At 38.8% G+C, this 51,655-nt stretch overlaps 1 protein-coding gene and 1 pseudogene across 1 annotated transcript; both read left to right on the top strand.

Annotated features, from left to right (window-relative positions):
• Positions 1-2,868: 2,868 nt before the first annotated feature.
• On the top strand, positions 2,869-34,870 carry LOC149846595 ((1S)-1,7-diacetoxy-luvungin A aldo-keto reductase-like; annotated as a pseudogene).
• A 2,214-nt stretch (positions 34,871-37,084) lies between these two features.
• LOC149846594 (alpha/beta-Hydrolases superfamily protein) lies at positions 37,085-40,141 on the top strand. Its single transcript, XM_089996440.1, has 2 exons — positions 37,085-37,643; positions 39,227-40,141. The coding sequence occupies exons 1-2, from the start codon at positions 37,219-37,221 to the stop codon at positions 40,122-40,124; spliced, it is 1,323 nt and encodes a 440-aa protein (XP_089852566.1). The 5' UTR covers positions 37,085-37,218; the 3' UTR covers positions 40,125-40,141.
• Positions 40,142-51,655: the final 11,514 nt, after the last annotated feature.

Here is a 51,655-nt window from a genome sequence, read left to right as displayed (position 1 = left end):
TATTTCATTCTCACAACAAAAACCATCCTTCAGTCAACTAGGGCTGGTAAATAAGCTCACGACCTGGCTCACGAGCTCATTCCCAGTTGGCTCACACATCCGACGAGCCGAGTCATGAGCAGAACGTTTAGCTTAAACAAGTCAAACCCCAATACAGCGTGGTGGGCTCAACTCGGCTTATATATATAGGGGACCATCCAGCAAGAGGACAGTCCAAAATTTCCAAAACAATCAGGACCGTCCATTTGAAAACAATAGGATGAGGCAACATGGAACTTTATATATATATATATATATATATATATATATATATATATATATATATATATATATATATATATATATATATATATATATATATATATATATATATATATATACATCCATGTGCTTGACCCTTTTCATGCTTACCCATGCCTACTATGAGACCATAATTATGAAATAGCCTAAAACCGTTTGGAGGCGGTTACAACAAGGCACGTTTAGGAGGAAGCAGAACGTGCATGAGCAGTTGGTTCCATTCGGTGGAAGATGCTGCAAGCAATGGCGCCAAGTCACGTTTGAGTGTGACAAACATGTGGCCGAGCGGTTCATCGGCCACGCCTTCGGAGGAGTCGGAGGGCGGGAACAGTTAGATCCATGCAGGCGGAAGGAAGTCGATTGAGGCAACAGGCTAAAGCCTCTCCTCTGAAGTGCACGGCTTCGGGCGGGAAGAATTTGAAAGAGCCGTGTGGCAAATGCGCTGTGGGTGGAACTTACAGGCGTGCAGACGATTGCAAGTGACTTCATGTAGAACTGCAAGACGTGAGGCAGTTAGACTTCAAGCGAAAGAGCTCAGATGAGGTATGCGGAGACCTCGCCCCCGAAGTGGGCGGCTTCAGGTGAAACTGTTGTGGTGTGGGGGGTAAGTGGGTATCGAGTGTGGCACCCACGTAGTGCATTTGACCCTTTGGTAAATCAAAGGGCGGGCTTTTTAAAAGGAGGTACCCGTCTCTTTGAAAAAAGGAGAGAAAATGACTTGTAATTGGCTAAGTGTAAAAAGGGTTCCCGTTAATAGAAAAAGAGGAAAAATCGCTCTTTCGAAAAGGTTTCGGTATATCCTTCGGTGTTGGTTTTAAATGGCTGCTAAGTCTCTTCAAGGTTCCAGATAACTTCGATCGTGCAAGCTTAAGTTAAAATTTTTTGCTTGTAACATTTGGTATCAAGTTTTGGTTTTTGAGGGGAAACCATGGCTGTGGCAGCTGAAATCAATGAACGATTGGGGCGACTGGAGGAGTCAGTCAGCTCCCTAACTTCACAAGTTGGAGACGCTACTACTCTATCTAATAAATGACAGGGTCACGTGGCGGCCTTGGAGCGCCAAGTAAGAGAAATGGCGACTTGCGTTGATGGCCTTCTTGAAGGTATTCATCGAGAGGTGGCTGAAACCACAGATAGACTGGAACAGGAGGTAGTCGTTCTACGTCGGGCGTTGAGCAACACCACGGTTTTAGAAACACTGAAGATTAAAGTCCCTGAGCCTAAGGATTTTCTTGGTGCCCAGAGTTCGAAAGACCGTGAGAACTATCTCTGGGATATGGATCAATATTTTAAGGTTGTTCATACGAAAGAGGAAGATAAGGTCACTATCGCAAGCATGTATCTGCACAGCGACGCGAAGCTTTAGTGGAGGACCAAGTTCAAGAAAGATAACAATATTGGGAAGTTGCCTATCATTGCTTGGGATAACATGAAGCAGAAACTCAAGCATTGGTTCATGCTTTCCAACATTGCTTGGTTGGCTAGAGAAATCCTGTGTCGTTTGAAACATATAAGGTCTCTACGGAAGTATGTCAAAGCATTCAGTTCTCTGATGCTTGACATAAAGACGATGGCTGAAAAGGATAAGCTCTTTTATTTCATGAGTGGGCTTCAGTCGTGGGCCCAAACAGAGCTTAGACGACAAGAAGTGAAGGACCTACCTTCAGCCTTGGCAGTGGCCGATTGTCTCTTAGATTTTTGGGTGCACATTAGCATTGAATCTTCGAAGAGTTGGCTACAGAAATATGAGAAACAGTCTAAGGGCAAGGACGACGGTAAAAAGGAGGATTCGAGAGAAAATTCTTCGAAGTCCTCTAACTTCTCAGGATGCTTCATTTGCAAGGGGCCTCACTATGCTTGGGAGTGCCTGCAACGCAAGGAGATGAATGTGGTTGTGATTCAAGAGCCGATGGAGGAGCTCTTAACATCTACTTCAGATTCCTAGACGTGCATGAACCCCCTGTGGTTGGTGAATACTCTGTGGTAGGCGGTGAAGAAAGTACCTCTGAGCTCGAGATTGCTTTACACAGTGGTTCGTCTAAACGATGTGCCTGGCTATGCCCTGATTGACATAGGGGCAACGCACAACTTTGTGTCGACCCATATGGTGGAAAGGTTAGGGTTGTGGCTTACCTCAAACCCATGCCAAGTGAAAGCCATCAATGTCAGCCCATCGACTATGAGCGGTGAGGCATTGGTTGTGCCAACGAAAGTTGGTATGTGGAGAGGAGTGTGCAACTTCACTGCTTGCACGCTTGACGACTTCGATGTGATACTGGGAGTGGAATTCCTTAGCCAAGCTAGAGCAATTGTTTGGTTGCATTTGCAGTCTTTGATGATTGCAGATGAGGCATGACCATGCCTTGTTCCGCTTATTTTTGGTTCCCCGATGACAAAACTAATGTCATCGTTGCAGTTGAAGGAAGGATTAAGGCGTGGAAAGCCAACCTTCCTTGCCTCGTTGGTGAAAACTGCGCAAGCGTGGAGAGCCGAAAACTGCGCCACCCTGGTTCAGGAGGTAGCGATAGAGGCTGATTGCGCTGAAGCTCAGGAAGGTTGATGCGCAGAATGGCGGACACGTCTGCCAAGATAAGGTTCACTATTTTATTGAAAACCATCAGAATATGCCGGAAGATGGCATTGTTGCGAGTCATCCAAACGGCCCACCAGGACGAGAGAAGCCAAGTTGGCCAAATAATCCGCCATTTGTTGCATTGACGTACACTAGAGGTACAACATGAATGAATACCTTAATTACGTCCCTTATTTTAGATGAAAAAAAACAATTAAACCCCGTCCAGTCATTCATCTTTTCATACATGGAGTGATCTTATCAACTGTACTGGATTATAATGGTAAATGTTGTACCATAGCACTTTGTGCTAGTAAGTGAAATATCTCTAATTGTTGCTTCTTTAACATGATTTCAGGATTTTGCAGTTGCAATATCTGGATCTTTATTTGGTGCATTTCCCAGTGAGATTGAGAGGAGAAACACGATACGTATTTAGCGGTGAAGACACGATTCCGATGGATATAAGTGGCCTCACCAAATCTATCAGTGTTAGTAATTTCTCATGCAAGAAGCTCACAGATTTGCTTCTTACTGCCAAGATACCTCCTGCTGTGAATCAGGTACATAAACTTGTTGATACATAACAACAATTAGTTGTTCACTTCACCAAATAGAAACAGTGGCAGTCCCCGTGCACTAATTAAGTTTTTTAAATATCATAGGTTTGGCCTACGTTATTTCTCATCACCAAGGGTGTTAGTAACTTCAGCGAGAACAATAATACACTGTGTACTGAAAAACTTCATGGCTTATTAATTATGTTTTTTTTTTCTTTTTCTTTAAAACCTCCAAACAGGTGGAAATGCATCCAATGTGGCAACAAGAAAAGTTGAGAGAGTTCTGTGCAAGCAAGGGGATCCATGTGTGTGCTTGGTCTCCCTTGGGAGGAAGGGGAAACTTTTGGGGTTCAAACGCGGTTTTAGACAGCCAAGTTCTCAAAGATATAGCTCAAGCCAGAGGAAAGACTGTAGCTCAGGTAATATTGAAATGATTCCGTTGCTATTCTGCTAAGGGGTGCACAAGGAGCTGAGTAGCTCAGCATCCGCTTGAATCCCCACCTCCAGCTTGTTTATTTATTAAATAAGTTGAGTTTGAGCTTGCGCTTAGTTATAGGCTTAATAGAATATATGAGTTTGAACTAAAATTAAGCCTAACAAAGATCAATTACCCAAAATTATATATATATATATATATATATATATATATATATATATATATATATATATATATATATATATATATATATATATTGGCATATATGTGTTCAGCAAGATCCATTTGCTAGAAATCTACTGTTGGATCATACTCTTCTGATGAAAAAATATGATCTTATAAGTTTTAAATTTTATATAAATTCTAAGTCATTGATTTTTGAATCCTTGTGAAAACCAACATGCTCAAATATCATACTCAGATGATTTAAAAGTTAGATCATATCTGTAAAGTCATATTTCAAAAACAATATAAAAAAAGTGAAAATTTGTGACAATTCACACCCTCCTCCCATTGGAGGAACTGATCATGCATATATTTTAGGGTTATTTCATATCAAAAATATGCATGATTTCATAAAAAATTGATTTAAAACCTAATTTTATGCTGGTTTTTTTAGTGAATGAGCTAAAATGAATTAAAAAGAGAAAATGCTTGAAAATTTGTGTTATTTTGCAATTTAATGAATATTTTAATGTTTGTCATTGTGAGTTCCTAAAAAATAAAATAAAAATTAGAGTTGAGAATATAGTTAGTTAGTTTAAAAAAAAAAATTATAAAATAAGTTGAAATGAGGTTTAGTGTAAATATTTTTAAGAAAGAGTCTTTAGTTTAGTTGAGTTTTGAGGTTTTTAGCAAATAAAATTCTTTAAAACAGTTTTTAGATTTTTTTTAAAATAATAAAACAAACTGGTTTACACGGTTTGAGTGTTTTGAAGACATTGTTACAAACCGGTTTGTGATTTTGAAAATTAAAAAAAATTCTGTTGCAAACTGGTTGAACCGGTTTGGAGTTTTTTTAAAATTGAAAAACAAACAGCAACAAACCGGTTCAAACCGGTTTGCTTGCTGTTAAAAACCCAACGGAGGGGAAATTTTCCCCTGTCTTCTTCTGTACGCATTTCCCTCTTTCCTAACCCCTCCCCTCCACCTCATTCTTCTCTTCTTCTTCTCCTTCTCCTTCTCCCTAATTCTCTTTCTCGTTTCAGGTGGAGGTGCCTTCAAGCCGAAGATGGTGTACAGGAGGGGGCCAACTCTTTCCTAACCCTTCTAAGGTTCACGGTGAGTTTACAGATTTCTTCTTCTTCTTCTTCATCATCTTCTTCAGATCTTTTTCTTGTTGCTGTTATAACTTTAAAACCAAAATAAAAAGAGAAAAATTGAAAAAACAGAAAAAAATATATCTGAAAAGAAAATTCCGGTGATCAACAGAGATCTGCCGGGCAATCGGCTGAATCTCTGCCGGAATCCCCTGCGTTAGCACAGCATGCTGGAGTTTGATTTACCGAGTGCTTGAATTTGATTGACCGGATGCCTGAATCAATTCACGGATTAGCAAAAATGAGTTAATGTCTATTTTAATTGCAGATTAATGGAATTTCAATCGATTGAATGTGAGAATGACTAGATCAACTGCTAATTACGGTTTCCTGGTGATGATCTGGATTAATTGAAAATCCGGCGAGTATTGTGTCCAAAGCCATCGGATGGATTGATTTTCTGTATCAATCAAAGAAAGAGAGTAATTCCAGCTGATTGAATTGCCTTGATATCTATCAGTGTCTGGAATTTCTTGCTTAAGCCAGAGTCTTTCATCATGAACAGCATTTTCAAAATATTTTTTTTAGCCATCGTGAAGTTCACTAGTCATTGATTTTCAGGTAAGAGTGTTAATGTTGGAATGTTGACTTCAGGTGAATGGACTGAGTTAACTAAGTTTTTTTTATCTTTCTTGATCAAGGTTAACTTCAAGTAATCAATAAGTATTAAAGTTGATCGGTACCTCATAGTTGCCTTGAAATTGCCTTCTGAATTGCTCTACAACAGAAGTCGGGTATTGGTGGTTGATTCACTAATTGTAGATTGTTATATCTTTACTGATTGTTAACTACTGATTTTTACTGAATTTCAATGTTGATTTTCAATGAGCTTCATGGCATGTGTTCATTAAGTGTTAGCTGGAGTAAATTTGAGTTTTACTGAGAATTGATTGTTGATGCTTCATTTTAATGAATATTAATTCATTAGCTTGTAGTTGTGTAGTTAACATACCAATAGTTAATTGTTAGTTTAGTAATAGTTAGTAATTAGATTAATCAATTAGTTAGTAGTAGATTTGACTATCATCTTTGTAATAGTTAGCATTTTGTTTCATGTCACTTAGTAGTGAGTAATCAATTTTAATTAGAAGTGTCATTTAGATTTTATAATTTTTTCTAGTATAGTTTATTTCTTTTATGGTATACTGCTCGTGTTCTTTTGATTTGTGCAGAGGAGTGGAGCTCAAGCATATGTGATATGAAGCACAAGAAGATAAAAGATTTTTACTTTTCAGTTTAAAATTAGAATTTAATTCTGGGTTTGTAAATATTGCACTTTACGCTCTCTGCGAAGGGTATTCATTTGTTGTAATAGATAGTTGTTTTTACTTTTCTGAACATTTTACATTTCAAATAATTTGGCAATAAAGATTAGTTTAGATTTGCGTGTTTGAATACGAAATATTCCCGTTCCCTGAGTTCGACCCGGTCTCATCCACTAGTGAGAACCGGTTTTTATTATTTGATGTCTGGTTTTCACATGTTTTACATTTAAAACTCTTTTCAAAATTACAACGATTTAAAAGAAGACATCAGGAACCAATCTCTCTCTCTCTCTCTCTCTCTCTATATATATATATATATATATATATATATATATATATATGTGTGTGTGTGTGTGTGTGTGTGTGTGTGTGTGTGTGTGTGTGTGTGCTTCTATGGTGGTGCACACTTGATTTACATAGATCTAAGCTTAAAAGGCAAAATCTAACCTTTGGATCAAGTTTAGCATGTCTAACTTACTATTTCCATGTGTTAAAGTTGGCTGAAATATGATGTAATATCATTTCTAAATCATCCTTATTTTCTTGAATTGTGAGCATTTGATTTTTATTGTTTCCAAATGAGATTTTATGATGGATTAGACATGATAAAACCTTCTTACATAGTAAATTGTGCTAAACACGTCTGTGGTTAGATCTATACAAACAAGAGTGTGTACACTACAAGAAATCAGTGAATTAGCGACGACCCTATTTCGTCGCTAATCCATCGATAATCCGTCACTAACGTGTTTAGCAACGAATTAGCGGTGAAGTAACGATGAATAGGTTCCATCGCAAAATTATAGTCACTAATTAGCGACAGACACTATTTGTTGCCCGTTTCATCGCTAATTTGCGATGAATTAACAAACGACAAGTTCCGTCGTAAAGCCACCGTTACTATACGAAGATTTTGGTTTTACGACAGATTAATATATGTCACTAATGTCGTCGCTAATATAGCGATGAACCCAACGACAAATTAAGATCCATCGCAAAAACAATGACCAGCTGGTAAATATCGAAGGAATAAAATTCGTCCTTAATTCGTCGCTAAATTACACTCTGGTACCAAATAGCGACGGATATTTCCATCGCTAATCCGTCGCAAAAAAGGGAAAAAAATGTTTAAAACATAAATATCGAGGAAAAAATTCTCGTAATACAATTTGTATTTCTGTCAAAACACATATAAAAGGAAACTAAAACAATTAATCGATCCACTACAAAATTCGCAAGTTATAATTATTTACAATTGAACATTTAATTTTTTTAAACAAAAAGAAGGTACACCAAATGCAACACATGAATCTAATCATCGTCAAGATTCTGTGCATCCTCTTTTTCATTGTCTCGATCTGCGCCTTCAGCTCCACTACGCTGATTAGCACCAGCAACCTACACAAGAAAGGAAAGGTTAGTATTAATAAACAAAATATACTAAAATAAATTATATGCAATACACCTAAGTTAAGGCAATCAAAGTGACATGAAATTTAAGGACATATAATATATAACATGAAACTTTCATACCTGAGATTCACCTGCAGACGAAGTTCTTCTGTTCTGAAAAAAACTGCTCAACTCATTACAGACAATGTCGGAAATTGCTTCATGTAAGTAGTCACGCATTGTGTCCTTAACGAGCTGGTGTACACCATCCCAAGAATTTGGCGGGTCAGTCGGATGCTTGGAACTGATGCTAACGGGAGAACTTTGTGAGCCATGACTGGAGGAAGCAACGACTGGTGAGGTATTCATATTACTTCCAAACCCGAACACACGACCCTTTTTCAGTTCACCTGTTGCAGTCACCCATGTTGTAAGATCAAAAGGTGGATGCTGAGTAGAGTCATCGCCATATTGCTCTACCATCTGTTGCTCATATGACTCCTACAAAGTAATGATTACAGTATGACATAATAATTAAGAATTATAATGTTTATGATAACTTGTATATTACAATGATTATTAATACAAAAAATACATATCGTTGTCGTTCTCGCCTTCTCTGATACGAACTTTCTCGTGGTCTTACGTTTATGTGTTTCAACAAACACGTCCTTGTATGGCATAATGCCTCCTTTTTCTACTTCCTGCATAAAAAAAATATTTAACAGGTTTGCAACAATACTTATAAAATTGACAATATATATATTGATGAGTTACCATTTTCTTCAGGTGGCTCCCAAAACTCCTAGATCCATCTGTGTGTAGATAGGCATCAGGCATTTTCGCTCAGTTTTGTGCGGCCTTCACTGAGCGGTTTCAAAATTCATGCCCTGCCTACTTGTTGCACATTGCATCCCAAACATCTGACCTGATAGTAGGAGGTCTATGGCCCTTCCATTGCAGTGGATCATTTATCTAGCTAGATGTTTTTCTTGTTGGAGTCTTCATATTGTGCAGCATGTCTGCAAATCGATTGGCAGCCACCTTCTGCCATACCTTTCTTGCATCATGTTCCTCCATCGCAGTCGCGAAGCGATTCGAAGCCTACAAATATTTTCAGAAAGTTAGTAGACATGACTATAACAAAAAAGTAAATATGAAACACATTAACTATAAGAAACGATTGTATACCGTGAATGAGGACCACAATCTGTCCAACACCTCCTTCGGGTACTCTTTCCATTCAGCGACTAGTCTTGGTAGATGTTGAAGTAGTAAATTCCTAATATCTTGTATTACTTCTTGTGGCTCGAAGCGCGTGCTGCACATGAATTAGTACACATTAACTATCAATATATAATATTTATAAGATAAGTAATAAGTGAAAATGAAATACTTACGGTCGATTATCGATATACACTATTTGAATGAGACTTCTTGTGTCAGACTGAGAAGACCCTACATCCTGCGTAGGCTCATGACTTGTATAAACAACTGATGTAGGTGGGTCATGTATAGGCGAAACATCATCTGTAGAAAAATGTATTAGAAATTCTCAGAATACGCATTTAAACTAATCAAGTATATAATTAGTTAAAAGATATACCTACTAGAACTGCCCGTGAAGATGAAGGCTGAGACTGACTGCCACTGGATGAACGACCATTGTAACCTCCACGAACCATATTCTAATAAATAAAAAATGTCATGCAATGCATTCAAATAATTTGAAATCATTTACATCAAGTATTGCAATACATTCAAATCATTCAAACACGTTACAATACATTCAAATCATAACTATATACGTATCAATGATACATAATCAAAAAATAAAAAATGTAATGCAATATATTTAAACATTGGAATACCTTCTAATCATTCGCATCATTGCAATATATTTCAATACATTCAAATAATTTGAAATCATTCACATCAAGTATTGAAATACATTCAAATCATTCAAACACGTTACAATACATTCAATAGAGGTTTGTATTACAAGATTTTGCTCACTAGCTCGAGAATTCTTCCTCATCACTTGTTCAACTTTCATATTCTTCTTCTTCCTCCTCTTCTTCTTCTTCTTCTTCATTGTTTGCCCATCTACTTGGTATATCATTTGGATCACATTCTTCCATGAATATTCCATCGACCAATGGAGATATGACATGCATATCATGCGCGACATTATGACCATAAGAGAAGTTATAAATATCATCTGATTGATAGTACTCACTCTCCTCAGTTACCTTGCCTTTCTGTAACTGATCATACTCAGGGTATAGTTTGGACTTCACCTAGCAAACTGCCCATCATTCATTTCTATCTGACTTCTTTGTACTCGAATATGAAGTATAGTAAATTTGTTGAGCTTGCGAGGCAAATATGAATGGTTCATATGTTCCAAACCTTGATTTATGATTCACCTCCACAATGCCTGAGGCTTTGTCAACTCTTGTTACAGTTGGATCAAACCAATGACACTTGAATAAAGTTACCCTATTATTTATGCTTAAGTAAGTCAACTCCATTATTTCTTTTATAACACCGTAGTAATCATGTTCATTTTCATCGTAGCTACTACCTTTGACAAACACGCCACTATTCATCGTTGATTTGTTTATACCGTAGTCTTTTGTATGGAATCGGTAACCATTTATGATGTACCCGTTGTAACATTACACAACTTTGGTCGGGCCGTTTTGTAAATCACATATTCCTTGATCTTTAACATCACCACGACAAACCTATAAACATAAACAATGATTGTGATCACGACCAATTAAGTAACTTAGTGTTGTTTACACGTAGACAATTAATGTCATCATCCTTACCAACTCTTTCAACTACTACACAAACTTAGTTTCACGTTCTTTTTGCACTTCTGCATCAGTGAGATGTGAAACTTCTCTTCGCAACTCTAGATCAAATTGTCTGCACTTAACAAATACTTATATTATCGAACCATGTATGCATGTCAAGAACATAAAAAAATTTAGATTTGTGTTGTGTCTACATGTACTTACTCAATGTATGGGTCGATCACTGAGCAATTAAAAAGAATATAGATTTGTGCTGCATCTTGCTCTCGATCTACCAAGAGTCTTGATCGACAACTACCAAATGCATGCCCAAGTGGTTGAAATATCGATAGTTTGTCAGCTACAGTAAATTATTCTCCATCATCCTTACGATGTGGACATGTGTAACGTGTTGGAATGTGAGGTTCAAAGCACATAGATGAGAAATTTGAAATCTCTTCTAAAGTGTACGCCTCACAAGTAGAGCCTTCTACTCTTGCTTTATTCTGAACTTTTTTTTTTGAGGTCAAACATGCATCTGTAAAAAATATACATCTCAAATTTGAAATATCTGTCATTGAAGAGAATAGTATAAGAAAAAATATACCTTTCAAATGGGTTCATCCACCGATATTGCACAGGACCACCAACCCTTAATTCATATGGCAAATGTATGATCAAATGTTTCATAACATCGAAAAATACTGGCAAAAATATGTTCTCTAGCTGACAAATAGTAGTGACGACAAAATCCTCGAGATTCTTTACCTCAGATACTATGACTTCCGATGTGTACAATGTTCTAAAAAATCTACTCAACTCAGATAATACCTCCCATATAAGTTTGTCTGACATATCATGGAATATTAGGGGTATCAATCGTTACATAAAGATATGACAATCATGGCTCTTCAACCCATATAACTGTCCATCGTCGATCTTCACAGCCCGAGCAATGTTAGAGACATATCCATCTGGAAATCTCAACTGTCTCAACCATTGACATACCTGCTTTATTTGATCAGGTCGAAACACGTATCTTGCCTTTGGTTTCAGTACTTTGTCATTATACACTTTGAGTTCTAATTCTGGTCTTTTACATATTACTTTTAAATCCATACGGGCCTTCGGATTATCCTTCATTTTCCCTTTAACATTCATTACTGTATTGAACACATTATCAAACATATTTTTCTCCACATGCATCACATTCAAATTATGTCGTATCAATAAGGTCAGCCAATATGATAGTTCTCAAAATATAGATTTCTTTGTCCAATTGTGATCCTTTCCAAATCCAAGGAAGGGCGTCGGACTACGGGCATCTGTTAATACATCTGAAAAGTATCATAATCTTCTTAAAATCTCTATGCCAGACAATGTTGTCGGTGGACCTTCCATTTTAGTTGTGCCTGCTCAAAACACATTCTTTTGTCTTCAAAACGGATGATCGCTGGATAGAAATCGACGATGACACTCAAACCAGCACGACTTCCTTACATGCATCAATCAAAATGATTTTGTGTCCTTCATGCAGTACGGACATGCCAACCTTCATTGTGTGCTCCAACCAGATAGCATACCATATGTAGAAAAGTCACTGATTGTCCATAGAACAATGACCTTCATATTAAAATTTTATTTTTTGTGGGCATCGTATGTGATAACACTGTCATCCCACAGTACTTTTAGTTCATCAATTAATGACCTTAAATATACATCAAGATTTTGGTCAGGTGAGGTAAGACAAGGGATCAATAGAGACAAGAAAAGATTCTGACGCTTCATACACAAACTTGGTGAACGGTTGTATGAAATTACAAATACTGGCCAACATGAGTATGAAGTTGATCTACCCCCAAATGGATTAAATTCATCTGTACATAGACCGAGTCTAACATTTCTCACTTCCATTGCGAAGTTCTGATGAGTACGATCAAAGTGCTTCCAAGCTTCTGCGTCAACAGGATGCATGATCTTGTCTTCATCATGTCGAACTTTATTTGCATGTCATCACATGTGTTTAGCTATCCTTGAAGACATATACAATCGTTGCAATCTAGGAGTGATAGGAAAGTAGCGGAGCGATTTGTATGAAACTTCTTTTGATCACGTGCTACCATTGCCTCTTGTCTTTGGCTTGAACCGAGGATGCCCACATGAAGGGGCACAATATGTTGTTTTCCGGATCCTTGAAATACAACATGCAGTGATTTGGACAAGCATTTTTCTTTTGATACCCCATACCTAGAGCGTTGACTATAACCTTCGCACGATAGAAATTATGTGGCAATTTCTCATCTTTGGGCAACATACTCTTCAGTATCATACACAAACAGTCAAAACATAATTGACTCAAATTATACTCGGACTTCAAATTAAGTATTGAAGAACTGCAGACAAGATAGTGTGACTCTCGCAACTATTCTAAAGTAGCTCATCAACATCTCTAAGTAAATCATAAAATCTACTAGCTGCATCGTTTGGTACTTCTTCCTCTACCCCAATTGTGACATCACTAGAACCCATAGCAGAACCCAGTTCTATTTATGCGGCATCAAATATCAAATTCATATATGGATTACCGTGTACCACATCCACCCGTGCGTCAAAATTGTTCATAAATTCTTCACCATGAAAGGTCCACTTTCGATAATCACTCACAAAACCCTTCATGTATAGGTGATGTCTAATGCCATGAGGTTCTACAAATCTATTGTTCTTACAAATCTTGCAGGGACACCTAATCTGACTTGTGGGATCTACTGTACTGACACTTGCCGTTGCAAATTCAATAAAACTTTCAACACCATCCATATATTCATGCGATACCTTATTGTCAACTATCCTACGGTACATCCATTCACGGTTTGCAATCATTTTGTCGTACAATGTTACGAGTAGTATCCTAACCAATTAAAAGAGAATCATCAAAATGCTAACCAATTAAGCATGCTTTCATTATATAATTTTAAATGGAAGTCATAATCAAATTGAAAGTAACTACATGCAAGCATGGATACAATCACATCAAACATTGCAATACATCCAAATCATTCATATAAAAAAAGTCAAACATGTACCTGCAGCAAACACACTCCAATATCCCGCTAACTACTGCCATGCCTAGCATGGAATCCGTACTCCAAAAATAAGAACGCTTCTATTCACATACATTAAAATCATGCTCAGCGTGATCTCCAAACTCTATCAAAACAGTCCTAGATATCAACAACTGAGTGTGTGAATAAAAAAGTTTTGCATCCAAAAAATTAAATAACATGTGATGCGCTTGCATCACTTACTCACCACGGGTATTTACCCGATTTGAATTTCTTTTGCCTTTCATTTTTTTTTCTTTTTTCTTTTTGCATTAAAAATTTTACAGCATGCGATGTTTAGCAATAAGCATCGCGCAATTCGCTCAGCAACGTACCTGCAAAGAATATATATACAAAACAATACAGGGAAGAGGTGGCGAAAAAATTAATAGGGAGGCGAATATATATACAAATCATGCTTTTTTTTCTACTAGAACTCTTGATTTCTCTAATTAAACGAACCGAGTAGTCTGAACCTTTCAGAACTAGAATCAGAAGCTTACTCGTTTGATGAAGGTGGTGAAATTTTGCTCTAGGGGCCCATTTGATCTTCAGTTAACTTTGTGATATAGGCAAACCTAAGGGGTTTGGGGTAATGGGATGGAGTTCAAATCCCATGGTCATCACCCTCCTGCGCATAGGCGGAGCTGGGGGGGGGGGGGGGGGGCAGGACTGGGCTGTAGCCCAGTCTTGCCTCCCGAAACAGTTATTTTTTTTTTCATTTTTAAAAGACCAGTCCTAGCACAACCCTGATTCCATATGAAATAGATTTTTATCCATTTTTATAGCCCAGCCCAGTCCTATCCCAACCCTGACTGCAGCAAATAGTTAGATTTGTCCATATGAAATAGATTTTTATTAATAATTGTAGCCATTTTTTTTTATCTCAAAAAAAATTCGGGGACACTGCCCCCGAACCACCGACTATCAAACCAGTTTTTTTTTCTACAAGCCTTTTTGCCCCCCCCCCTCACATGAATCCTAGCTACGCCACTGCTCCTGCGTATGCCCAGAGGGTCTCTCCGAGCCAGTGCAGCTAGGTCTCTGCGCCTGGGGCGGATTCTCCGAGCAAAAATAAAAAAACACAAACAAAGACGGTTTTACCTCAGGGGTCGCGACGACGGTGGTGACGGTCGACGAAAATCGAAAGAGGGGCCCAAATCCAAGGTAATCGAAGAGAGGGATGGGGCGGTCGATGGAGAGCGAGAAGGGGGCGGTCGCCGATAGTCGGAGAGAGGGATGGGGGCGGTCGACGGAGAGCGGGAGGGGGGCGGTCACCGATAGCCGGAGAGAGGGAGGTGTCGGTTGCCGGAGAGTGAACGGAAACCGAGAGAGAGAGAGAGAGAGAGAGAGAGAGAGAGAGAGAGAGAGAGAGAGAGAGAGGTGGGTGAGAGTAAAAAAATGATTTCGTGCCCTAGGGCGTTTTACATCGACATTTAGCGACAGAAATATTTTGTTACTAAGTAGCATCGGCATTTAGCGACGAAATATTTTTGTCACCCACTCCATTGTTAAATAGCGATGGGAAAAACTTCGTCGCTACATCCGTCGCTAAGGGCGACTAGTTTGCAACAAAAATTTATGTCGTTAATCCGTCGCGACTTAGCAATGACATGGGCGACGAAAATATTTTTGTCACTAATTTCATAAAAATTTTGCAATTTAGCGACGGCTGGTCTCTCTAGCTAATCTGTCACAACTTTGCGATGAAAAAAATCTGTCGCAAAGTTCCGTCACTAACTAGCATTTTTCTTGTAGTGGTATCACCATACAGTATCATGGCATAAAACCATCATCTATATATATATATATATATATATATATATATATATATATATATATATATATATATATATATATATATATATATAATGTAAAAATTGAAGAATGAACTGAATAAAAATAAAGCAATTTAGGACAGAGAAAGAAAAATAACATAACATTTAAGTGGTTAAAGGCCTACATTTATGAGAAAAAGTTCATGCTTCCCTCAATTTTCACATATTTATTCAGGTTTAATTTAAGATTCAAATCAAGAAACTTTATTTACAACTTATATGAAAACTAATCAAAATAAGATAATGTTGGAATGATTTCATCTAATCCATCAAATCTTAGACAAACTACAACTGAAAATCTCTTTCAAAATTAGATAAAAGCTTCTATATCATCATAGATTCTAACACGCCCCTTCAAGATAGAGGGTGAACAAAGAAAACTCTTAACTCGAAACTTGAAAATAGATGATAAAATTGATTTAAATGATTGAAGGCGTGAATGCTCCATTGATGATCATGCAATAACAAAATGCCGAACAAACTACAATTTGAACCCAAAGTTGCTAGAAAATGCATAACTTGAAGATTGTGGTACAAACTTCTTGATTGAATAAGCTGCAACCCTCAAGTTAGTAAATTTGGATCATATATCACTCTAATACCATGTGAAAAATAAAGAAAAAACTGAATAAAAATAAAACAAATTATGATAGAGAAAGGAAACTGACAGGAGGCTATGCACTATAAGAAATCCGTCGATTAGAGACGGCCGCAATCCGTCAATAATCTGTCACCAATTCGTCGCCAATCCATCATTGTAGAGCTTAGCAACGACTGACTTTCATTACAAATTTCTAATCGCTAATTAGTGACAGAACATATTTATCGCTACTTCCATCACTAAATTGTGACGAATTAGCGAATGCTATGATTCGTCGCAAGGCCGTCATTAATCTACAGAGATTTGGGTTTGCGACAAATATGAATCCATCACTAATTTTGTCGCTATTATAGCGGCAAAATTGCGACGGATTAAAATTCGTCGCACAACATCAGTCGATTCAGTTTTGCGATGGTTAAATATTTGTCCTTGATCCATTGCTAAATTAGAGGCCGATACTAATTAGCGATGGATAAAATCCATCGCTAATCCATCGCAAAAAATAAAAAAATTTGTTTAAAATATAAAAATCGAAAAAAGATTTCTCGTGATACAATTTATATATCCTGTGTATAAAAAACAAGGTACACATAAAAAATATATATACAAAGTAACTAAAACAATTTATCGATCCACTATAATCCTCGCCAAGTTCTAATTATTTATAAGTGAACATTTACAAAGAGTTTCTTTTGAAACAACAAGAAGGTACAACAAATTCAACACATAAATCTAATCATCGTCAAGATTTTGTGTGTTATCTTTTTCATTGTCTTGATCTGCTCCTTCAACTCTTGTACGTTGATTATCTCCAGCATCCTACAAGAGAAAAGAAAGGTTAGTATTGATAAACAAAATATAATGAAATAAATTATATGCAATGCACCTAAGTTAAGACAATAAAAGTAACATAAGTGAATTACACATTATCTAACTAGCAATAAAGTGAAGGATATTAATAGAATTCAGATGTGTTCTAAGGCTGACAGAAAAAAATTCATAATGATTCAATCATGCAAATATGTGTTCTAAGGTTGTCAAAAATCTCTAATAGTGATTGAATCATGCATATATGTATTCTAAGGTAGTGAAAAAACTTTCATAGTGATGAAATCATGCTTATATGTGTTCTAATGTAGTAAAAAAAATTTAATAGTGATGAAATCATGCATATATGTGTTATAAGGCAGTCAAAAACTTTCATAGTGATGAAATCATGCTCATATGTGATGAAGTCAAGCATATACTAGCTTGAAATCTAACGACATGAAACAAATGACATGAGACTTTCATACCTGACAGGCACCTGCAGACGAAGTTCCCTTATCCCGAAAAAAGTTGCACAACTTATTACGGACAACGTCAAAAATTGCTTCATATAAATAGTCACGCATTGTGTCTTTAACAAGTTGGCGAACACTATCCCAAGAATTAGGTGGGTCAGTCAGATGCTTGAAACTGATGCTGATAGGAGAACTCTGAGAGCCGTGGCTGGAGGAGGCAACGATTGGTGATGTGTTCATATTACTCCCAAACCTGAACACAACCCTTTTTGGGTTCACCTGTTGCAGTCACCCATGCTGCAGGTTCAAAAGGCGGATGTTGAGTGGAGTCATCGTCATATCGCTCTATCATCTGTTGCTCGTATGACTCCTACAAAGTAATGATTACAGTGTGGATTAAAAATTAAGAATTATAATGTTTATGATAACTTGTATATTATAATGTTTATTAATACAATAAATACATACCATTGTCATTCTCGCCTTCTTTGATACGAACTCTCTCATGGTCTTACGTTTATGTGTTTCAATAAACACATCCTTGTATGACACAATGCCTCCTTTTTCTGCTTCTTGCGAAATTGAATGATAAAAAATTTATTTCACAGGTATGCAACAATACTTATAAATTTGACAATATATATATTGATGAGTTACCATTTTCTTTAGGTGGCTCCCAAAAGTCCTAGATCCACCTATTTATAGATGGGCATCGGGCATCGTCGCTCGGTTTTGTGCAGCCTTTGTTGAGCGGTTTCAAAATTCATGCCCCGCCCACTTGTCGCATATTGCATCTCAAAAATTTGACCTGATAGTAGGAGGGCCATGGTCCTTCCACTATAGTGGATCATCTATCCCGCTAAATGTTTTTCTTGTTGTAGTCTTCATATTGTGCAACATGTTTGCAAATCGACTGGCAACTACCTTCTATCATACCTTCCTCGTGTCCTGCTTCTCCATCGTAGTCACGAAGCGATTCGAAGCTTACAAATAATTTTAGAAAGTTAGTAGACATGACTATAACAAAAAATTAAATATGAAACACATTAACTATGAGAAACGATTGTATACCATGAATGAGGATCACAATCTGTCCAACACCTCCTTCGAGTACTCTTTTCATTGAGCGATCGGTTCTGGTAGATGTTGAACTAGTGACTGCCTAATCTTTCGTATTACTTCTTGTGGCTCGAACCTCGCGTTGCACATGAATTGGTACACATTAACTATCAATATATAATATTTATAAGATAAGTATAGGATAAGTGAAAATGAAATACTTACGGTCGATTATCGATATACACTATTTGAATGAGTCATCGTGTGTCAGATTGAAAAGACTCTGCATCCTGCGTTGTCTCGTGACTTGTATGAACAACTGGTGTAGGTGGGTCATGTGCAGGCGAAACATCATCTATAAAAAAATGAGTTAGAAATTTACATAATGCACATTTAAACTAATCAAGTATACAATTAGTTAAATGATATACCTATCAAAGCAGCCCATGAAGATGAAGGCTGAGAATGACTACCACTAGGTGTTTGACGACTGTGACCTCCATGAACCATATTCTAACAAATAAAAAATATAATGCAATACATTCAAACATTGCAATACCTTCAAATCATTGCAATACATTTCAATCTATTCAAATCATTCACATCAACTCCAGATCAAATCGTCTACACTTAACAAATACTTATATTACTGAACCATGTACAAAAGTATAGAACTTAGTGTTACATATTAAGTATATTTACTCGATGTATGGGTCGATCACTGAGCAATTAAAAAAGATATAGATTTGTGCTGCATCTTGCTCTTGATCTTCCAAGAGTCTTGACCGACAATTGCCAAAGGCATGTCCAAGTGGTTGAAATATCGACAGTTTGTCAGCTACAGTAAATTATTCTCCATCGTCATTATGAGGTGGGCATGTATAACGTGTTGGAATGTGAGGCTCAAAGTACATAGATGAGAAATTTAAAATCTCTTCTAAAGTGTACGCCTCATAAATAAAGCCCTTTACTCTTGTTTTATACTGAACCTTTTTTTTGAGGTCAAACATGCATCTGTCAACAATATACATCTCAGATTACAATAAATTTTTCAATAGCATTGAAGAGAAAAATATAAAAAAAACATATACCTTTCAAATGGGTACATCTACTGATATTGCACAGGACTACCAACCCTTAGTTCATATGGCAAATGTATGATCACATGTTCTATAACATCAAAAAATGCTAGCAGAAATATCTTCTCTAGCTGACAAATAGTAGTGACGACGAAATTCATGAGATTCTTTACCTCAGATACTACGACTTCCGATGTTCACAATATTCTAAAAAATCTACTCAACTCAGATAATACCTCCCATATAGGTTTGTCTAACATATCATGAAATACTAGGGGTATCAACCATTGCATAATGACATGACAATCATGGCTCTTCAACCCATATAATTGTCTTTCATCTATCTTCACAGCCTGAGCAATATTAGAGACGTATCCATCTAAAAATCTCAATTGTCTTAACCATTGACATACCTGCTTTATTTGATCTGGTTCAAGCATGTACCTTGCCTTCAGTTTCATTATTTTGCCATTATACTCTTTGAGTTTCAATTCTGGTCTTTTACATATTACTTTTAAATTCATACGAGCCTTCAGATTATCCTTCGTTTTTCCTTTAACATTCATTACCGTATTGAACACATTATCAAACACATTTTTCTCCATATACATCACATCCAAATTATGTCGTATCAATAAGGGCGACCAATATGATAGTTCCCAAAATATAAATTTCTTTATCCAATTCTGATCCTTCTTAAATTCAAGAAAGGGCGTCAGGCTACGGGCATCTATCAGTTCATATGAAAAGTATCATAATCTTCTTAAAATCTCTATGTCAGACAACCTTGTAGGTGGACTTTTCATTTCAGTTGTGTCTGCTCAAAACACATTCCTTTGTCATCAGAATGGATGGTCGCTGGGTAGAAATCGATGGTGACAATCAAACCAGCACAACTTCCTTCCATGCTTCAATCTTAAAGATTTTGTATCCTCCATGCAGTACGGATATGCCAACCCCCCATGTGTGCTCCAACCAGATAACATACCACATGCAGGGAAGTCACTGATTGTCTATAGAACAACAACCTTCATATTGAAGTTTTATTTTTTGTGGGCATTGTACGTGAGAACACTGTCATCCCACAATATTTTCAGTTCATCAATCAATAGCCTTAAATATACATCAAAATTTTGGCACAGAGAGATCGGACCAGGGATCAACAGAGACCAGAAAAGATTTTGATGCTTCATACACAAGCTTGGATGAAGGTTGTATGTGGTGACAAATACTGGCCAACACGAGTATAGAGTTGATCTACCCCCAAATGGATTAAATTCATCTGTACATAAACCGAGCCTAACATTTTTCACTTCCATTACGAAGATCTGATGAGTATGATCAAAGTGCTTCCAAGCTTCCGCGTCAATAGTATACGTGATCTTGTCTTCATCATGTCGAACTTTATTTGCATGTCATCTCATGTGTTTAACTGTCCTCGAAGATATATACAATCATTGCAATCTAGGGGTGAGTGAAAAGTAGCGGAGCGACTTGTATGACACTTCTTTTGACTTCGTGCTACCATTTCCTCTTGTCTTTGGCTTGAACCGAGGATGCTTACATGAAGGGGCACAATATGTTGTTTTCCGGATCCTTGAAATACAACATGCAGTGATTTGGACAAGCATTTATCTTTTGATACCCCATACCTAGAGCGTTGACTATAACCTTCGCACGATAGAAATTATGTGGCAATTTCTCATCTTTGGGCAACATACTCTTCACAATAAAGCACAGACAGTCAAAACATGATCGACTCAAATTAAACTCGGACTTCAGATTCAGTAGTTGAAGAACTGCAGACAAGATAGTGCGACTCTCGCAACCATTCCAAAGTGACTCATCAGCATCTCTAAGTAAATCATAAAATCTACTAGCTGCATCGTTTACTAATTTTTCCTCTACCCCAGTTGTTGCATCAATAGGATCCATAGCAGAACCCAATTCTAGTCCTGCGGTATCAAATATCAAATCCATATATGGATTATCGTGCACCATATCCACCCGTGCATCAAAATTATTCTAAAATTATTCACCATGAAGTGTCTAATTCTGATAACCACTTACAAAACCCTTCCTGTATTGGTGATGTCTAACGCCATGAGGTTCTATAAATTGATTATTCTTACACAACGTGCAGGGGCACCTGATCCGACCAATGGAATCCACTGTATTGACGCTGCTCGTTGCAAATTCAATAAAACTATCAACACCATCCATATATTCAAGTGATACCTCATTGTCAACTATCCTATAGTACATCCATTCATGGTTTGCAGTCATTTTGTCTTATGATGTTATGCATATTATTCTAACCAGTTAAAAGAGAATCATAATAATGCTATGATGAAGAAAATATCAAATTTATCATGCATTCGTGGTAGATGTAATGATTTGATATCACACACACACACAAACACACACACACACACACACACACACACACACACACACACACACACACACACATATATATATATATATAATGTCATTCAATCACAAGAACTATGATGCATGCATTGATAACTTAATATTTTCATTTGCAAAACTATTCATATGACGCATGTTTAAAGCATTCATAACTTATCATTCATTTTCATGTGCAAACTCATTCATAACACGATACATTCATTTGAAGCATGTTTTCATGATACAATTTCACATAGAAGGCATAATCAAATTAAAAGTAACTTCATGCAAGCATGGATACAATCACATCAAACATTGCAATACACTCAAATCATTCATATCAAAACAATGTCAAACATGTATTTGCAGCAAATACACTCTAATATCCCGCTAACTACTACCATGACTAGCATGAAAACCAAACTCCAAAAATAAGAACACTTCTATTTTCATAAATTAAAATCATACTCAGCATGATCTTCGAACTCCGTCAAAGCAGTCCTAGATATTCACAACTAAGTGAGTGTGTGAACAGAAAAGTGTTGCATCCAAGAAATTAAATAACTTGTGATGAGCATGCATCACTTACTCACCACGGGTATTTACTCGATTTGCATTGCTTTTGTTACTTACTCACCACGGGTCACGGGGCACAAGCGAGATCCATTACAGAATCTACATGAGACACTGCGTTAAAATGAAGTTTATTACCCGATGACAAGGGGGTGATGCCCCCTGTAAAAAATGAGCCCTAAAAGGGAGGCGCAACCCTCTGCTAAAAGCGAGACAGGTAGGGGTGCTGCCCTTGCCGACAGTAAGGTCAAGGCAGAGAGCGAAACTACAGGAGGTAGAGGGTGGGACCCCCCTGAAGGGAAGCATCAGGAGGCAGGGGCTGAGCCCCCCTGCGGGGAATCAATCATGAGGCAGGGGGGTCTCGCCCTCTGCCAAGGTAAAAAAATTCCTGACAGGGGGTTCCTCCCCCTACCGAGAAAACAGATAAGGGGCAGGGGGGTTCACCCCTTGTCAAAATTATCGAGGACAGGGAGGCGAAGCCACCCCCTGCCAGGAAAAACAAAAGAGCAGGGGGCTTCTCCTCCTGCCGATCATAATGAGGACAGAGGGGCGGAGCCCCACTGCCGGAGAAGTCAAGAGGACAGAGGGTGAAGCCCCCTGTCGGCATTCGAAAGGACAAGGGCGAAGCCCCCTGTCCTGCTGGAGATCGAGGCAAGGGGAGGGCCTGGCAGAGGCAATCGGGGCCTCTACCAGCCCCCACTGACTACAGAGGGGTGTGGAGGGCCCGATAGAGGTTGTCGGGCCTCTGCTGGATCTTCAGCAACCATAGGGGGAATGGGGAGGCTCCAACAGAGGTTGGCAACCTTATGTTGGACTGCTGACGACCCTTATTTCAAGGGAAAAAAGCAAGGGGGAAAGGGGGAGGGTTACCTGCAGGAGGCATCAATGAGACGTCGCTGGCAGAGTCATCGCGGGCTGGGGTCTTCGGCTCGCCAAAAAACGCAAAGGGAGAGCAATGAGAGAGAGAACGATAAAGGAATAAGCGAGGAGGTCGCCAGACGGAGCTCACCGAAAAACATAGAGGAGGAGCAACGAGAGAGGGAACGAGAGTGGAACTTGAGAGGAGGTCGTTGGGCGGCGGGTGGGTGACGGGAGGTCAACGAGCGATGGTCGGGCAGGCAATGTAAGGTCGATGGGCGGACGAGCGACGAGAGGTCGACGGACGACGGACGGGCGACCGGAGGTCGATGGGCGGCGAGCGGGCGACAGATGAAACAGAAAGGGAAAAGGGGCTCGCATTAGGGTTTTACAGAGGAAATTAGCGACAAAACAATTTCGTCTCTACTCCGTCGCTACTTGGCGACGGAGTAGCGACGAAATTTTTTTGTCAATGATACGTCGCTAAAGTGTGAAGCAACCTGAGACAAAATTTTTCCATTGCTAATCTGTCGTCAAGTAGCGACGAAGGTTTTTTGTCGCTAATTACACAAATGTTAGCGACAAATAGTTTTCTCTAGCTAATCCGTCGCAAATTGGCGACGAATTATATCCGTCGCAAACTTTCGTCGCTAATTAAAGTTTTTCTTGTAGTGACGTCTACAGGGAAAAACTCATGCTCCTTTCTTTCTTATTTTATTCAATCACTCGAGTCACATATTTCACTACAAGAAAAATGTTAATTAGTGACAAAAATTTGTGATGAATTTTTTTCGTCGCAAATTTGCGACAGATTAGCTAGAGAAAACTTTCATCATGAATCTGTCGCTACTGAGCGACGGATTAGCGACACCAATTTTTTGTCGCTAATTCTCAATACAAGAAAGCATTTTCAGCGATGGATTTAGCGAGGGAATTTTTTCGTCGCTAATCCATCGCTAATTAGCGATGGCTTAGTGACAGAAAAAATTCCCTTGCTAAATCCTTCGCTAATTTTTTATTTAAACTGACCCATCAAGAGCGCAAAATTTTCCCTCTGTCCCCGTTCGAAATTTAAACCGACCTCGCTCGATTTAAACCGGCTTCTTCGTGGAGGGCGAGGAAGTTCGAGGACGGCAGAAAGGATGATATCGGAGGACGACGACGAGGCAGAGCGGTCGTTAGAGGATGGTGATGTCGGAGAGCACGTCGGAGAGCGCACTGGTTCACGGAGGACGACGATGAGGCAGAGCGATCGCTGGAGGACGGCGACGTCGGAGAGCACACCGGTTCACGGAGGACGGCGACGAGGCAGAGCGATCGCTGGAGAATGGCGATGCCAGAGAGCACGCCGATTCACGGAAGACGGCGATGAGGCAGAGCGATCGCTGGAGGACGGCGATGCCGGAGAGCACTGTTGTCTTCTTTTAAATCGTTGTAATTTTGAAAAAGATTTTTAAATGTAAAACATGTGAAAACCAGACATCAAATAATAAAAACCGGTTCTCACTAGTGGATGAGACCGGGTCGAACTCAGGGAACGAGAATATATCGTATTCAAGCACACAAATCTAAACTAATCTTTATTGCCGAATTATTGAAATGTAAAATGTTTCAAAAGAGGTAAAAACAACTAACTATTACAACAAATGAATACACTTCGCAGAGGGCGTAAAGTGCAATATTTACAAACCCAATTTCAAATTTCTAATTCTAAACTAAAAAGTAAAACGAAGCTTTATTCTTCGTACTTCGTGTCACGTAATCGCTTCCGCTCCAGTCTGTGCTATCCTGCACAATTCAAATGAACACGAGCAGTACAACGGAGAGAAGTAAAAACTAAATTAAGCAAATTATACTAATTAATTGCTTAAAACATGAAAGAATTCTAATGACAATTAAAACTATATGTAATAATTGACACTTAACAAAATTTCAACTCACTAATACTTAACTACATGAAATCTAACTATTTCAATTAAAAAAAAGTGAAGACAATTAACTACTAACATTTCCTCAACAAAACATGAAAAATACACGATTAAGGAATTGAATCAAGGACTTGATATGAAACAAGAAGACTAGTAAACTGAAAATATCATAAAAAGGAATTGTAAAAACAGATATTTGGTAAAAAAAAACATAATTAAAAACAGGAATTACATGTAATGAAAGACAAGAAACCTAAAAAAATTGAATTCAGGAAATGAAAAACAAGGAATTACTAAAAAAATTCAAGAAAAACTAAATGTAAATGAAGACATGAGAATTTTCAGAAAACACAATAATCGATGAAATCAGAAAAACAATCAGAAATCGGCTAAAAATAACTAACATTACAATTGAAAAACAATGAAACTGAAATCTAATTCAGAAAGCAATCAGAAACACAAAACAAACTAACTATCATTACAATTGAAAAACAATGAAACTAAAACAGGAAATCCTATGATGAATGAAAAAATTATGATGAACCAGAATTGGAAATCAAACAAAACGAATCTAAAATTGAACAAGATTAAAAACAGGGATGAAGAGCTGATGCTAAGATCAAAGTTCTATTTACCAGTTTTTTATTTTTCTTTCTTATTTTTTTTTTTATTTTTCTGAAACAAAACATAAACACACAGATGATCGATTGAAAAAGAAAACAGAAAAAAAAAAAAACAAAGAAGAAGAAGAAGATGAAGAATTAGAATAAAATGAAGAGGAGGAAGAAATAGAAGAAGAAGAAGAAGATCGGATGAAGAAAAATCGGAGGAAGAAGAAGAAGATCTGAAGAAGTAGAAGAAGAAGAAGCTGCAGAAGATGAAGATTCGGATGAAGAAGAAATAAAGAAGAAGAAGAAGAAGATGCAGACCATGAAGAAGAAGAGGAACTGAAGAAATCGGAAGAAAAAGTGGCGACAGAAATCGGAAGAAGATGAAATCAAAAAGAAAAAATATATCGGCTGAAGAAAAAGAAGAACTGAAGGAGAAGAGGAAGAAGAAGAAGAAGATTTGAAGGAGAAGAAGAAGATTACTCAGCACTCACCGTGAACCTGAGGGATTAGAGAAGTTGCTGGCCTCCACCATCAACGCCGTCGCCGGATTGAGTAGCCACCTCCACCGGAAAGAAAAGAGAGAAGTAGGGAGAAGGAGAAGAAGGAGGTAAGAAGTGGTGGAGGGAAAAGAGGGGAAACGGGAGAAGCTTTGGCGTGAATGAGTGAAGACGCCTTATTTTTCTGTTTTGGGGGTTTTTAAAAACAAGCAAACCGGTTTTGAATCGGTTTGCTGTTTGTTTTAACAAAATCCAAACCGGTTTCACCGGATTATTTTCTTTATTTTGAAATGCAAACCGGTTAAACCGGTTTGTGATATATTTTTTCATTTTTTTCAAGAAATCAAACCGTGTAAAACGGTTTGTTATTTTATATATATTTTTTCAGTTTTTTAAAATTCAAAAACTATGTAATCCTAGTTTATTCTAAAGTTTTCGAAAATTAAAATCAAAACTTTTAAAGAAACTAAAAAAACTATTCTAACTATTTATTTCTATTTAATTTTTTTCTTTTCTAAAAAAAACAAACATTTAAAATGATTTTATTAACAATTTAAAACTATTTTCTCTATTCTTTATTTTTTTATTTTATTTTTACTTGAAAACTAAAACTAAACTACTATGAATATAACAAAAACTAAAATATGTATAAAAAATGTAAAATAAAACTATTTTTTCATGCATTTTCTATTTTTAAATCATTTTAGCACATTTACTCGAGAACTAACATAAAATTGAGTTTTTGAGACATTTTCTCATGAAATCATGCATATTTTTATATGAAATATCCCTAAAATATATGCATGATCAAATACCCCCATGCTTATGTTTTGCTAGTCTTCGAGCAAACCAAAAAAATGCAAGAAATCAAACTATCACCTAACTCACTTTCGTAGGAATCACGGTTGCATTTAGCTCATGCAACAAGCCCTTTCAACCCCTGGGTTACCCCAATGGACGAGTAAGGTCTCGTGAGGGTTTGCAGTGATGCTACCCACAAACATCTCTGTCATGTTTGCATAATATTACACATCCTCACAATCAGTAGATAATCAAAGACTTTATTTTCACAAATATTTCCTGTTATTTCAAAAATCATAATATAATTAGAATCTTTTATGTACCACCACAGAAAAAGAATTTCTTTCACTTTTCTAAAAATCACAATTATTTATGTTTTATTCTTAGAAAATCCAATAAAAACATATTATTATTTACTTATCCTCACTCATATGTTTTCTGCACAGGTTTTCTCAATCATACTTCTAAGCACTGAACTTTTCTTTCTTTCTAAGCTCTTTTCTCTTTTTTTTTTCTTTTCACGCTTTTTCTTTTTGCGCACTTATTTTTCTCATATAGCTTGCGTGTGGTCTGCTTTTATGCCTTGTGCAATGTCAATATCTTCTATACTTTTTCAATACATACAAAAAGATATCAACTAAGACATAAAAGTGACTTCCTTCATTCACCTTTATAACATGAGATTCAAATATTTCAACTTGTATCTGTTCTCAGTTACTTAGGATCACAAAGTTTTCCACTCTCCTTTTCGAAAATGGAATTAAAAGTTTCAACTTACATCTAAGTTCCATCTACTAAGGATTGTGAAATTATCCAAACAACCTAACGCATGCTTTTTCTCACTTTTTGAGTTCATTTTTTTTTACGCTTTTGTTCATTTTGCTTAGTTTTTCAAAAATACAACTGTGCATATTCATATTTATGATTCAAAATAAACTTTAACATGTATCTATCATCATTTCCTCGAAATCCGAATAAACAACCATAATTTTTAGATCTATGTCAGAAAAAATTTTCGTGGGGCTTAAAAATCCTCTAAAAACATTAGATTTGAAATAACATTCATATAAGTTCAAACTCTTTCTTTAAAAATCTACTTTTCATGTGAGATATGTAAACATGTGCAAGAACGTAAACAGAAATATCAAGGTATGCAAACTACACCCTCCCCCATGCTTGAATGACACTGTCCCAGTGGCACTCCCCCATGCTTGAATGAAACTAAGTGAATGCACATGAGAGAATTAAATGAGGGAAAGAGTAGAATGAATTAAAAATACACGCTCTATGAATGTAATGTATACATGACAAAACATGAAACTCATAGAAAAGATAGAAAACGAAAAATAAAACCAAATGAAATCTACAAATCCTAACAAAAAATGTAAAACTGTACAGAATATGGGTTGCCTCCCATAAAGCGCTAAGTTTCACGTCCCCAGCCAAACGGATCCCTGGAAAAAATCCTTCATCGTCCATGAGATCAATGGACATGAAGTCAGACTCAATCGGGCTCTCTATGAAAAATAGTGTCATCAGTGACACTGCGCACTATGTTCCCGTCCTGTTTACCTCTAAATGGCTCAAAGTGCCCGATCCAACTCAACTCACCTATCTGATTTTCACGTAATTCTAGGTGATCATCTTCTAGTGATTCCTTATCCTCCTCATGAGGTGGATCACTCAATAACCAAACATATTTTGCTTCTACGAGGTCTTGAATGACATCAACCTCGAAAGAAGCCTCCTCAACAGTAGGCCCCATAGCAGCACGAAAAATGTTTAGCCGTATCTTCCTATTTCCGAATGACACATCCATTGCACCAGTGCGGCAATTGATGCACGCATTGACGATAGCTAGGAAGGGGCGACCGAGAATAATAGGAGTCTGCTGTGGACTATCAACTCCCTCCATATCTAATATCACGAAGTCGACAGGGAAATAACAATCCTCCACCTTGACTAAAACATCTTCAAGTATCCCTCTTGGGATCTTGATAGATCTATCTGCGAGCTGAAGAGTCATAGGTGTAGGTTTCATCTCTTTTAATCCAAATTGGTCATAAAAGAAACCCGGCAAGATGTTAACACTTGCCCCAAGGTCGAGCAATGCACGCCCAACAGTGATGTTTCCTATGACGCAAGAGATGATAGGAGTCCCTGGGTCCTTGAGCTTAGGTGGGGTTTGATGTTGCAATACTGCACTCACCTGCCCAGTTAAATAAATCTTTTTCTGCACATGGGACATCGACTTCCTTTTCTGCGTACAAAGTTCTTTGAGGAACTTTGCATATGCAGGGACCTGTTGAATAGCATCTAGTAAGGGGAGGTTTATTTGAACGTGCTTGAATATCTTAAGCATCTCTTGCATGTTCACTCCGGACTTACCTAATGCTCTCGACCTTTCTAACGCCTCAGGAAAGGGGGCTTTGGGAATGTAGGATGGTGAAGGCTCAGATGGAAGAACCTTCTCGCTTTCCTGAGGTAAGTTATTAGGGACAGACTGCTTTTCGCTTATGTTCTCTCTTTCTTCTGCAGTCTCCCTCGCTTGGTACTGCTTCCCACTCCTAAGGGTTACTGCTTGAGCTTGATCTTTATGTGCATCAGTCATATGCAAGCTACGCATGGGTTCCTTTCCCTTAGGGTTGACAATAGGCTGGCTAGGTAATGTCCCCTCACTTCGCCTGCTGAGTGCTTCGGCAAGCTGTCCCATTTGAGTCTCTAATTTTGCAATAGACTGGGTATGTGAGCTCAAAGCTTGCAAAATCTTATCCTCAAAAGATTGGCTATGCAAAGGCTCGTGAGACTGGGGTTGAGTATAAACAGGTTGGACTGAGGGATAACTGGATCTTTGAAATCCAGGTGCATAACCACCTTGACTTGGTTGACTATGGGAAGGGTTGGGGGGTTGGATCTGTGAGTTGTGCCATGAGAAATTGGGATGATTTCGCCAGCCCGGATTATAAGTGTTGGAAAATGGATTATGTACGGGCCTAGCGAAGTTTTGAGCCATCTGAGCTTGCTCTTGGACAAACTCAGGATATTGTGGCGCAACTGGGCACTCGAAGACATGGTGTGCAGGACTCGCACACAATGCGCACACCTGCATGGCAGGGGAGGGACCCAACAAAAACTGATCTAATTTCTGTGTCAGTTGGTCTACCTTGTTGCTCAACTTAAGGTTCATCCCTAACTCGAAAATACCTGCCTTCTTAATGCTATCCTGTGCAGGTGCAGCCCTATCAAATCGTGAGGCTGTCGCATGGTGCATCGAATTCTCACTCAATGTCTCAAAAAGTGACCATGCTTCATCCTCACTTTTGAGCATAAATGTGCCCCCACACGCGGCATCCACCATTTGACGATTCTTTTCAGTAAGACCGTCATAGAAATATTGCACTAGTTGCCAGCGAGGCACCTGGTGGTGGGGACACTTGCGGAGAAGATCTTTCAATCTCTCCCATGACTCATGAAACTGTTCTCCCTCAATTTGGGAAAAACTGGTTATCGCTTTACGAAACTGGTTCGTTTTACCAATTGGGAAATATTTCTTTAAAAATTCTCTTTGCATATGTTCCCAAGTGGTAATTCGAACAGTATCTAATGATTTTAACCAACTCTTCGCTTTGTCCTTCAGAGAGAAGGGGAACAGGGTCAACCTCATCGCGTCATCTCCAAAGTTGTTGATTCGCACTGTCGAGCAAATCTCTAAAAATTCATCGAGGTGACGATATGGGTCTTCATTGCTAAGGCCATAAAACGAGGGTAACATTTGGATCACACTGGCCTTTATCTCGAAATGGTTTGCTCCTACATCAGGTTTTGTGATGCAGGAGGCGGGAGTGTAAGTGTTGGGCATGAAATACTCCCTCAGAGGACGGGTAATCTGCTGATTCTCAGCCATGGTTGCAGATCTCTGGGCTCTTCTAATAAGGGACTCAGGGTCCTCAATCGGCTCTACCAGCTCGGGGTCAAGTGAGCGTCGCCCTTGCATACACCTTAGAGTAGACCAGTGTAGCACACGTCCTAACTTTGGGTTTTCTACCTAACTAACGCACTAAGCGGCCAAACCACGCAAACCACAAAGCGAGTAAACTAAAAACAACAAAAACTAAACAAACACCACGCAGTTACACATAACAGAGATTATGCATGAGAAATATAAAATCTATGTGTACGGTACCAATCGTACACAGTCACCTCTAAGGGGATCCTAATAGGTGGGCTGTGCAGAAAAGTAAGCTCGTCTCTAAGATATGCACATACGTGGTTCTAAACCTAAATGCAACACAAACACTAGGCAATAAAGTGAATACTAATATTACGCCGTTCCCCGGCAATGGCGCCAAAAATTTGATGTCTTCTTTTAAATCGTTGTAATTTTGAAAAAGATTTTTAAATGTAAAACATGTGAAAACCAGACATCAAATAATAAAAACCGGTTCTCACTAGTGGATGAGACCGGGTCGAACTCAGGGAACGGGAATATATCGTATTCAAGCACACAAATCTAAACTAATCTTTATTGCCGAATTATTGAAATGTAAAATGTTTCAAAAGAGGTAAAAACAACTAACTATTACAACAAATGAATACCCTTCGCAGAGGGCGTAAAGTGCAATATTTACAAACCCAATTTCAAATTTCTAATTCTAAACTAAAAAGTAAAATGAAGCTTTATTCTTCGTACTTCATGTCACGTAATCGCTTCCGCTCCAGTCTGTGCTATCCTGCACAATTCAAATGAACACGAGCAGTACAACAGAGAGAAGTAAAAACTATATTAAGCAAATTATACTAATTAATTGCTTAAAACATGAAAGAATTCTAATGACAATTAAAACTATATGTAATAATTGACACTTAACCAAATTTCAACTCACTAATACTTAACTACATGAAATCTAACTATTTCAATTAACTAATAGTGAAGACAATTAACTACTATCATTTCCTCAACAAAACATGAAAAATACACTATTAAGGAATTGAATCAAGGACTTGATATGAAACAAGAAGACTAGTAAACTGAAAATATCATAAAAAGGAATTGTAAAAACAGATATTTGGTAAAAAAAACATATTTGAAAACAGGAATTACATGTAATGAAAGACAGGAAACCTAAAAAAATTGAATTCAGGAAATGAAAAACAAGGAATTACTAAAAAAATTCAAGAAAAACTAAATGTAAATGAAGACATGAGAATTTTCAGAAAACACAATAATCGATGAAATCAGAAAAACAATCAGAAATCGGCTAAAAATAACTAACATTACAATTGAAAAACAATGAAACTGAAATCTAATTCAGAAAGCAATCAGAAACGCAAAACAAACTAACTATCATTACAATTGAAAAACAATGAAACTAAAACAGGAAATCCTATGATGAATAAAAAAATTATGATGAACCAGAATTGGAAATCAAACAAAACGAATCTAAAATTGAACAAGATTAAAAACAGGGATGAAGAGCTGATGCTAAGATCAAAGTTCTATTTACCAGTTTTTATTTTTCTTTCTTATTTTTTTTATTTTTCTGAAACAAAACATAAACACACAGGTGATCGATTGAAAAAGAAAACAGAAAAAAAAAACAAAGAAGAAGAAGAAGATGAAGAATTAGAATAAAATGAAGAGGAGGAAGAAATAGAAGAAGAAGAAGATCGGATGAAGAAAAATCGGAGGAAGAAGAAGAAGATCTGAAGAAGTAGAAGAAGAAGAAGCTGCAGAAGATGAAGATTCGGATGAAGAAGAAATAAAGAAGAAGAAGAAGAAGAAGAAGAAGAAGCAGAGCATGAAGAAGAAGAGGAACTGAAGAAATCGGAAGAAAAAGTGGCGACAGAAATCGGAAGAAGATGAAATCAAAAAGAAAAAATATATCGGCTGAAGAAAAAGAAGAACTGAAGGAGAAGAGGAAGAAGAAGAAGAAGATTTGAAGGAGAAGAAGAAGATTACTCAGCAGTCACCGTGAACCTGAGGGATTAGAGAAGTTGCTGGCCTCCACCATCAACGTCGTCGCCGGATTGAGTAGCCACCTCCACCAGAAAGAAAAGAGAGAAGTAGGGAGAAGGAGAAGAAGGAGGTAAGAAGTGGTGGAGGGAAAAGAGGGGAAACGGGAGAAGCTTTGGCGTGAATGAGTGAAGACGCCTTATTTTTCTGTTTTGGGGGTTTTTAAAAACAAGCAAACCGGTTTTGAACCGGTTTGCTGTTTGTTTTAACAAAATCCAAACCGGTTTCACCGAATTATTTTCTTTATTTTGAAATGCAAACCGGTTAAACCGGTTTGTGATATATTTTTTCATTTTTTTCATGAAATCAAACCGTGTAAAACGGTTTGTTATTTTATATATATTTTTTCAGTTTTTTAAAATTCAAAAACTATGTAATCCTAGTTTATTCTAAAGTTTTCGAAAATTAAAATCAAAACTTATAAAGAAACTAAAAAAACTATTCTAACTATTTATTTCTATTTAATTTTTTTTCTTTTCTAAAAAAAAACAAACATTTAAAATGATTTTATTAACAATTTAAAACTATTTTCTCTATTCTTTATTTTTTATTTTATTTTTACTTGAAAACTAAAACTAAACTACTATGAATATAACAAAAACTAAAATATGTATAAAAAATGTAAAATAAAACTATTTTTTCATGCATTTTCTATTTTTAAATCATTTTAGCACATTTACTCGAGAACTAACATAAAATTGAGTTTTTGAAACATTTTCTCATGAAATCATGCATATTTTTATATGAAATATCCCTAAAATATATGCATGATCAAGCACGCCGGTTCACGGAGGACGACAGGGTTGATATCGGAGGACGCCGACACCGGAGAGCACATCGGTTATGTGCAGAAGACCCCGCAGTGGCGGGTCGGTCCGCTTGGGTCTAAGACCCTGTGCAATGCCTGTCGAGTGCGGTACAAGTCCGGCTTATTGCTACCGGAATACCGCCCGACAGGGATCAATTTTTTTTTTTTTTTTTTTTAATTTAGCGACGGATTAGCGACGAATAATTTTTGTCGCTAATCTGTCGCAAATTAGCGACGAAAGTAACGACAGATAAGTTTTGTCGCTAATTAGCGAGGAAAAATTTGCGATGGGCGCTATTCAGTGCTAATCCATCGCTAAACTGTTTAGCGACAGATTATTGATGGATATCGTCCGTCGCTAATCCACGATTTTCTTGTAGTGTTTATACAGGTTTAAGATAAAAAAAAACTTTATCTAAACTCATATAAAAAGTAAGATCTCATCTAATCCAACAAATGAACGGCATGCAAGCTAGAAAATGAACTGCTATCAATTTGGCAATCTTGTTCAAACCTTCTATAATAGATGGAATGATGTTTGTTGCAGGTTTGCTTGAGGTAGGAATTTCAACAAGGTGTGAGTTTGGTGACGAAGAGCTTCAACAATGAGAGAACGAGATAAAATATTGGTATTTTTTATTGGGAGCTGAGTGAGGAAGAGATGAACACCATTAAGAGCTCTCTTCCACAGGGTAGACTGTACGGTTGCCCAACTTTCATATCTCCTGGTGGCCACATCCAAACCCCTCAGCAATTATGAGATGGGGAGATATGAAAGCCCTTAAAATAGATAAACACATGCAGCTCTTTGTAGAATAAGGATTTGATTGAAAGAATTTTTCAAGACCCTTCCTTGCTTCGTCATGATATCATATCAATTTAATGTCGTTCATCTCGAGAGATGAATGACAGTCTTCAAACTTATGTCTTCATATTTACAATAAATGAGAAATAATTAGTTTATGTATTTCAATAAAAATAAATGTTTGAGTTGATTCCTTGCATGTTGATGCAGCTTTTAGCATTTTGTATACAGCAGTCAGAGTTGTGAACTGGTTCGACATAGGTTTTTTTTGCCTCGACCCATAACTGGACCCGTTTTGAAATAGCGTGTCATGTTTTAGATCCAGATCTAAATTGGATCGTAAAATGAAGCTTTATATCCAGTTGGGATGTGAAACGTTGTGGTACATAGGAATGCCAATGGGTTGGATTTAAACTGACATCAAACCCGAATCTGGATTTGATTAGTCCGATTTAGTAGCCAAATTCGGATCCAAACTTGGTATTGAGTGTTTGCATCCGAATCCAAGTCTGAGTATGACTAAACCATGAATCCATTTACATGTAAATATCAGATTTTAATCTAGTTGCATCTTGATTCAGTTTTATCTGATTTCATCCAACTCCAATTAGGTCGGACACGGTAATGCCTAGATCCAACCCAAGTCCAAATGTTTGCATGCCTAGTGGTACTTCCTCTGTCAAAAAGATAAAATGGCCTGGGGAATAAGGTTCGACCATATTTTCTTCTTCCTGCTCTCCCCTTCACTGGATTAAGGAGGCGTACTTGTTGCTTTGGCCTTAATTGAAAGAGTGCCACGATTAGATATCTCGTCTTCTCTTGTTCCCGGATGGTCATCCCCTTGCTCTGGGGTTGCAGGATCTTTGTGATGGAATAATACCTTTGCCAATCTGGGCTTGGATATATCCATCACTCCCTGTTTAAAATAGACCAGTTACATAATAAGGTTGAAAACCCATCATTCTATTTTGTGAAACGGTGCATGGAAGATGAAGATTAAAGTTGGGGTTGGCAATGGGCCGGGTGGATCGGTGTGCCAAGTCGACCAGACCCACCATGGGCCGAGTTTGGGTCAAGGTTTTAGGCTCTGACTCTTTTGTGATTGGGCCGAAACCCGACCTGTTATATACATGGGTCGGGCCTAGGTCGGTGCACGGGATACTGAGCCGACCCAATAGGTTTGAGCTACTTAATTAATTTTTTAGTAGCTGGTTGCATAGTGACTTGGTAACTATTATTGTTTACCTATTTAGTTACATTGCTTATATGAGCAATAGAAAGATAATTAGATAGATGCATTAATCTTTCATTTAATTCATTGATTTTAGTATTATAAAAATTAATTTATGAACTTCATTCCAAAATAACCTACAAATGGGTTTGGGTCGGATTGAACCTACCTGCTGAACATTGGTCCATTGGGCCAATGGGCCAGGTCATGAGCTGCTCTTCAAACCGGAGCCTGTTAAGAACATTCGGTAATAGACCACTGTATATCATCTAATTTAACTAATGCGTGCTATCTTACTTTTGTTTGTAAATATTGTAGTCATGTGAATCACCCGTAAGGAGAACCATTGTTTTGTCATATGTTTAATCAAATAAAGGGGAAAGTTTCACATTGGCTCAAAGTGCTAGTCTTGATTCACTTTGACATCAAACACATTTTATTGAGCTCATTGTAACGTTTCTTACATTAATAAATTGGTAGTGGTTCTCCAAACCCATAGCATAGTGTTAGGTGTGGATGTCTTCAAAGTGGTTTCGCAGTTTCTTGGATTAAAGTTGTTATTAATTGAGCCTTCATGTACAAATCCAAGTTGATTTACAAGCACATAAACCTTGAACTGATCTTCTGGCCAGATTACTACTCTTTTTATAGCATGAAATCTATCAAAACCGAATTCTTACAAAGTTGTAATGATATACAAAAATGACAGTATTTCTCATAGGCATTTCAACAAGCACTTGGCACTCATATTTTGAGAAGTATCTCTGAAAATTGTGGGGCCCACAGAAAAACGTTGGTTTTGGCATATCATCTGATCCGACCACCTCTGATTTGAGTGGCGAGAATTCAAGCACGTCTCTTGACCGATTACCTTGTTTTTTTTTTTTTTTTGCTTTTGGATTTGGACGAATTAGTGGCTTAGAATTTAGTGTAGTCAACCGCGTATTCTACTATTCTCATTTTTCATAATCACTTTTTTTTGTTGTTGGTAAGCTCCCATTTTTCATCTCTTAGCAAACTAAAAGGGTGCCATTTTCTCAACTCCATTGCTGTAAAAAGAAGGCAGGGAGGGATGAGCAGAAGTGGAACAGGATTGTTGTCATTATTGGTGATCACGGTGTTATCGTTATCAGTGGGGGGAACAGGAACGATGGGGCTGCAGCTGCTTATCCAGAACGGGATGGCGTCGATGCAGCAGCAGCTGCTGCATCCCATCATACTGGTGCCCGGCAGCGGGGGCAATCAGCTGGAGGCCCGACTGACCGACGCCTACAAGCCGTCCAGCGTCTTCTGCGGGCGCACCTTCAAGGACCACTGGTTCAGGCTGTGGTTCGACGCCTCCGTCCTCGTCCCACCCTTCACCAGATGCTTCGCCGATCGGATGACGCTGTTCTACGACCCCGCAACCGACGCGTACCGGAACGCACCGGGCGTCGAGACGAGGGTCCCCCACTTTGGTTCCACTCGAGCCCTTGAGTACCTCGATCCCAACCTCAAGTAAGTTTTTTCTTTTTCTTTTCTCCTCTGTATCCAAGATCCAACCGAGTTTCAAAACTAATGGGATTCGGTTAAGAAAACTGAATCCAGTTAGTAATCGGATTCGGATTCGGATTCGGATTCGGATTCGGATTGGGTACCAAGATTTCATGACCAAATTCATGGATGTCCCATTCCGACGGATATCTGAATCCGATTACATGTAGTTTTGGGATTCCATGTTAGCTTTTTCCCATCCCAATTAGAGTCGAAATCCGAGTCCGATTAGCCAAATTTCCAAGTAATGGGAATTTATATCGGCTACATCGACCCAAATCTGAACCGTTTACATCTCTTCAAGGCCCTCATGGGTGCTGGTGTTTGGTTATTGGTTGGGTCACAAAGATATGAGTACTAGCTGCAGCCTATTCAAGCTGGAAATTAAAAAACAAAAAGAGGATATGGTAGCATGGAGTCATCAGAACTAAAAATATGAGCATTTTCAACACTTTTTTTTTTTTTGCAAATCCAATCATATGGATGTGCTTGGCATGGTGAATTTACCAGAAATCAACCCTTGAATCGTATATTTTTTATGAAAAAAATGTGATTTTTCAATGCTTGAATATTTATGAAGATTATCAGCTATTGATTTTAAAGCCTTAAAAAATCTAACTTATGCATCAAGATTGGATGATTCAAGAGAAGGTTCTTATAAAACCAAGCATGTAAATAACATCCGCACAGTAAGATTTAAGAGAAAAGAGCAAAGAATCATGATTCACACATTAGTTCTCATATTTCCAATTCTCATATTCTAGATTCTCTAATAACATGTATTTCTTTTAATTGTGTAATCAATAAAAACTGTTTTTTTATATTTTAATAGGTAAAAATGTAGTCCATCTCGTCTCACTTGGGATATGTGGGAGTGGGGCACATGCACCTTCACTCAAATGAAATGCGGTGGTGATATTCTTTTCATATGTAAATGTTACGCAAATAGGAAAATATTGTCTTATAGTAGCAAACTTGGTCCTATGCCTAGATGATTATGATACACGGGCCATCGTTGAAACAAGGAAACCAACTCTAATGAATCAAGTCCAAAATCGGCTTAGGGATGGCAGTGGACCAGGGTGGGGGACAAGGTCTCCACCCCCGCCCCGTATCAAAATATTACCCTCCATCCCTGCACTAGTTTTGATTTTAATCTCCATCCCAGTTTCATGTCCTCCATCCCCGGTTCAAACGGGGCCAGACGGGCGGGCCCCGTTTTCCCTTGGTCCATTGGGCGAGGCCCCATTTCTCCTTGGTACACTGCCTTCTATAAAGAAGGATCGGGGATGGGCCAAGGCAGAGATCAAGGATGGAGATGGGGCAGGGCAGTGCGGGGGAAAGTGTAAGTCCATCCCCACACGGGTTTTGATTTTAACCTCCATCCTCATTTCATGTCCTTCATCCCCAGTTCAAACGGGGCAAGGCGGGCTTGTCCATTAGTCGATTTATATAACTCCTGAATGGTATACTAAGCCCTACTTGTTTTGCTAGCTTAATTCCTTAAGGCGACCTAAGATAACAAAGATACCAATTATCACTTGCAGGCACATAACCTCATACATGGCACCCCTAGTCAAGGCTCTTGAGGAAATAGGGTACGTGGATGAGCACACCCTATTCGGTGCACCCTACGACTTCCGCTACGGCCTTGGCAACAACCATTCTTCATCAGTGGGCTCACAATTCCTATCAAATCTCAAAGCCCTGGTAGAGAAAGCAAGCTCCTTAAATGGAGGCAAGAGGGTCATCTTGGTCAGCCACAGCCTAGGAGGATTGTGGACCCTCCATCTCCTCAATCAAAACCCATTGTCATGGCGCCGGAAGTATGTACAACACTTCATTGCTTTATCCCCACCATGGGCTGGTACTGTTCAAGAACTAATCGTCTTCGCGTCCGGCTACTCACTGGGTGTGCCTCTTGTGAACCCATTGCTCGTCAGGTCCGAGCAGAGGAGCTCCGAAAGCAACCTCTGGCTTCTCCCTTCCCCAATGGTGTATGGAAGAAAGCCTCTGGTGATTACGCCAAACAGAACGTATTCGGCTTCCGACGTATCCGAATTCCTCGTCGATATCGGCTTCCCTGAGGGTGTTTATCCCTACAAATCACGCATTTTGCCACTAATGTCCAAGCTGGTTGCACCTCTGGTGCCTGTAACTTGCATAATTGGAACTGGGGTCGACACACCTGAGACTTTGTTTTATGGTAGGGATGGATTTGACAAACAGCCTGAGGTTGTTTATGGAGATGGTGATGGAACTGTAAACTTGCTTAGCCTGTTGGCTGCTGTATCGGCTTGGGAGGGCGTGGGGAACCAATCACTCAAGGTGACAAGGTTGCCCCATGTCTCTCATACGTCCATCTTGAAGGATGAAGTTTCTATTCGAGAAATCATTCAGGAGGTTTCATCCATAAATTCTCTTGTGACAAGTTTGTTGAAATGAATGGTACACTTTCTGAATATTGCTCCAACACCCTCGTGGCTTACAAAATGACAGGATTCAGTTGCATGGTTTGTGGTCATTTTTTTATTTGTAAAAACGACATTGAAACTTTTTTTTATAATCTTCAATTCATTTTTTATGGTTTCTGTGACCTGTCACTCGTTGTCAATGGAGCAGTTGTTTAAAAGATACATTTTACGTATTATCGGGCCAACTTTTGCCCTCAATTTCAAATAAATTCGTTTCTGAAATTTTTAATATAGGTTTCTATTTCTTCGAAACTGTCAAACAAAGACCTAATTTTTTTTTTAGGGCACGTTTGAATGGGCATCCCGCAGACGCACGTGATGCATAGGGATGGCAGTGAACCGGGGTAATCAGAACAGGCCTCGTTTAAGACAGGAGTGAAGGACAAGAAATGGAGAATGAACCAGGGATGGACTTTTACTTTTCCTGCTCTGCTTTGTCCTTGAACTCCATTAGTAAAATGATTAAAATATTTTTAGTTATTTAATAAAATTACATATAACTCTTATATATATATATATATTCTAATATTAAATTTCTATAACTAAAACCTAAACTGACTCTTTCTGTTTCTTTAGTTCTCTTTCCTCTCTTTCCTTCAGTCTAATAACCCTTTGGGCCTCCTCTCAAGGCTTTTTATGCCGCTTTGCATAATAACTTGATCCTTTTGGCAGCTTTGCCTCTCATTTTTCTTCTTAGGAACGCATCGATAGGAGACGGAGACGATAGATGTGGTAAGATGCAAGAACGAAAACAAGAATGAGGACGGAAACGGAATGGGGTCGGGGATGGAGACGAGGATGGTAAATTTGAGACGGGACGAGGCTGAAGGTCCAAAGTCCCTCTGTCACATAGATAGACAAGGGATGGAGGTCACTATTTTGAGATGGAGTGAGGATGGAGACCTTGTCCCCAACACCCACCCTAGTCCACTGCCATCTCTAATGATTTACCCACAATCCGGATGCTCTTTTTTTGAACTGACCCCCCTAAAACGGTGGAGATGGGACGGTTTTTTAAAAACAACAGAAAAGCCTCTTCAAACAAACTGGACAGTGTGTTCTGGATAGGATCACTGTTCTGTCTGTCCGAAGCAAGCTGTTCTGTCCTAACCTGTGCAGGTAGTCAAACACATCCGTATCTAAATCACAAGCAAATCTTCATCGTGAAGAGGTCAAACTGTTTACTTTTTCTTCTCGCTGAGAATGAACGAGTATTTTACAATTTTCAAGGGACATCACAAAAAACTAAAAACCACACACGTTTTCCAAAATGATAGGTGTTAATGACATGAGGCCCCTATGATTGCATTTCTTATGACAGCCACGCATCTCAACATTTATTGAGATGGAGCCAACGCCCATCTCAAAAAATACCAAGATAGGCTGTGTGGGCGATGCATGATGCAGCGACGCTGTATATTACGTGAACACTATTTGAAATAAGGGGCAAAAGGTTATCCCACAAACGAAATTTTTTCTAAATTATTCAATTGTTAAACATTTTTGCTGGCTTAAGAGAGCATAACATGGCTTTGTGTGTTTTCTTCAGCATTAATTACGCCAAAAATAACCTATAGTGATGGCTCCAATCCATCATTATAAGTAAAAAACCGTCACTAATAGTGATAGCTTAGTGTCTGACACTATAAGTTCGATTACTTTTACTTATAGTGACTATTTGGAGCTGTCACTGTATGTTCCAGCAGTATCTGCTTAATCGGTGAGTGCTTAATGAAAACGCACTAATGCTGGCCATTGGATCTCATTTATATTCAATGGCCAGCGTCACTATTATTTAAAAAACTGTAAAATGCATCTCTCTCTCTCTCTCTCTCGTGGAGACACAGTCCATTCCCCACCCCTGAGATGAGCACCGCCTGAGCAGTCGAGCACAACCCTTACAAGTGTGTTTTCTCTCTCCCTCTCATTCTCCGTCCATGCTTTTTTGGAAGCAACGGGCAAGGGTGAAATGGCTTGCGGCCGGAGACGGTAATACTAAATTTTTTCACTCATATGCTTCTCATCGTCATAGGAGGAATGTCATCCCATCAATCACCATTGGGAATGTTTCGTACCTTAATCAACACGTTATTTCAGCTGTCACTCAGTATTTCAAAGATTTATATTTTGTTTCACTTACTGCGAAAGGTGTCATTGGTCATGTTTCTGTTGGTTCGATTCGGCAAGATCAAACTAGAATTATGCAAATGAAGTTCTCTGAAGATGAGATTTTTAGGGCAATCAAAGGTTTGTCAGGGTGGAAAGCTTCAGGTTATGATGGGTTTCATGTGGATTTCTTCAGAATTTTTTGGTCTTGTGTGAAGCCTGATGTTATTAACATGTTTGATGAGTTCTATTGCAACTCTAGATTGCCTATTCAAACCCACTTGGCAATTATTTCTTTAATTCTGAAAGATGATGCTGCAACTGATATCTTTAGGTTTCGCCCGATTTCTGTTATGAGTGCCCTTTATCGGATGATTGCCAAGGTGTTGGCTAATAGGTTGAAGGTCGTGGCTCACCATTTTTTTTCGAACTCTCAGTTCGCCTTTATCCACAATAAGAGGATTCAACATTCATTCATCTTGGCCTCTGAAGTCATTCACTCCTTACATCTTAGTGGTCATGCCTATTTTTCTCTTAAATCAGATTTTCATAAAGCCTTTGACTCTGTGCATTGGCCTTTCTTATTTCAAATGTTATCCAATTTTGGCATTGGTCGTCGTTTTTCTGGGTGGGTGAGGGAATCGGTCTCTAATGCTCAGGCCATGATTAAGATTAACGACACTAGAGGTGGTCAGATCAAATTGGGGCGTGGACTAAGGCAAGGCTGCCCTCTATCGCCTTTGTTGTTCAATGTCATTGCTGAGGGTCTCGTGGTGTTGCTCAAGCGTGCTGCGGAGAAGCGCCTGATAGATCATCTAGATCTTCCAAATTTTTTGGACCATATTCTTATTTATGCTGATGATATGATTATTTTTGGTCGAGTAAACATGCAGCAAATGCTTAGATTCAAGCTTATTCTCCAGCTCTTTCTTTCTCTTTCTGGGCTTTCCCTAAATGATAGCAAATGCTCTATTACTATGTTCAATGTTCTGTATCTTATGCTTGCAGCGGGTCAACAGATTTTCAATTGTGCAATCTCTGAGTTGTCGATGACGTATTTGGGCCTGCCGTTACAAGTGAAGCGCCTCTCTTCCGCTGCTTGGGCTCCAACTATTCAAAAAGTGAAAAACAAGCTTTTTTCGTGGCAGGCATCTTATCTCTCCATTGCTGGCCGTCTGACTTTAATCAGACATGTTCTTTCTTCTATCCCTGAATTCTTCATGTCAATGTTTGTGATGCCTGTGGGCGTGGAGAAGCAGATTTGTCGTTTAATGACGGATTTTCTTTGGTCTGGGTGTCAGCTTAAGAGTAAGCGCCATTTGGTTGGTTGGCGAACGGTGGTGTTACCTAAGCGTATGGCTGGCTTAGGTGTTTTTGCTCCAAGACAAAGGAGTATTGCTCTTGTGGCCAAACAATGTTGGATGGCCCATCAACCAGGTTCTCCTTGTGCTCGTTTGCTTCATGCTAAATATGGTGCTCCTGATTTATCTAATTTTCGTCATGGAACCCGGGGGCTGGCAATCTCGCACTTGCGAAGCATATGGCTGAGAGCTTTATTGTCCTTCAGAGATAAAATTGGGGATGCAGGTAATTATGATCAGTGGTTGCATTGGGCTATTGCACCAAATGGTGCGTTCCACACCCACAAAGTGTATAGATCGTTGCTCCTCCCAGGGGCAGATTGGTTCCCTGAGTGTGCGTTATGGGGTAAGGGCCCTACCCCAAGATCTCGGGTCTTGGCTTGGTTAATTTTGCATGATAGGGTTCAGACTCAGTTATTTAAAGAAGTTGGGCTTTCAGTTTCCAAGTTGGTGTGTGTTGTGTCAAGCTGCTGAAGAAACTACTTTTCATTTATTCTGGTCCTGCCCAATCTTCGTGGCTCTATTTAATAGCATGTGGAGATCTTCGAATGTAATTGTCAAAGAGGAGTCTTTTGCGCTTGATCTGCTCCTAGGCCCTATTGAAATTAGACGTTGCAAGCGGTGGAGACTGATCTGGAAGACATGGTTGCTTACTACTTGGTGGTTTGTTTGGATGGCACGCAATGATGCTACTTTCTGTCAAATTCCGGTCATCCTTAACAATCTTGTCCATAAAATCTTGGTTGATGTATACGCGATTCTACGTATGCATCTTAGAGACCTCTCTTTCCATCTAAACAACGTTCACTCATCGGTGGTTCCTTCTTATCTAGAGGATCATGGTTGAGCTTGGCTTTGTTGTTTGTTGCTAGCTGGCTGTAGTTTCTTTTTCTTTTCCTTTTGCTTTTGTTTTTGTATATTTTAGTTTTGTTTTCTATTTTGTTCGGTTCTTGGTTTCAACATTTTGTTGATCTTCATGAGTGATAATGTTGATCCTCTTTCGGCTCTCTCACCCTCACTCTCCCGCCCTTTTTTTCCATCTCTCAGCACACCTCTCCTTCTGCAGTCCTCTGAGCCCCTCCTACGATCGTTAGAATTGCCTGTGCCACCAATCCGTTGAGCTCCCTTAACCCCCAAATCGGGCCAAGCCCCGTCGGATGCACACGGAGGTCTGGTCTCTCTCTCTCTCTCTCTCTCTCTCTCTCTCTCTCTATATATATATATATATATATATATATATATATATATATATATATATATATATATCCGTCTGTAGAACGTTGATTTTTTTCGTGTAGATCTGATTGTCAAGGATCGGGTGGGACTTGTGAGCCCTCTCAAGGTAAAGGGGTTTTTGGGTCCTTGACTGTGTTTTCTTTAGGGTTTTTCTTTGTCCTGTTGGATTCAAGTGTGGCTAGATGAGTAAACAATTTAATTTCCCCCTGATTAGTGCTTGCCGAGTATGAATTACTTTATAATTGGACGTTGAATTTCGAATCTGAATTTCTTTATGGACTTTGTGTTTGCAAATGATGTTTTGATTTACCTTTATAGATCAATTGGTCTTTTTTTTTAGGTATGAACCACCTAGCTGGGATATGATCTATTGGTCTTTTTTTGGGTATCAATTTTTTTTATTTTAGGTATGAACCACAATGCTAGATAAAATCATATCCCCTCATCATTTTATGTTCATTTCAGGAAGAAAGTTACATGAGCGATATTGAAGGTCACAATCTTTTTTGCAAATTGGATCTCTCAAAAGCTTTTGATACGGTCTGGTGGGAATTCCTTCTTACTTGCTTCTAAAGAATTAATTTTGGTGTCAAATGATACAAATGGATTAAGGAGCTTCTTCGCATCTCAAGTACGGTGATTTGCATCAATGGCAATCAAGGTGCGTTCTTTTAACTTGAAGAGGGGTTTGCGTCAATGCGACCCATTTTCTCTACTATTTCTTCTTGTTATGGAGGCCTTATCATTCATTTTGAATTCGACCATCATTGAGGGAGTTGCTTGGATTTCAACACTTCTCACATTCTATTTGCTAGATATTTTTGCATCAATGGTCTAAAGACTTGTTATGTTCCTTTTAAGTAGTCGACATTGGTAGATAATTTTGCTACTAAGCTCTTCGGATGCCAACTTGGAGAGCTCCCACTAAAATATCTTGGTCTCTCACTCCATATTGGAATCTCAAGAAAGATTTTGGAGGATAGTTGAGAAAAAAGTGACGGTAAATCAATTCTTGGGCTGGCTTTAACTTGGCACTTGTGGGGAGGGTAACTCTTGTTAAACATGTGCTTTCTAGTTACTTTTTGCACTTTGTTCAAATTTTTTCAATTCTACAAAAAAAAATTAGGAAGAGGATTACTAAAGCTTTTCAATTTTTCTTATTGTCAGCAAAGGGAACTAAAGAAAAGCTAGATGCATTTGGCATCCTGCGAAGCAGGTTATATGTCCCCCCCCCCCCCCCCCGAAAACGGTCGTTAGCTACATCGCGTGTTCGGGGATCCCAATGAGTGCCATGTATGTAAGCATGTGGTGGCTTGTATCCCCATGTTTGTCAGCATCAGTTAGCGTCGAAGTCTGGTGCGATTGCAAAGACTTAAGTATCATTTCCTCCATTGGTGTCATAAAAATAACGATTCTAGAAAAGGAGTGATTGCAAAGACTTAAGTACCCTGAATATGGTTATTTAAGACACAGTCCCTGCACTGCAGGATTATCCGAGAAAGGAATCCCCTCGAAGAAGGCCATGAACATCAACCCTCTCTCTCTCCCTTCTCTTTCTGTCTCTGTGCACATCCAACAGACGATCCTACACTGCTTCATCAAGCACTGACTGACCTGCACACTGACTGTAGCATGATTCAACTTGTTGAATTGTGGAGCCTGATTCAGAGTTTTTGCCCTTACATGAGGGGGGTCCGGGGGCTCCCCCGATGCGGGTTCCAAATGGTTGGGTGCTTATATGTTTTGGGCCTTGTATAAATTCTTTCTTTTCTTTCCTTCTTATAACTGTCGAAAAAGAGCAATAAAGTGTTTTGTTTGATCATGGTGCTCATATGTTTCCTTCGATTGTTTCTTGCTCGAGGTTTTCGTAACACCTTTTTCCGCGAATTTCTATTTTTTTTTTGCTACGCGATTTTCGTAAATCGCTACTCGATTTAGCGATTTTTCATTTTTTTTCATTACGAGATTTTCGTAAATCACTATTCGATATAGCGATTTATGAAAATCGCATAGCGATTTGCCATTTATTTATTTTTTGCTACACGATTTTTATAAATCGCTACTCAATTTTGTGATTTGTCATTTTTTTGCGCTACGTGATTTTCGTAAATCGCTGCTATATGTAAATCATAAATCGCGATGCCGAACACCACCCCCTTGAGCACGATCTTCGCCTTGATCAGGTTGTAGTCGTTAGCCATTCCGATGACAGTCTTGAGGTCTGTGATGGGGAAGTCGGAGAGGAACGTGCCATTCCTGATGCCCGTGTTGGGCAACGTCAGGGTGGCCTGGAAGGCATAGCCCTGATCGAAAGTATTGCCGACGTAGGGGTAGACAGATTGTACTTTGAAAGACTCTGTTGTAGGTGTATTGAATAAAGATTTTGTTGTAGGTGTCCCTCGAAGGCGGCGGAGGAGTCGTCGCAGTCGGTTGCCTGCTGGATAAGGGCAGCATTCCGGCCACTGCTAGCAGAAAGAGGATGACAATCACCATCGAATCGCCGGCTCTTTGCCTCCCTTATTTTTTTCTCTCTCTAGAGAGAGAGAGAGAGAGGGTTTTACAGTGTTTCACGGAGAAGGAAGAAGAAGATGATGACGAAAAGTTCAAACGGAAAAGAAAGAGAGAGCGCTTCAGGTTCGTTTCGCTGTTTAGACTTTGAAGAGTCAACATCATCCTCGACTTTCTGGATGGAGCACATTTTTGTCATTTTCTCGAACCGTCGTTTCATGGCAAGAATAGCAAAAAAGGGTACTTAAGTCTTTGCAATCGCACCAGACTCTGATGCTAAGTGATGTCGACACACACGGGAATACGAGCCTCATATGCTTACATACGTGGCGCTCATTCGGACCCCCAAACACGCACTATGGCATTCAGTGCGTCTTCGGGGGAGAACACACACCACTCTCTTGGCATCCTGGGATCTCATTACTAAACCTAAATAAGATAGTGGTTTGGGGATTCGAGAGGTATGGAGATGGAATAAAGCTCTTCTATTAAAATGGTTTTGGTGTTTGCTATAATCGGAAAAGCCTTGGGTGGATGTTTTTAAGCAAAAGTATGGGTTGAAGGGCTAACCATGGGAGTGGATGGGGGGATCCAAATGGTTGGGTAGCTCTGGGATTTGGAAGGGATTGGTAAAGCTCTTGCCTATCTTTATTCAATCCATTCGGATTGTTTTGGGTAATGGAAGTTGTACACGATTTTGGAAAGATCGCATGGTGTGTTAATAGTTGATTGAAGGACATGTATATGTCATTGTATTGGGTGGCCCCATACTAGATTCACTCCAAATATGGTATATTCACTATTTCCTCTTGTTATATCATATGCTTGGCGTTCCTACGGTTTCTTGGATCCCGGGCAAAGTTCTTTGGGATATTGCCTATCTATTCTGGGGTTCTATTGATGGTTGATTCAACATAACCGTCTTCTTTCGGACAATGCACTCAAGAGAAGAGGCTTTTATCTTCCAAGCCAATGTATTCTTTGTGGGAAAAGCAGAGAAAAGCTCTTTTCACTTATTTTGGGGTTGTGAATACACTAAGAATTGTTTCATTAATGTGTAAATGGCCCAGTCATTTATGGGAGGCAAGCTTTGATCTTAAAGATGTACACTATAGGAGTTTCATCAAGAGGAAGGGCAGAAAAATGGTTTTTTCTTGTGAGGTGATATGCACTGATATTAATTACGTCACTTCCTATGGATGCAAAGAAATGGGCGTCGTCATTTGGAGTGTTAACTTCCTTCCAAGCTATGTAACACAGACTCTTCTAATAGGGCACCGCATCTGCGTCACACTCACATTCATGTGGGTGCGACACTTGGACACGGCTTCATGTCAGGTAAAGTCAATCACACTGAGGTCCATTTCTATACAAAAGTAGATTCAATTAATCCTAACCAAGTTTATTTTTATCTATATTATATATATATATATATATATATATATATATATATATATATATATATATAAATACATAAATGCACTTAACTTAAAACTATTAAAAATTATATATACCCTCCCTCGCACCCAAGTTTTTAAAGTGTTGCATCATTGCATCCGCACCCATATCCACACCTGCATGCGCACACATAGCTTCCAAGGTTATTGCTATGACAACTTTGATGGAACTAAGGCATAAATTATGTCTCAAGTGGCCTGATCTCCAAAAATATTTTATTTTGCAATTCGATATTGCTTTGAAACCATGTGGGAGTGACACCTTGTCATTCTTGTTGTAACATATATTTCTTACTCTAATAAATTGGTGTTGAATACTTTTCTTTCAAAAAAAAAGTTGTGTCAAGGCCTTTACTATTGTTACGGGTGTAACTAGTTTGGGTTTTGTCTGATTCAAACCTGCTCTGATACCATGATAAAACAGAGAAGATGAGAAATAATGTTGGATTTAACGTGGTTCGGCTCTTGGCCTACGTCCATGGGCAGAGAAACAAATGCTCATATTATTAATGTCACGCTAGCAATGAGATACAGGAGGTGTTTATATAGGGTTACAGGGGGCGATAGGTAGGATGGATTAGGAAACTGTAACCCTTATCGTGTAACCCTTATCGTCAAATACAAGATAAGGCCAAGCAGTTACAAGGAAAGAAACGTGAACCAAAGGGAACCTAAGTTGAACAGGTTCCCAAAGAGACCACGATGGGAATAGGAATCTCATCGTAGTTGGCATGCTGTATTTTTAACAATTATAATCTGATGCAGATATGGTTTCGATTTTTTTACTAGCAAACTCAACGGAGATATCCATATTTGTTTGATATCCAAATCTGTTTAAATTAAGAAAAGCAGATTTGGAATAAGTTGTTCACCATCAGAGTCCGAATCTAAATCCAAGACATTTTAGGCAACATTTGATTTAGTTGGATCCCGTATTACGTTCCTAGTTGATGGGTTGTAATTTGTCCATCTTGAAATGAACATTCTTGGTTAGTTCTGAAGTTGGACCTTGACTTGGAATTTAGAGTGGACCCACTGGGCCAAGTTGCAGCCATAAACTTGGAAAGTGTGCAGCAGACTCAAACATACACAATTGGTACAAGCTAACCATCCCAACCAAAAAAAATAGTTGAGCCTATGTAATAATTACTTGGTCGTAATATAAAATTGAAGTTTCTTTGGGTTATAAATTCAAAAAAAAAATGTCTACCCTTTAAGATCGTGACTAATTTCACTTGTCAATCGTGCTATAGATTTGTTGTCCAAAAAGCATGAACCATACGAATATCTGTGCATGTTATTTGCTTTCCTCAAAGAGAAATGCTATGCCCACCCATGAGGTTAGATTTGTTTGCCACCATCCCGTTTTCACATGCTCACGTTTCTAATTTCTCTATTGTCAAGGTCGTTGTGCCATTATTTGTCGGTGCCTCCGCCCGTACTCCTGTTTTGCACAATTTTGTGGTGGCTTCTGGAGACATGTGTGGCTCTCGTAAGCATCAGTATTTTGGAAACCCGCACTTCATTATTTTTCCATGCAGGCATTCTGATGGCCTGGTGGTTCATGTTATGGGTTTTAATGCCCTATCTTATAGAGCTATCAACCGCATGGTGATCAGCTTGCAGGCTTCTTTCCTCCTATCTCCCGCGGACTTCATGTTTCGCCTCTCTTTGCATCTCACAGTTGGCCACAGTTCGTCTGGGGATCCGGTTACTTTTACCTCTGGGGACTCTCCTCCTGCGGGTGTTGATCCTACAGTAGGGTAAAGTCATCTCTTTTCTATGCTGGGTATCAAAGTTAATGAAGTTGCACGGCTTCTCGATGTTTCTCTTTCCTCACAACAACTGCTTCATATCTCAGAAGTCATGCTCGTATTTGTTGCTGCGGTCTCTGACCTTCTCCCCTCCTCTGCGGCAACCCTATATGGGGTCGTTCTTCATATGCTGACTCCCAACTTGTTCCCTCAATCAGGTGTTGGGGCCAGTTCTGCCCGTCGAGGGCGTCGTTGCAACCTGCACACCTTCGCCTCCCATGCTGGTGGTTCCCCTCGACGTTCAGCCAGAGCTCGCACCCCTCAGAGTTTTGCTGACTTTCAACTATGAAGACTCTATGCTGGAATATTAGAGGGTTGAACTCTCCAGACAAGTGCTTGTTCCTGGCAAGCTAGATTCGCCAGAAAAAGCCAAATCTTATTGCCCTATTCGAAACAAAAATGGAAGACGTCTCTCGATCTGTCGTTTCTGAAATTTGGAGAGGGGCAGACTTCTTCTTTAAGCCCGCGGTCCACTATGTTGGTGGTATTTTTATTCTCGCAAAGCCTTCTCTGGGTATCTCTCAAGTCGACGATGGCCTATTCTCTCTTTTGATTGCCCTTTCCTTGAAAGCGGGAACCCTTACAACGGTGATCACTATTGTCTATGGCCCAAACCATCCTCCCCTTCGACCCTCATTATGGTCCGATTTGAGTAGAATTATCGATTCTTTTGAAGAGCTGCACCTTCTTATGGGAGACTTTAACTGCTTGTTGTCTATTCATGACTCAAATCCTCCAGTTTCTCTAACTGCCTCTATGCGGGGTTTTCAGGATTTTGTCCAACAACATCAGTTTTATTTTGTTCCTCCTACCGGCGAGCCTTTCTCTTGGTCGAATAGAAGGTCTCACCCATGCTACAGGCTGCTAGATCGAGTGCTCGTCTCTCCCAATCTGCTGGAGATCCTCCCTGACATCACATGCTTCCTGCTTCCTCCTTCTGTCTCAGACCATAGCCAGGTTGTCACTCGTTGGGGAGAAGATTTTACCTCTGCAAGGACTTTCATCTTTAAAAAATGGTGG

This window comes from Nuphar pumila, chromosome 2 (assembly GCF_984573655.1).
Source record: "Nuphar pumila chromosome 2, dmNupPumi1.hap1.1, whole genome shotgun sequence".
Lineage (NCBI taxonomy): Eukaryota > Viridiplantae > Streptophyta > Magnoliopsida > Nymphaeales > Nymphaeaceae > Nuphar > Nuphar pumila.
This window is presented reverse-complemented; position numbering and strand designations above follow the sequence as displayed.

Excerpts from the sequence above, each read along its gene's own strand:
- LOC149846594 (XM_089996440.1), top strand. The coding sequence starts at position 37,219 with ATGAGCAGAAGTGGAACAGGATTGTTGTCATTATTGGTGATCACGGTG. Across the intron at positions 37,644-39,226 it reads TACCTCGATCCCAACCTCAA|GCACATAACCTCATACATGG; the intron begins GTAAGTTTTTTC and ends TATCACTTGCAG.